This window comes from Canis lupus, chromosome 2 (genome assembly GCF_011100685.1).
Source record: "Canis lupus familiaris isolate Mischka breed German Shepherd chromosome 2, alternate assembly UU_Cfam_GSD_1.0, whole genome shotgun sequence".
NCBI classification, from domain to species: domain Eukaryota; kingdom Metazoa; phylum Chordata; class Mammalia; order Carnivora; family Canidae; genus Canis; species Canis lupus.
In genome coordinates this window covers 55,288,598-55,359,007 of record NC_049223.1, presented here as the reverse complement: position 1 = coordinate 55,359,007, position 70,410 = coordinate 55,288,598, and the positions used below count along the sequence as shown (strand labels likewise).

At 49.7% G+C, this 70,410-nt stretch overlaps 1 protein-coding gene and 3 long non-coding RNA genes across 6 annotated transcripts; 2 read left to right on the top strand and 2 right to left on the bottom strand.

Moving 5' to 3' along the window:
* The first annotated feature begins 13,866 nt into the window (after window positions 1-13,866).
* On the top strand, window positions 13,867-22,533 carry LOC111094659. The gene is made up of 3 exons (XR_005355010.1): window positions 13,867-13,991; window positions 19,665-19,790; window positions 21,198-22,533. It is a non-coding gene; the product is annotated as an uncharacterized LOC111094659 (long non-coding RNA).
* An 11,398-nt stretch (window positions 22,534-33,931) lies between these two features.
* LOC119870295 lies at window positions 33,932-35,976 on the bottom strand. The gene is made up of 2 exons (XR_005355672.1): window positions 34,647-35,976; window positions 33,932-34,561 (listed from the first exon to the last, which is right to left on the bottom strand). It is a non-coding gene; the product is annotated as an uncharacterized LOC119870295 (long non-coding RNA).
* LOC119876073 lies at window positions 35,310-46,632 on the top strand. 2 transcript variants are annotated; one of them, XR_005355670.1, is made up of 3 exons: window positions 35,310-35,655; window positions 42,650-42,782; window positions 46,273-46,632. It is a non-coding gene; the product is annotated as an uncharacterized LOC119876073 (long non-coding RNA). The 2 variants fall into 2 exon arrangements; XR_005355671.1 differs by having other exon boundaries at window positions 42,650-42,832.
* Window positions 46,633-48,711: 2,079 nt separating this feature from the next.
* On the bottom strand, window positions 48,712-50,957 carry TMEM174 (transmembrane protein 174). Of its 2 annotated transcripts, XM_038530825.1 has the most exons (3): window positions 50,526-50,957; window positions 50,020-50,315; window positions 48,712-49,936 (listed from the first exon to the last, which is right to left on the bottom strand). In XM_038530825.1, the coding sequence occupies exons 1-3, from the start codon at window positions 50,610-50,612 to the stop codon at window positions 49,807-49,809; spliced, it is 513 nt and encodes a 170-aa protein (XP_038386753.1). In that variant the 5' UTR covers window positions 50,613-50,957; the 3' UTR covers window positions 48,712-49,806. The 2 variants fall into 2 exon arrangements, with proteins under 2 accessions (XP_038386753.1, XP_038386752.1); XM_038530824.1 differs by having other exon boundaries at window positions 50,020-50,783.
* Between the last annotated feature and the right edge of the window lie 19,453 nt (window positions 50,958-70,410).

Here is a 70,410-nt window from a genome sequence, read left to right as displayed (position 1 = left end):
TCTGGTTGGGGTGTGTGTATTTCAGCATCTCCTTATTTTAACTGTTTTTATTCAGAAGTGTAAACTTTCTTGAGTTAAATATGTTGATTTGTTTTTCTAATTTCTTCTGTTGCTTCAAAGTGTACAGTGTGTTTAGTCTTCCAAAGAGCTAAGAAGTATTCATATTTTCTCGTACTTTTTCTGTGACTTTTCTCATTCCTTTTCGTTTAATTCTCTGGTTACACTTAGAACTAGGGGGAGAGGTTTGGTGGGAACACATACATGAATTCTCCCCAATATAGTAACCCATTGTGCCCATGGGGTTTATTAAATTCTACAGTTATAAAAGTTATAGAGTTATAACTTCTTTTATCACATATTACATTTTTATGTATAATAGGATTTATTTTGGGACATTCTATTCTGTTTAATTGATATCTGTGTTTAGTGTTACTTCAGTATTCGGATGTTATTTTATTATTAATGTTTTAAAATATATTTTCAGAGCTGAAGGACCTTATTGCTTCCCTTTTTCAAAACAGTCTTTGATATTCCTACCCTTTTATATTTCCTATCAATTTTATCAAAATATCATAGAGTTTCCAGGAAAACTGTGTTGGATTGTTTTCACTGCGATTGGGTTAAAACTAACCATTAATTTTGGGACAAGTGACATTTCCTCTGTCTTACTCTTTACTCCAAAGCAGTTTCCAGTTAGTTCCTTTGTTTTTTCTATTTAGTCTATCAAAAATAACATTTTGACTCATGAAAATACTTATTCATCTTGCTTATAATCATCCTTTATTAGCCAGATTTTCCAAAATGATATTAATGATATTGAAGACAGTTTTGTTCTGGATTTTCCTGTAAACTCATCAGATACATCTTTGCATGAATTGAATACTGACCAAAGAATCTATCCTCTTCTGTGTTCTTTGATGCTTTTATAAGAACCTCGATTAAGATGACCATGTTCTTTCTTGATGACTCTTATTAACATATATTTATATCACTATATTTAATATATTTCTCTAAACTGTAATGCCCTTGAATTTTGGGAGAAATATATTTTATGTACCCCTTTTGTATTCAATATATAATGTTCAATTCTGTTTCCCAAATTTTTGCATTTTAAAAATATCTGTAGTTTTTGCTTGTTTCTATTTATTGGGTTGGTATCAGGATTGTGTTTGCTTCATCAAATAATCTGGGTAGCCTTGCACTCACGTGGAGGGACATGAGTCAGTGTGACAGGGTGGCTTCCTTCTGCCAGAGTGACTTATCTTACTGGTGAGTTTGGGGTAGAACAGGACCCTGGCTCCTGCTCTCCTCTTGGGAGCCAGCTTGCCCACGGAGAACAAGCTTTCTGATCTACAACTCTTGGTCACACATTAAATGGGGCAAGTTCCATGAGGGAGCATGTGGGAATCCAGTGCTGCATGTGGAAAGGATGTGGATCTTTTTAATTCTAGGGTTTAGTTCCGAAAGATTTAAGCCACATCCTTCAATACAGCCATGGAATAGCAGTTATTGCTAATAAATGCTGTAATTTTGATTTCCATGTGTTTAGTTTCCTTGCCTATCTCTCATTTCTGACTTTTAGTGGGAAAAGAGCATTGTAGATCGGGCTCGTTCAAATCTCAGTATTCCAACATATGTTTAAAAGAAATTCTAAAATGAATGGGGAGAAAAAACAATATTCGGAAGATAATGGGTAGTGACGGTTGCACAATTCTGTGAATATATGAAAACCAGTGAAGTGTAGACTTTAAATGTGTGAATTTTGTGGTATGCAAATCATATCTCAATGAAGATGGCTTTTAAAAATATAATGGCTGAAAATTCTTCACAAGTAATGGAAGTCACTAATAGTTTCAGAAATTACAGAATAAATCAACATGGGGCACCCCCAGGCATAGCATAGTGAAAGAAAGAAACCCTTAAGATATAGAAAAGATTTTAAAAGCTACCAGAAAGAACGACAGATAATCTCAAAAAAGAATGACAATTAGGTTAGTAGACTTCTCAACAGAAGCCAGAAGACAATAGAAGAATACCTGCTAAGTGCTGACAACTAGAAGTCTATACCTAGAAGTCTAAACTACTAGGCCAAAAGTCAAGGTGAAATAAAGATCTTCTTTTTTTTTTTTTTTTTTTAAGATTTTAGTTATTTATTCATGAGAGACACAGAAAGGGAGAGAGAGAGAGAAAGAGAGGCAGAGACACATGCAGAGGGAGAAGCAGGATCCATGCAGGGAGCCTGATGTGGGACTTGATCCCAGGATCACACCCTGGGCTGAAGGCAGCGCTGAGCCACCGGGCTGTCCTAATCAAGACCTTCTTATCCTCTCTTACCTTTCCATCATTCACTGTAGCGCTCTGAATTCAGCAAACCCTTTGTCCTAACAGGACCTCATTCTGTTCATCCTGGCACCTTTCCCCCATCTCTCATACCCTGTTTTCTCCTCTCTTTCCACCTTACCCAGTTGAAATTCCTCTATGTCATTGTCGCTTTCTCCTCAGTACGACTCACTTGGCAAAACCACGATCCTAGTTCAATCCAACTTTCTACCTACTCAGAGCCTACAGAAGGGAGACACAACCACTCTGACCGCCCCATTTTAAATTCAAGACCATAAACCTCAAGTGAACCCTGGATGTTCCCTGGCAGACATACTATATTTCTCAATCCATGTATCTCTGTTGTCATACTTGACCATTTTATATCTTTTTCCTTTGTTCTCAAATTCCCAACATTTCTTCCCACATACTCACTGAAAATCTTGCTTTCCACTTCACTGAAAAAAGTGACACAGTCAGAGAATTTCTAGATTCCCAACATTACTGTTGCCCTATGGGTCCACATATTCTCTAGTCTTAACCTGTTACTATTCATGGCCTAGTCTTGCTGCCACGCAAAGTCAATCTCTCCAGTTCAGAACTAGGTATTTTTTCTTCTTGCTTGCTTTCCTAAGGCTAGTAAAGGACATCTCTCCAGCGACCACTTTTTGTCTCTCTCACTAGTGGATCATTTTCATTAGCATATAAACATGTGGTTATACCTTCCATCTTGAAAGAAGCTTTCTCTCAACCCCACTTCCTCCATCAGCCGCACCCAGTTTCTTTGCTCATCTCTATGGTAAAATGCCTTAAATGCATTGTCTACATTCACTTCGGCTCCATTCCTTCTAGTCTCTTGGAAATGCAGATTTTCATCAAGTTTTCATCGGCACCACTCCACTGAAAATGCCCTCTTCAAATCTTTCAAATTACTAATTTAAACATATTTGTATTCCATCTCTCTGTAGCATTTAAACACAGTTGATTACTCCCTCCAGCCTGATACCCTTTCTTTCCTTGGCTTCTGGGATGCTTCACTCCCTTGGTCCCCTCCAACGTCACTATTCATTCTTCAGTCTCCTTAGCTGGTCCTTACTATTCTCTCTGAATCTCCATATTGGAGACCACCAGTGCTCAGCTCTTCATCCTCTTTCTTCTCTATTTATACTTATTGCTTTATTGTTCTCACTTAGTCACATGGCTTTACATGCCATCAAATTCAACAGATTTCTATCTCCTGACCATGTATCTTCCCTGTGCCCCAGATTCACATACCAAACTGCCTGATACGTGATCTCCACTTGGGTATCCAATAGGAACCTCAAAGTTAACATGTTCAAAACTGAAAATTCTGACCTTCTGCAACCAACTTATTCCTAGTCAGTCTTCCCCATCTCAATTGTGGGCAATGTCATCTTTTGGTAGCTCAACGCTAAAACCTTGTCATCTGAATCTCTTTTCTCCTATGTTCCGCATCCAGTTGATCAGGAAATTCTATTGGCTGTACCCAAAATATCTCTAAAATCTGACCACTTATCACACCCTGTACTGATACCACCCTGCTCTGAGTTTCTGTCTCTCACTTAGACTCCTATAATAGCCTCCTGCCTGGTGTCCCTGCATCATCCTTACTCTTCTGCAGTCCAGAAATTCTTTAAAAAGTAAGGCTTTTTAAAGAAAAAAAAGCGTGTTTCCTACACTTTTGTGTTTCCTACACTCAAACCTCCACAGGCCCACAAGGTAGAAGGCTTACAACACCCACGACCCACACACAGTCCCCACACCTCACTTTCCAACATACTATCTCATTTATTCATTTCTTACATTTTTATTTATTTGTTTCTAATCGTCTCTCCACCGCAATGTGACCTCCATGAAGGCAGGGATTTTTGCCATTTTTCATTTGTTTTGTTTCCTGTTAAGAGTTGCCTGAAACATAGGAAGCACTCAGTAAATATGTATATTTGAAAGATTTTATTTTTTGTAAGTAACCTCTACACCCGACATGGGGGTGGAACTTACAACCCCGAGATCAAGAGTCACATGCTCTACCAATTGAGCCAGCCAGCCACCCCCACTGAGTAAATAATTGTGGACTGGAATGGAATGTGTTTAGTATAACTAATACCAAAACTAGACAACAGAGTGAAAAGGGGAAATATGAGTGAGTCCCAGCAGAATAAAAAAATTTAAATAAAATTTTAACAATGAAGTAGATTAAGATGACAAGGACCATGTGTACCTTAGATAGACAATATAAGCAAAAAACAACAACAACAACAACAACTACAACAACCAAAAAAACCCCAGACAAAGCTAGCTACAGATTAGCCAGCTACTAAAGACACAGGGCCAAAGATTCCATGGCAGTGTAATCAAAAAGTCATAACTGAATTGTGCATACTACAGGGCCCATAACTCATTAACTATGAAAGAAGCAGAAAAACAAATCAAGGGACCAGTTTATCCTTCAGGAAGCCAGCAGACCAAATGGGTGCCAACTTGGCACCAAATTTTGTTATAACTTAGGCAGACTCATGGGCAGGCTTCTGCACAGGGTCTTAGCAAAGCTAGAGTGGGAAGGAAAAGTAAACAGGAAGGGGAGGCCAGGGTGGGGAACTATTAGCCTAGAGGCTTGATGCAATTCTAGTAAACTCCAGGCAGCAGCTGGTCTGCCATGGGGTCCAATCCAGTGTGGGGTGCCAACAGAGTCAGGCATATCAGCTCTCCCAGTCGCCAGCTTATTCCCAAGCAGGGCCCCAGCCACTGGCCAAGGTATGAAGAACAGGATCCTGTTCCCAGGGTTCCTGGCAGGAAGCAGGCAGGGGGTCCGACCAACCACAGGGGTGGAAGGGGCGGTGGATGAGGGAGGATGAAGGCTGGGATGGCCAAGAAGCGTAGCTGTGGAAAGGGACCAATATAGTGTGGCATATGGAACATACCAAAGGTGGGAGGGAGAGGACAGCTTTGCATAACTGGCACTTGTGTTTTAGGATCTTTTTTTTTTTTTTCTTCAGGGGAAGAGGTCTACCTATCTCCCGTTGGACTTTTACAGCCTCTACCTAAGTTGTGCCTTCCCCGCTGCACTCTAGCAGGGCCCCTCAGAATACCCAATAAGCCTTTGTAATTTATAATTGGGCCCCATTCCCTTGAATAAAGAGACTTTCCCCAGCGCAGAATTTACATCCACAAAGTCCTCCCCACGCTGGCTTTCTTCCTTTCTGGCAGCCCCAGGGATCGCCCCCAGGGCAGGACCGTGAGATTCACGGGACATCTGAACTCTGCCCAAACACTGTTTAACCCCATGGCTACCGCTCTGACTGCGCTGACCTTTGGGGGTGGAAGGTGGGGGGGGGGGGCAAGAAAACCACCCTTCCTTTACTCCTCGTTATCCCAGCCTTGTCATCTCCGTTTCCTACAGAACACATGTAGGTTTGAGAAAGAGAGAAAGAAAAAGAAGAAAGAAAGAAAGAAAGAAAGAAAGAAAGAAAGAAAGAAAGAAAGAAAGAAAGAAAGAAAAAGAAAGAAAGAAAGAAAGAAAGAAAGAAAGAAAGAAAGAAAGAAAGAAGAAAGAAAGAAAGAAAGAAAGAGGAAGGAAAGAAAGAAAGAAGGAAAGAAAGGAAAGAAAAGAGAGAAAAAAAGAAAAAGAAAAGAAAAGAAAAAAAAAGAAAAGAAAAGAAAAAAGAAAAAAAAAAGAAAAGAGAAAAGAAAAGAAAAGAAAGAAAGAAGTCTTTCATCTGGGATGTGTTTTCTTTACTAGAGCAAGTGGGGTGGGGGGAGGAGGCGGAGGAGGGATGGAGGGGGCTGGGGGTACCAACGTGCCCAGCAGCAGGAGCACCTACAAAAACAACCCTCACAGGGGAAAACCCTGCTGCGGGGAGGGGAGCGTCCCTGGAAGGCTGCTGGGCTCCCCCAGGTCCCGGCTAGGAGGGCAGGGATGCAGGGGGATGCAGGGCCCGAGGGGGCGGGAGGGGAGGGATGGGGCGGGGAGGGGGCGCTCCCCAGCAATTCAATGGCGCTTTGATTTAACAACTCCAAGCCCTTTGAAAACATTTTGCCAAGAAAAGCTTGCCATCAACACGTATAATCTCTTATCAGAGGCCCCTGAAAGCCCGGGCCCTGGGGTTAATTCCCCCATCGCAATGAGTTTGAATCAGCCCTAAACCCGCAGGGACATGAAAGCGCCCGGGCTCGGGGCCGCGCGGACCCCACTGCGATCCGCCGACCGGGGAGGATTACGGGGCCCGCTGCGCCCCAGCTCGCCGGCGGGACGGGCAGGCTCAAAAGAAAAAGAATAATTAGGGATAATTGCTTGTGTCCAAACACAAGCATTAAGGCCCCCTGTTCCCCTTTGGGACTTTGTGAGCCAGAATGAAAGAGACACCCCCTGTTTTGACAGCTGGGCCGGCGGCCTGGATCCGTGACCGCGCGGGAGGCGCTCCCGGCCGCTGGGAACGCGGGGAGGGCGGGGAGGGGCGGGGCGGGGAGGAGGGGGGCGGGGGCGTCCACCCACGCGCGGGGCCGCAGTCGGTCCGCTCGCCGCCCGGGCCTCGGGAAAGCCGGCTGTGTCCCCCGACCCCGCCCCGGGACCCGCTGCGGAACCGGGCGCCCGAGCTCCGGGCAAGGCCGCGACGCACCCTGCGGCTCCCCGCGGCTGCCGGGCGGGTGCCCGGTCGGTCCTTACCCTGCAGCACCCCGGTGGGCGCCCCAGTCCGCACACTGCAGCACCCCAGTGGGCACCCCAGTCCATACCCTGCAGCACCCCAGTGGGCGCCCCAGTCTGTACCCTGCAGCACCCCAGTGGGCACCCAGTCCATACCCTGCAGCACTCTGCAGCACCCCAGTGGGCGCCCCAGTCTGTACCCTGCAGCACTCTGCAGCACCCCGGTGGGCGCCCCGGTCCACACCTTGCAGCACCCCAGTGGGCACCCCGGTCTGTACCCTGCAGCACCCTGCAGCACCCCGGTGGGCACCCCAGTCCGTACCCTGCAGCACCCCAGTGGACGCCCTGGTCCACACCCTGCGGCACCCTGCAGCACCCCAGTGGGCGCTCCAGTCCGTACCCTGCAGCACCCCAGTGGGCGCCCCAGTCCGTACCCCGGTCTGCACCCTGCAGCACCCAGGTGGGCGCCCGACTGCAGCAGGCACCCGAGCCCCGCGTGGTCCCTTGCGGGGACACCAACCCCACCTTGCTCAACATGGGGTGACGGGAGCCCTGTTAGAAGGCCCCCCGAGGCCCAGGGAGGGAGGGGTCCCTGCGGCACGTGGCTGCACCCTTAATGCTGCCTCCCTCCGTGGCTGGAGGTAGCTGAGGGAAACACTGGGAGGGAAGCCGCTCAGGGCGCCCGGTCCGGAGAGGAGCCTGCAGAGGCCTCGGTGGACAACCTCCAGGGGCCGCACTTTCTGGAAGCTTGGCCAGCTTCCCCTGCAAAGGCCAGCAAACCACAGAGCGGGAGAAGGCCAAGCCAGGCCTGCAGGGACCCTCGGAAGGCAAGGGGTGGTTCCTGCCAGTGGGATGCCAGCTGGGAGGGGAGGGGAAGAGAGGGAGGGGAGGGGAGGGGATGGAGGGGAGGGGGAGGGAGGGAAGGGAGAGGAGGGGGCCGGAGGGAGGGAGGAGAGGGAGCGGGGTGGAGAGAGGAGAGGACCTGACGGAAACCCGGTCTCCTAGACCACCCGGAGCACCTGGACCACCCAGGCCGCAGCTTGGAGCTGCGTGGCCAGCCGCTGGAAAGGCCGGGAGCCGGTGTGGATCTCCCAGAAAGCCTGTTTTAGGGGTACCGCGGACTGGGGTCTCTGAGGGCAGCTGGCAGCCCTGCCGGCGGAGTCCACACCCACGCCGCCCCCTAGCTGCTCAGCCTGTGCTCCCACTTCCCAATCCGGATCATCTGCGGGGACTGGAGGAAGAACGGGGAAGCTGCGCAGCGGACACGCGGGCATGAGTGATTAATTAAAGGGAAACCACATCCGACAAGAAAAGACTTTTCTGAAAGAAGCCGAGTCTGCGAGGAGCTCCCGACCCTACAGCTGTGGTCCAGACGGATCCACCAGCTGCCAGGCCCGCCCCACGCAGCAGAGGACACGCGCTGGGGCCTGCCGGTCTAAGCAGGGAGGACCCGTCTTGTGAAAACCCTGCTTTAAATAAAGCTCGGGGTTAAATGTTTTCTGGGTTAGGCCTGAGACTGAGGGCAGTGGCTGGGGCCATCCCTGGGCTTCCCACTGGCTGGCTGTGGCCACTGGGTCCTCCCCAGGGGCACTGGATATGGCACCCACCCCGCAGAGGTCAGCTAGGTCACTCGTGGCTCCGAGTCTATGCAGCAGAAACCCAGGTTAGCGAGCCAAGCACAGCCGGCTTCGACTCCAGACAGGACTACAAAGGAAACAGACACTTACGATCAGAAACTTTCAGACCCTAACAAAATGCACACTTGCTCACATGTTTCTCTCTCTTATTCCACTCCTATGGTTTTGGAAAAATCCGATGAAAGCAAGGTTTCTCTAACAAATAGAGAAAGAATGCTATTTGCTGAATATATATTTTCATTTTGTATTAAAATACCCTCAGCCTGTTGAGGATGAAGCACAAAATACAGTTTAACAGTGTAGGTAGGTTGATAAATCTTTGTACTCGTGGGTTTCTGATAATTTCCTTGGCTAGAGAATTAGCTGGGAAAATTCCAAATGAGGGCTAGTATTGTGTTTCTTTGCCTTATAAGGATGACCTATCCCTCTCCCCTCTCCCCTCTTCTCCCTCCTCCTGGGAGTAGAAAGTTAGGAAATTTAAAGACCTGCTTTGCCAAGTACTGAGCCGTTTCCCTGCACAGAAATGGGTAAAGCTCTCGGAGTTTGCAGACTGCCATCAAAAATTTTTTTTTTCCAGGCGAGGCCTCAGGTTTCAAGGCAATCATTGCTTATTTATTTGTTCTAGAAGTCGGTGTGTGTAATATTCTGATGACAGCAAGGGAGACGTTCCTGCTCCTTCTCTGGTGATTCTGAAATCCTCCCTCTTCTCTCTCCTTCTCTCTCTGGGCTGCTTTAACAGACAGCCCTAAAGGGAAGCCTTTGGTGGGTGGGGGTTGGGGGATATTGTCTTGTTTTTGAGATTTAATACTGCAGATACCTCATCACACTGGTGATGGTGTGTGGTTTCAAGAATATATAAAAGCTATGATATTTAATCATTCAATTCCAGGATCTTGGCCAAAAAGATGAGATTAGATGAAGAAAAGAAAAAAAAAAATGATGCTCAGGAAGAGAAAGACTTCCTTCGAATCTACCCTTCCCCGGAATCCTGACACTTTTGCTCAAGCTGCGGAGCAACCTGGTTGGGGGTGGGGGGGCTCAGAGTTCGTGAGACAGTGGGAGAAAGGAGGTGTGAAAGTGATGTCATACGCCCAGCTTTCAGGCCCCCCATGTCCTGGAGTTGCTCTCAGCTGCAGCAGTGCAGGGTCCAGAGGTTCTGGGTCCAGTGGTGTGGGCCCAGCGGTCTGGGTCCAACAGTCCGGGTCTAGCAGGTCTGGGTCCAGTGGTGCAGGCCCAGCAGTCTGGGTCCAGCAGTCCGGGTCCAGTGGTGCAGGTCCAGTGGTCCGGTGGTGCGGGCCCAGCAGTCCGGGTCCAGCAGTCCGGGTCCAGAGGTGCGGGTCCAGCGGTGCAGGTCCAGAGGTCCAGGTCCAGCGGTGCAGGTCCAGCAGTGCGGGTCAGTGGTCCGGGTCCAGCAGGTCCGGGTCCAGCGGTGCAGGTCAGTGGTCCAGGTCCAGCAGGTCCGAACCCAGCGGTCCAGGTCCAGCAGTGTGGGCCCAGCAGTGCGGGTCCAGAGGTGCAGGCCCAGCTGTGCAGGTCCAGCGGTCCAGGTCCAGCGGTACAGGTCAGTGGTCCGGGTCCAGCAGGTCCGGGCCCAGCGGTCCATGCCCAGCGGTGCGGGTCCAGCGGTCTGGGCCCAGCGGTCTGGGTCCAGCGGTGCAGGTCAGTGGTCCGGGTCCAGCAGGTCCGGACCCAGTGGTCCAGGTCCAGTGATGCGGGCCCAGCGGTGCGGGTCCAGCGGTGCGGGCCCAGCAGTCCGCGTCCAGCTGTCCGGGTCCAGCAGTGTGGGTCCAGTGGTGCGGGTTCAGCAGTCCGGGTCCAGCAGGTCCGGGCCCAGCGGTCCAGGCCCAGCAGTGTGGGTCCAGTGGTGCAGGCCCAGCGGTCTGGGTCCAGCGGTGCAGGTCAGTGGTCCGGGTCCAACAGGTCCGGACCCAGCGGTCCTGGTGCGGGTCCAGCGATGCGGGTCAGCGGTCCGGGTCCAGCAGGTGCGGGTCCAGCAGTGCGGGTTTCGGGCCGCCGCGGGGAGTGCGAGCCTGGCTGCCGCCGCCGCCTCAGGGAAGAGCACCTGGAGGAGCGCAGCCCCAGCCCAGGATGACCGGCGCCCGCCGCCCTGAGGACCGCAGGGCCGGGGGACGGCAGGGACCCGGAGCCTGCCCCCGGAGTCTGACGCTCAGTGCGCCCTGGGCTCCGGGTGGTCCTCGTGTTGCCCACATGTCCCTGCCGCCCCTGCCCCACGCCCGGCCCCGTGGACACCGGCTGCCCCCGAGGCCCGTGTGGACGCGCTACGTGAGCAGGGGGACAGGCTGCGCGGCACAAATGTCCTCCAGGTTGGGACTTTTTTTTTTTTTTTTTTTTTTAAGAAAGTCAGTCTCATCGGCCTGAGCGGGGAGGGCCGGGTGTGAGCAGCCCCGCCAGGAGCGGGGGCCTGACCGGCTCCCGCCCCTCCTGACCCCGTGCCCCCGGGTCTCGGGAGGAGGCCGCACTGTGGGCATCGCACTGGAGCCGCACCCATGTCCCCCTCTCCCCGGGGGCGCACTTCTGAGGTGGCCTCGCGGTGGGCCTGCGGGGCTGGACAAGATCTTCCTTGGGATGGGAATCCCCCCCACATGAACTGGCCACACAACCCTTCCAGGGACCCGGAGGCCCTGGGACCCTGCTGGCAGCCGCCCGCACCCCCCAAACACCCTAAGCTCCAGTTTTAAATCAGATCTCAAGCTTAGCGGTTTAGCCGAGGAACTCAGCTTCTCCTTCTAAGAGGCAAAATCAAAATTGGGATGGAGAAGGCTAAAGTAGTCTTCAGAGAGCTGCACACACCCCATCCTTTATAGTGCTCGTGCTGCTACGGCAGTGAAAGTTTTCTTTTCTGGGATAGTGTTAGAATAAATCTCAACCAAAGCTATAATCGAGAAAAAAAGGGGAAAAAAAAGAAAAATAGGGGTATTTTTGCCACTGTCCCTATGCACCTTATGCACTTGCCTGCTGTATCGTCTGGACGTGGATGGATGCACATGTGTTTGCTGCAGTGGATGCTGTGGACTTAAGTTTGCATTCTGAAACTCAGCAGAGTCCTGCGGACTTTCCCCCAAAGGCTAATTAAAATACTATTTTCCTTTATTTAGAATCTCCAAAACAGGAGCAAACTGTTGCTTTTAGATGGAGCTACTCTACATGTGAAAAAAAAAAAAAAAGATGCGCATATGTTGTATCTACAATGGAATGTTTAAAATTCGTGTATTTCTCTAATGTAAGCTGACTTCAGGGTATAGGGAATTTCTCTTCCTGCAAGGGTCTTTAGGCGGAGTCAGTTCTTGGCTCCTAGAGGAGTGCCTGATACTGTAAAACACTAAATCTGGACAGATTTACACAGAACAGAAGCTTTACTCTCACCCCTCAAATTCCAGCTGAACAGCTTTAGGGGTTTTTCTATGTCCCAGACCTCCTGAATGTTTTTCCAGGGTGAATGGTTGAGCCTCAGCCTATGGCAGCTCACCTAAAATCATGACATTATTAGGCACAGAAATGAGATGTGTCATCAGGTGTTTGAATATGGAACAAAGACATTTTAAAGATACAGTTACTATAACCTATAAAGATATAGCTACTAGAGCTATGAAATAGTGCATATATATATGCATATATATATATGATAAAAACTTGGAAATAAGTTTTATGTGTAAGAAAGACATGTAGTCCTTTATTTGAAACTGTCTTCACACAGTTTTTTTCCTCTAAACAATATTTTTATGAAGAAAAGAAAGAAAGGATACAAGACCATTTTCCCAGACCCCATCTGAATGAAACTGGGATAGGCATGAATTTTCCTCTAACTTGAAAATAACTGACTGCTATTTACATTGGTAGAAAAACCACTCAGAAAACTGCCTTCCCCTCCACTAATGAAAATTATATTGCATTTCCCCCATATGCAACCCAGAAGTCTTTAACTGGACTGCCAGGTATATGACCATTAATAGAAAGCTGTTTGGGGAGATGGGAAGCTCCTTTGATAGATCCTGGCTGCACAATGTTATGCTTATAAAAACACAAATAGACTAGGACATAAACTGTGAGAAAAGATTCAAGTCAAATACATATGCTCATTCTGCAAAAGCAAAGAAATTTGCATGGTCAGGGTTAGGACAGAGAATAGTACTAAAAATAATGTTCCCTGTTGCCAAATCCATTCATAGCTGATAAGATAATTAAGGACTTTTTTCCATATAAATTTAGTTGCATTTATACGAAGCTTGGTGCGACTATGCCACGTATCTCCAAAGCAGCTGAGAAACCTGAAAAAGTTAAGGTGCTCCCTACATCTCCCTTCCCCTTGCTTATGGAGAATAGTGGAAATTACAATGTTCTGAGTTAAACAAATATTTAATTTGCTCCATGTCCAAGGCAAATCAGATTTTAGGCCAACATATGGGCTCCAGCTTAGGCCTGGAGACATAGCCTCAGGTTGGGCCCCGGGGGTGAATGATGGGTATGGTCGTTGTCAGAAGTTTTTGCTGGCCCAGAAAGACTCAGCGTCATCCACCTTCACAAGGAATGGAGAGAGACCGAGTTCTGCTTCATTCTAAGACCCATCACAGGTTAGAGCTCCCTAAAGTGGACCCAGAATGGTTGATGAGTATTTAGTATTTAGCTTCTCATCTGCCTGGCTGAGTTCCCTTAGGGCAGGCACGATGATTTACTGATTTGGGGTTCCCTATACTTAGCACCACACCTGGAACATGATAAGTACTCGATACAGATATGATAAATCACATATATTTTTCAGTTCCTGGTGAAGAAGCCCTTTGTTAGGGTCTTTGGGTCTTTAGGTGGCTACAGAGATCTGGACACGTGCTGTGCTCTTGTATCCACGAGCCACAGTCCAATTGATATGTAGTGTAAGTATAAGATACATGCTAGATTTTGAAGGCTTTTTATGAAAAAATATAAGATATCTCAATAGTTTGTATGTTAATTATACAGCAATATTATAAATAATGCTTTAGGTATATTGGTGTAATTAAAATAGATTTGTGGTACACTATCTTTAAGATGACTCTCAATCACCCATATGTGTAATTCCCTCCCAGAGAATGTAGGCTGGACTCACTAGGTCAGTTCTAACCAAAAAAATATGGCAGGAGTGATAGACTAGAACTTCTGAGATTAGATTACAAAATCTACAAAATGCAGCTCCGTCTTGGGTGCTCCTTCTCCCCCACATTAGCTTGCCTCCTCTCCTCTCTTTTAGAGCCCTGTCCCCAGTGAAGGACAGACTGTCATGCTGAGGATGCCATATGTGGATGCGAGGCCCCGGAGGAGAGGAGTCATGTGGAGAACAGAGGCACACCAGCCAACAGCCAGCACCAAGTGTCAGCCATGTGAGTAACACTTTTTGGAAGCGACTCTCCTGCCTCAGTCAGTGTAGACCAGCCAAGAGCTTGACTGCAAACCGAGGAGAAGCCCTGAGCCAGAAATGATCCAGCTAAACCACACATCCACAGCAACTATAAGATAATAAATGTGTGGGTCAGGCAAGGTTTGGGGGTAATTTGTTACACAGCAATAAATAGCCAATACACAATTATAAATATTAATGTCAGTTGTTTTTTTTTTTACTTTTGACAATGGCTACCAGGGAGCGCCTGAGTGGCTTCATCAGTTGAGCATCTGACTTTTGATTTTGGCTCAGGTCATGATCCTCACGACCCTGAGATTGATCCCACATAAGGCTCCATGCTGGGCGTGGGGCCTGCTGAGGAGTCTCTCTCCCTCTCCATCTGCCCGCCCCCTCACCACCACCAGTGCTCGCTCTCTCTCTCTTTTTTTTTTTTTTAAAAAGCAGTGTAGGTACCATAAAGTTTTAAATGGCGTGTGTGCCTCCCATTGTGATTGTATTGGACAACACTGGTCTCTGTGGCTCAGAGTGCCACGAGCGCTCCATGCTTAATTTGGGACTCTAGGGAGTTGCACTCTAATTTATGATACAGAAAACCATGAAATATTTAGGTGTAGATCTTACAAAATGTGTTAAAATCTATAATCTTTGGCTAGAACAATTTGTGATATTTCCTTTCTAAACAACTGTGGATTGAGAGTCAAGAGTCACTTCAGTTCCATTTTCACCCCTACATCGCTGGAAACGGTACTCAGACCACTTTAATGTGCTCTCCAGCTCTAATATTTTATGATTCAACAACTGCTCACTTCAGCGTTTTCTTGCTACCAAGGAGCATTGGTGACGCTGGCGATAGCCAAGCTCAGTGCTTCTCGCTGTGTTGCTGTGTCGAACCAACATTAGCAGCTCCACTTCTCCGAAATAGTGAAGAGTGTGGCAAGTGGAGCAACAAAGGAGCGTGCTCCAGTGCGCCCCTGATGGCTCCTTCTGTCCCCTGCGCTCCTCCCCAGCCTCCCTGGAATCCTTACATCCCTGTTCTTCACCACGCCTGACTTTGACAACACCAGAAAACTGTGTTTTCATTTAGGAGTTTTGTAGCCAAGCTGGGAGTTGGGAAGAAATGAAGAACTTAGCTTTCTATTTATTTGTATTTGCAGAACCACAGAGAGCCAAGGTGATAATTAGAAAAACATTTTAGAAAACTGTATTTTTTATTGGATTTTATTTTTCCAGAACAGTGACAAGATCTTATAAATTTTCAATGGCTAAACATATCAGTTTCCATCTTTTGACCAGACGGCCACTCATCTGAGTCTCTTTTACTCCAGCTCTTTACAGATAATCATGGAATAAGAGTGTGGTACAAAATGAACACCATCTTCTGTTTTTCTTCTATATTTAATCAAGAAATTCTCTTCCTGTGCCTTTTTTTTAAAAGCTTTTATTTATTCATTTGAGAGAGACAGAGCATGAGCAACAAGAGTGGGAGAGGGAGAAGCAGGCTCCTCCCTGAGCTGGGAGTCTGATGTGAGGCTTGATCCCAGGACCCCTGGGATCGTGACCTGAGCTCAAGGCAGATGCTTAACCGACTGAGCCACCCAGGAGCCCTTCTCTTTGTGTGTCTTAAATGCATTTTATTTTGACAGCATGATTGCGGATATAATTAATACATAGCACTTCAAAGAGGGATGATTCCTCTAGTAGCATTTTGACTAAAAGTAGATAGTCTTTCAAAAGGCTCTCATTGACAGTTTCAATCACTTAAAGGTAATCCTTGATGGAGGGTGTTGAAAATATTCCAGCTTTGGCTTCATTGGTTGATTAAGTGAAGGACAAGGGACTGCTTCTCAGGCCATCATTCCATAAATATTAGTGGATAGTGGCTGCTCTGAAATTTTGTATAAGAAAGCTGAACAGGTTGATAGCATTAATTAGTATTACTTTGGCAGATGACATGTATTGTTTTATTATGTTTATTTCTATTAGGTCTTTAATTTCCAATTTTTTATAACACTACTTTCATGGATTTTAGATTTTCCTTTAGAGACTAATTTTAATCCCATGAGGGAATGGTGATGTGATGTCCCTTATATTGAGACAAGTACAAATCAGAGCTTTTTATTAAGTGATTATTTCAATTCTAGTTTTTTATTTTCAGTTTTCTAAATCTACATCATTTTTTCCTAAAAACTGTTAATGTTCATCTAAGTACACAAAATAAGAAAACCAGCCATTTCAGATGATACCAAAGCTTTTCCAAGTTTTCAAAATAACAGGATTAAAATCGTGTGTGTGCTGTTCTGTTTTCCATAGGCAATAACCCAGACATTTCTTCACAGAACTAAGCAAGTTGGCTTTCAAAATATACTGAACAGATGCTTCTGATAACTTTCTGAAACAAGTAATGAACAGCACAGTATTTTAGAGTATGCATATTTAAATGAAGATCTAAGAAGGATGGTTCTTGGTTTTTTTTCATTTTTATTCTCATTTAAAAACCAGTTTTCTGTGCTTCAGCATTCAGTATTAAGCAACATTCACCCAGCTCTTGGAGAGCTTTATTTTTTTTTTTCACATTTGCAGGCACAACATAATTTTTTTTTTTTCATAAAGAAAGCTAGTACTTTACCAGTGAAATTCTATTACTTTCTTCAGGCAATGGTGATTTATATTATAAAAGTTTAGTACCTGGGATTTTATATCTTCAGCTCTTAGAAACCAATCAAACTGTTTGCAGGCCTTTGCCTCCTCTTCAGGCCTCCTCCTCCTCCTCCACCTCCTAGACCGTCTCAGTCCTTCCCCAGCCACCCATGATCTTGTTATTCTTCATTCTCGTGGCCCTCTCTCCGAGGCAGACCCTCCACCTTTGGTGATTGTGCAACATCACAATCCCGTTCCGTTCCCGTTCCTGAACCTTAGACTAATCGGGCCTCCAGTGAATAATCATGCTCCTTCCTCCAGCTCCCCACACCCCCACCCCACTCGGCTGGTCAGCTGGGCTGGGTTGCCTGATAGGATGCTCTCTCTTCGTCTCTTCCTTGTGGATCCCAAAGAGGACTCACAAGGAGCTTGCCAGGTAGACCTAGCTTTAGCAAAAGAAAGTGCTAGTAGAGGAAGAAGCAGTTCTTCTCGGGACTTAAATTAACGTTAAAAAGAAGGAAAAGAGTTGAGGTGTAGTTTCCAGTGTGTGCAGGACGCATCCACTTGTCTTTCTAAAGCCTCGCCTGCTGCTGCCCCAGTGTCCCCGAGGCACTCCCACATCATTTGCTATTACCAGCCATGCAAATATTTTTCTAATTCCCAGGGCAAACTCAGCCTCACAAACAGGTGCCTTTTAGTGCAATCAGGATAAAATACACATGTGGCTATTATTCTCTGGCTTTGAAAAGGTGACGAAGGGCATAAGGGACTATCAGGCCAGGCCATCCCGGGGTAATTTGCCATGAGCCTCTGTGTGGATCCAGACCCACCCTTTGTTTGAGATCCAGCACGTGATTCCTGCAGATGACAGACAAGGACAGACTTGCAACAACATTATTTCAGGAGGATAATAACCAGCCGTCATAAATTCCTTTTTAAATAGTTTATTGCAGGTTGTAAGCTATTAACAATGACTTTATTTTTACAGCCCCAAAGAAAATAGTTCCTTGTTGCTGCTAGTCTCTAAAACCACTGTAGGACATTATAGTACCCTCAGAGAAAACCTAGACTTTCACGAAATGAATCATAAATAGTTGAGTCAAGAGAACCACTGTTAAATAGGAAAAAAGAGGAAGGGAAGAGAAAAAGAAATATCCGTCTGAGATGCAAAAGAGGTGCTCTGGGAGCTCCTTCCATGCAAATAGAATTTTAACCCAATTCTCAGGGCCACCCTCCTAAGTCTTCCTTTCCTGGGTGAACAAAGAAATTGAACAAAGAAATCTCTAAAAGCTTTAACAAGAATTATGTAGAGAAGTGAAAATGAGTTAGGAAGTCGCTCTTTCTGAGTTTTGAATGAGGAGCTCCCGGTTTCTTTCTTTCGTTTCATTTTGTGTTCTGGTGGGGGTAGGCTACAGCACTTCGACTAGTTCCTTGCACTAGAGGAGAGACATTACAATTTTCATTAAAAGTCTCACGTTTTCTTAGAACTTTTACATCTTGACTTTAAGTCATGCTGCGAGAAGTGTTCACCACTGTGTGTTCCTGTAGTTTCAGAGTACGCAACAGTACCTATGCTGTCAGTGGCCATCTGAACAGAAAATAATTGTGTAGACATTTAATTAGAGGAGATAGTTTATAAGGACGTGTATATCTCTTTTTCTTTTCCTTTGAAAATATGTTGGCTTCACTTGGAAAAATATATAAGCCCTGAAGTATCTTTTTGAAAAACAATTCTTGTGAAACACACATAGAGTTAAAACCATGCAAGTCAGGTACATGTGTGACTAATCATATTTTTGATATATCTCTCTGTCTAATCATTAACTTGAAATGCCATATAAGAATTTGTAATCCACAGTAAATTATTTCATAGAAATAATTTAAGAGGGCTGCTAATGTGAAACATTCTAGTTTCCACCAGCAGTTTGCTGCCAAACGTTGTAGGAAAAAAAAAAAAAAAAGGAATCCCAGATATAAGTTGACATAAATTATAGTGAATATAAATCTCTAATGATCAAGTGGCGGTTAGAGATTATTGCATTTAGAAGATAGGGAAAAAACATATTAAACACCAGGAAGTCTTTCCAGGGCCCATTTTACGTACTAGGAAACTGGATCTTTAAAAATCCCCTCAAAGCTTTTTAACATCTTTGTATAATGCCCGGCTCAATGTTGTACACTTCAAAATGTAACAGTTGAGTTCATTGAGCATAGAAAATAGAGGGGAAATCATATTTTAATTATCAGAGAGACGGCCTAAGCTCTATTTTTAAAATGTAAATTTTAGCTTTCAAACTAAGACCTTTCACTTTTTTCAAATGTTCTTCCCATAATATCCTTTTTGCAGAAAAAAATCAGAATAACTCCAAATGATAATTATCCAAGTAATAGTTATGAGAGGGTTTTTTTCCCTCTTTCAAATTTTTAGGTTTTCTGCAAAGCTGGAAACATTTGAGTGGAAATAATGTTCAGATTATAAAAAGCAGCAGCACATGAGTGAAATCAGCCAGAATTGGCCTGACAGGGAGTCAGAAACCAGAAACACTGACATGCAGCCCTCAAATGGCAACATTATTCAGGTAGAAATCCATAATTAGCTGAATTTTTTTTGAGTTTAAAGGATTACTATAGAGTACAGAAGGAAAATAGTAAGCCTGGTGGAGAAAATTAATTCCCTTTCTAAATCTTCATCCTTTCCGTCAAGATGTGCCTCCAAAGAAAGACAATTACGTCAAAGAAGGTTAGAGGCCTAATTCTGAACACTGCCTTTTAAGCACATTCTAGAGACCTATTAGACATCATGTAAACTGTAGACAGCAGCGTTTCTACCACCCCAATACTAAACATCTGTGCACCAGCTTCTTGAGAGCAGAAATGGAGACATATGCATTTAACATACTCCAAGAGCAGAGTCACAAGGGAAAATCTACCTTTCACCATATATGGCCATTGTGCAACTCTATCCAAGAACTCGACGCAGATATTTATGTAATATCTTCACTCCTTCTCCCCACAGGTTGGCAGAGGTTTAAGGAAATTCTTTGGGGAGGCCCCTGCAAAGTCACTCTTCTAAAATATGAATGGTGTTGATGGAAAAAGCTGAAGTGCTTTTTTGAGCATGAATCGGACTATCGCCATGTGGGTATGTCAGAGAGTTTTTTATTAATCTTTCTAAAAACATCTATGGATGTAAAATTCATCGTCATTATGCATATGAAATATTTTATTCGTGCTGGAGTTGTTTTACTTGTTTTTTTGTTTCTGGCAAGGTGAGATCTTGACCCATTCCTTTGGGGAATATCTTAGTATGCATTCAGATTCCAGTAACAGAAAAGAAGAGCCAAGGGAGAAAGTGAATACTGGGTGATATTTTATAATTCAAATTAAGTGACTTTGGGAAATTGTTGCCCATGGCTAGATTAACACCTCCCTGTTTATTAAAGAGGAGAAATACAACTAAAGGGCAGAGTTGCAATAGTGGTAAGCCAAAGGAGACAAGAGTGTTAGAATGTCACAATTTTTTCATGAGTATAGTTTGTATAATTAAATCAGTGTAAAATGTGAATGCTTGAGTACAGTGCATTTAATGAACATACAGCAGGCGTGTTCATGCAGTCACATAGGAAACTAGGATGTTTTAGTACAGACCTTTAAAGGTCCATCACAGAGACATGTCAGAAAGGCTGGATTCTAATTCTGCTCTGCTCTTTAGGAGCTTTCTGATGTGGCTAAGTCCCTCATCATAAAGAAATGGAGATAATTATACCTGCCCTTACCTCACAGTGATGAAGATCAAATAATAGAACAAATACAAGATTGCTTTGAAAACTGTCAAACACTTGGAAGCACAACATACTATTATTGCCATATTCTCCACTATCCTGCAATAATAGGATGCCATTTGCATGTCAGTGCTAATGTAGGTCTCCCACTGGGAGAAGAAAAACCAAGAGAATGCCATTGCCTGTACTCCTGCCCTCCCGAAGGAGCCCTCTGAGCATGGGGGAAGCATCATCCCCTGCTCCGGAGGGACACTCTGTGTCCAGGGTGTTCTCATGCTCACAGAGAGGGCATGGCTCTGCAAATCCTCCTCCACTTGTCCATCTCCCACAAATGTTAATAACAAAAATCCTCTCAAACTTCCCACATCAGAATATATGTTCGGATGATAGAGATGTTTCAAAAGGCCAATACTGCCTGGCCTATTCTCTCTTCATGCAACAATAGTACACTTACTGCTTCTCTACTCTGCTCACCCTTCCTGCAAAATATATTTAAAATGTGTTCAGTAAATTGTTACCTAGTAGTGATTTTAGCCTCGGGGTCCTGGGGGCAGGGGGGAAAGTCCATAAAAATGTTAATTATCTGGAGCATAGAGCTTAACATTCTGGATTCCAAGATGGTATTTAAGCCTATTTAGATTTTCTCCAAATTCTTTAAGGCTAATGCAACATTCTGAATGTATCTAGTAATCTCTAATTATTTGTGGAAATGGTAGATGTGAGAAGACCAGATTAAATCCACAGATAATCCCAAAATCTCATTTTAGCCAACAGCGTGGCTGTTTTCCCACCAAGCCCAGCACTAGAGAGAACATTAAGAAGAGCTGAGTGGAGTTCCAAGCTCCCCGTTCTTCTGCCCACCCTCCGATGGAGATGCTAATGACTCAGCCAAACGAAGAACGGAAGAGTAGCCAGGAGAAAGGAAACCGAAAAACCATGAGCTTGGGCCACCGCCAAGCTAGAAAAGCAGACACTGAGCAACTGGAAGGCACTGGAGACCTAGCATGAAGGAGCAGCCGGCAGACCCAGGCCTTGGGAGGACTGGGCTGCGGTTTCCAGAAGGACTAGGGCCGTCCTATTTGGTGCTGCCACACTCAGATCACGCTCTCTGCCCAGTGTGACCAGCGTGTGTGTTCACCCAGGGTGAACAAAGACCAAGCTTTAATCAGGAGCCGGGTTTCCTGGCTCATAGTAGGAAAGACCCGGCAGCAGACTAACCCAAGTGCTCTCTCCTCACTTGAACACAATTTGCTAACAGGATGAGGAAAGGAAGAGGAAGACCAAGACTTTGTTTTTAGGACCACTTTGTTAGTCCCCCTGGCTAACATCTCATTGGTTTCCCCCTCTTGGAGCTTTCTGGTTTTTCTAACGGTTTATTAAGGTCATGAGAGCAATGGCTCACAATCCTTTTGAACCTGGGTTTAGATTGTTTTTTAGGATTTTATGTATTTATTTGAGAAAGCATGAGCAGGTGGGGGGGGAAGGGAGATAAGCAGACTCCCCACTGAATGCAGAGCCCGAGGAGGGGCTCCATCCCAGGACCCTGAGACCACGGCCTGAGCCAAGGTCAGCCCCTCAGCGGACTGAGCCACCCAGGTGCCCCTACCACCCCCCATAGTTTTAATTAATATAAAAATTGTACATGGTCTGCAAAGATTATTTGAAATCTCAAATATCATCAGTGAAACAAATTAGCACGAGTCACTGTAGAATAGTTTTTTTTTAACAGATGAAATATCTTATGAAGCAATTTAATGTCTATGATGTATATAAAAAAAACAACCCACTATAGAAGTGCAGTTTGACTTTTCACAGCCTCATCCTCGTCCCCCTTTCCTGGGCCATTTCCATTTGTGTCGGGCTCTGTAGCCTAGAAGAACTTTTGGGGAGTTTTGGTTCAGATGCGTCCAGAATTAAATTTGGAAGCGGGAAGAAGAGAAGGGGAGATGATTTGATGAAGGGAAGAGAGCAGTTTACTGATGCGTCCTGGGGTGGAATGATGGGGATATGTGGAAGTCGTGCTGGGACATAGAAGAGCTGGCGTGGAGGAGCTACGGTTGGAGAACACAGAACAAGCACTGGTTCGGTCGAGGTGATGTTAAAAGCTGGCTCCTGCATTAAACTCTGAGCCACAGTGCTCAGGACTAGGCTCCAGCGCCTGCAGGGCCGCATCTGCAGGCCGAGCTGGGCCAGGCGGTGGGCCTGGGAAAGGGGAGCACGGCTGATGCCCTTGGGGGCCCTGCCCCCCTGCCCGCCTGCGCTCCGGGGCTCCGGGGCTCCCCGCGCCCTCCCCCAGACCCTCCCCCGACGCCCCCCCCCCCGCGCCCCGCCGGCTCCTCGCGGGCCACCCCGGGCCTCCTTTCCTGCCCCCCGCGGCCGTCGGGGGGAGCAGTGACACCCCCACCCCCACCCCGGGTCGGGGCGCCCCCTGGACCCCGGGCACCCGGGTCGCAGGGATCCGTCATGCTCGCGCTCGAGGAAGGAACAGAGGGTTCCCGCTGCCCGAGCCACCCCTGGGACCTTTGAGGCATCCAGGCCGCTCCGCTCCGCCCCCGCCCGGCTAGGAGTGCTGAGGACCGCGGGGACAGCCGGTCACCGGCCAGGAGGCCGCCCCGGACAGTAACGGGGAGCCGCGGAGGGCGGGGCAGCGGGTGTGCAGAGTGGAGGGGGGTGCGGTGTGGACGGGGGTGTGCAGGGTGGAGGTGGGGTGTGCAGTGTGGAGGTGGGGTGTGCAGTGTGGACAGGGGGTGTGTAGTATGGACGGGAGTGTGCAATGTGGACAGGGAGTGTGCAGTGTGGACAGGGGGTGTGCAGTGTGGACAGGAGGTGCAATGTGGACGTGGGGGTGCAGTGTGGACGTGGGGGTGTGCAGTGTGGAGGGAGTGTGTGTGCAGTGTGGACATGGGGTGTGCAGTGTGGATGGGGGGGTGCAGTGTGGACAGGGGGTGCAGTGTGGACCTGGGGGTGCAGTGTGGACGGGAGGGGGTGCAGTGTGGACCTGGGGGTGCAGTGTGGATGGGGGGGTGTGCAGCATGGAGGGGGGGGCGCCTGCGGGTACCTTGCAGCCCCCGCCTTCGCAGTCCTTCCTCCCCAGCCGTGCTGCTGTGTCCCATCCAAGGTTTCTCCAGGGGACAGTAATGCGCCTAAGAACGCTGAACTTCATGCCGGGGCTTCCCTTACCACCCGGTCCTCGTCCAAGGAGTAAGACCTGAGTAACAAAGCTTAGCCGGAAGCCTGCTTTTCCTTCATACAGCCCAGCTCCGTGCTGGTTCAGCGTCCTGTGTCAGGTGAAATTATTCATGAGGCTCCGAGCAGAGTTGGTAAGTCTTACCCCTTCCTCCTAGAAATTCCAAGTGGATTTAAATCACTCCCTGGTTGCTGCAGAGGGTCTGTGTTTTATGGGACTTGTCTACTGAGCTTTGAAGTATTTGCTCACCAAATCTGCTTCTCAGCTTCCAGCTCCTGGATAAATTACCCGCCCTTCTCTCTGCTGCCACTCCCCCTGCCCCCCTTGAGTGGGAACAGTAGAGACGTTCCCCGGAAGATCGCTTGGAATGAGAGCTCCGGGACACGGAGTCTGTTGCCAGGCCTGGGACACCCATGTGCTGCATGCTTGAAAGAGAGATTTCAGATGTCTAACGGATCGTGCAGGGAATTGGGGCCCTTGGACCTTATGCTGTGCACAGATTTATCCCTTTCTCACAGGATCGCTTAACTAGTGTCACCATTTAGTATCAAGCCTGGTCGGTCGCCTTGTCAGGAAAATGGCCATTAGCACACTCATACTTTACTCATACTTTAGAGAACACATTAAAATCCTCGTGTTGAAAACATCTTGGGGCTTCTGTGAGGATTGCCACTTGCCAGAGGTTAGTGTTAATTGATGTCAGGCAGGTCTGTTGCAAAGACTGTAGACTTTTATTTATTTTTTGTTTGGTTAGGGCTAGAGAGGGTAAAGAGAAAACGGGCAGCTAAGGGCCTTTGGGGAGCCAGGAGGCATTTTGCATCATCTGCCAAGCTACTTAAAAAAGCGTGGTCACCCGGCCTTCTGGATGCTCCAGACGGGATGTGGCGAAGGTGTGCTTTCAGGGGTCTGCCCTTATGCTCCCTGTGCCTAACAGGCCACTAAAATCACCATTCTTCTCATTTGCACAATGTGCTCAAGAGATAATTAAAGACTTCCCAGGAGACTCAGGAGCAGCCACCGCTGGAGTTGAGATAGGTCACATTCCTACGATTCACCTCACCAGGGGCCTCAGCTGCACAGGGAGTCCTTGATTCTCCAGCTGGGCCTTCCCAGGAAAAGGACAAGGACTCTGTGACCCTCTTCTTATTTAGAATTTTACTAAAACAACATCATCGACAACAACAAAAAAGAAAAACAAACAAGAAATCAAAATACACAAAAGCATAGACATCTGGCAGGTTTACAAAGCGCAGATTTCTTACCCTAAATTAATTAAAGCCTGTCAGACTTGGCTGATGCTGGCTGGCTCTGGCTGGGCTCACGGCTTCGGATTCCTTGTCGCCCACATCACTGCTGATTCATCCGAGGAGGGAGTTCCTGCCACTCTGCTCCCTGGTTGTCTTCAGGGGCCTCCAACTTGGCTGGACTCCCACTTCGGAGCATGTCCCAGTGCAGAGTCGAGATCCCTCCCTGCGCCTTTTGGCAGCCCCGGGATTTTCCGGAGTGGCAGGCGGGAAGTTGGGGCCCTCACCTGTCACTCTCCGCTCCCAGGCAGCCAGCCCAGGCAGCAGGCCCTGCCGCACCCATCCAGACCTGCCTACTTGGTACCCACCCCTCCCCTCCCCACCTCTCCCCAGCCAGCCAGCACCGCTGAAAACCACCTGTTTTGTGTTTTGAAAGCCTGCCTGGAAGCACCCCCATCCTCCACCCTCTCAGACCTCCCACTGAGTTCCAGTTTCCTGTGCAAACTCCAGATTTAAGTCGAGTCAGTTGAAGAACAGAAGAGCCTGCTGCCTATTCAGTCCTCTCCTTCCTGGGGCAGAAATACAAAAAACGCCCGGGGGGCGAGGGGAAGGGGTTGCCAGTGGTCCACTGTCAGGGCAAGAGCCGTCTTGTAAAGTCCTAAGTCTGGCAGCCCCTGGGTGGGGGCGCGGGGGGATGTCCTCAGACTTGTCAAGGTCATCTCTGCAGGGCTCCACGTCACTGATTAGTCCCCTCAAATGTTCTAGAAACAATTTCACGGGCAAAAACCATGCCGGTGCCGTGCCCTGTGCTATGAAATGTCGACCAGGGGTAAACAGATGCACAGACACACATGGAGGAAACTTGAAGTTCCTGACTGGCAGTTTCCGAAAGTTCTGGTGATGCTAATTTGTTCAATGATGTTTTTAGCTTTCTGCCAGCATTTGCTACCAGCTAAATGGGAGCAGGTGCCACGGCCTGGAGGAAAACTTTTGGAAGATAAAAAGCTTAGAAGTGACAAAGCTGTCCCCGCGTGGTAGACAGAATGGTGGCCCTCCAGGAGTTACCTCCTCATCCACAGAACCCGTGAAGGTGTAGCCTTACCCGGCAAAAGGGACTTTGCAGATGGGATTACACTGATGGTCCTGGTCCTGAGATGGGAAGATGGCCCGGGGCGGGGGAGGGGGGGGAGAGGCAGTGGGATCACAAGTGTCTTTATAAGTGAAAGGAGGAGGCGGCAGCAGCAGAGTCAGAGAGATGCTGGACTGCTGGCTTCGAAGATGGAGAAAGAGACCAAAAGAATGCAGGAAGCCTCTAGAAGATGGAGAAGGAAAGGGAATGGATCCTCCTCCAGAGCCTCCAGAAGAAATGCAACCCGCCCACATGTTGATTTTAGCCCAGCGAGCCCCAGTTCAGACTTCTGACTTCTAGAACTGTGGGACAATAAATTTGCATGATTTTAAGTCACGAAGTTTGTGGTAATTTGTTACAATGACAACAGGAAATCGGTATTCTCCCTTAACTGTTTATGGGACTTGGATTTGACGGGAGCGCTTGGGTACAATGTGAAGAATTAAAACACAACAACACCCTGTTCACTCGTTTTATTTATTTATTTATTTATTTATTTATTTATTTATTTATTTATTTTTATTGGAGTTCGATTTGCCAACACATAGCATCACACCCAGTGCTCATCCCGCCAAGTGCCCCCCTCAGTGCCCGTCACCCAGTCGCCCCCACCCCCTGCCCACTTCCCCTTCCCCCACCCCTAGTTCGTTTCCCAGAGTTAGGAGTCTCTCATGTTCCGTCACCCTCACTGATATTTTCACTCATTTTCTCTCCTTTCCCTTTATTTCCTTTCACAAATTTTATATCCCCCAAATGAATGAGACCATACAATGTTTGTCCTTCTCTGATTGACTTATTCCACTCGTTTCTTGAGCCGTCGGCCGTCACTCCCTCGCCGCCGACACTAGGTCGGGTCGGTGCTTGGCCACTGATGCACCAGCGAGAACTTTCTGCAGTGGGTGCCGTGGGCGCTCAGCCACACTGAGGCTCAGGCCGGCCCAGGGCCGTCCCTGCGGGCCCCGCGCCGCCCTGCTGCCGGAACAGAAAGGGACAGAAGTCCTGGCTGGTGCCTCCGGCCGTTCGGTGCCCGTCGTCGGGAGGAGGTCGCAAGCACTGCCCTGGGTCCCGGGGCCGCCGTGCCAGGAGCCCCGTCGGTGGGCCGGCGCTGCGGTGCAGGCGGTGAGCAAGCTGCTGCCTAGGAAGCGCCCTTGGGCTGCAGACAAAGTGGGGGCTGTGCCGGGGGCGCCGCTGGGCGGGATGCCCGCGTATTCAGAAGTCCCAGGGTGCAGAGGTTGGGGCCGCTCTGTCCCCACGCCACCTGCCAGGTTGCCCTGCACGAGCTCGAGGGCAAGCAGGGCCCAGGCAGGGCCGCGGCCGCTGGGCACCTTGCCTGCTTGGTGTCGCGGTCCCCACTGCCTCCGTGTCGCCTCGGGGACTGGAGAACCCTCTGGATGCCTTGTGTTCCAGCAAGAGAGCAGCCGTGCTGGCGACTGAGGCCTCGCCCGCCCCTGGCTTCTCCGCCTCGGGGGGCAGGGGCCAAGCCGGGGCCCGGAGTCCTGCCCGGGAGCAGCCCAGAAAAAACTTGCCCTGAGTGGTTCAGTGAGCTCGGAGCTAGAAATCGTACATTTATTTTGCTCTATGACAGTATAATTAGCTTTTCCTCTTGTGAGGAATGAAAGGGCAGCGTGCTTTCTGACAGCTGTGGGAGCTGCCTTCCTGCCTGGATAAGTCTAGTATCCCCCGATATTGCCACACCTGTTTAAACAAGGAACAAACTAGGTATTTATTTGAAGTTCAAGAGGCCATGTGAGCCACGGCCTAAATATAGGCCTGGATATAATTATAAAGATACTTAATTCTTTGTTCTGAAAGACTTTTGCAGCCCGCTGTTCTCGCAGAGGCTCTGGCCGTTTCCTTAAACGTGTGTACTTCTCAGAACGAGGAAAGGCCGGGGTGGGGAGGCCTCATGGGGGGCAGGGTGCGTGTCCTCAGAGCGGGGAGAGATGACCTCCCGATCTTGTCGACGATCGGACTCTCCGGTTAGACGCGGACACAGATGCGGATCTCTGGGTGCTCCCCGGTAGAGTCTCCCCTCGGGCTTGGGACGGAGCCTGGATCTTAAAGCTCCCCGGCTGGGGTTTGGGAGCCCGGATCCCGCGGTCCCGGCGTGCTTGAATTGAAGGTCTGTGCAGGGCAGAGTGGGGGCACGCGTGTCTGGATCCCACTGGAGAAGGCTCAGGGCCCACCGCGTTTCCTGCTTTGTCCTGGAGGGGGAGCTGCTGCCGTTCTGAGGGAAGTCAGCCGGGTCCCCGCAGGCCCAGGGCAGAGGGCACTGGGTGTGGGAGGAACTGGAGCCTGGGACACTAGCCAAGAAGCAAGTGCCGAGAGGCAGATGCAAAGAGCAGAGCCTGGACGTGGGCCAGGGAGGGGCAGATTCCAGCGGGGCGGATCATGTCCCCTTGGGGCCTGGGGGAGAGGGAGGAGGAGCTCTGGGTTTGCAGTGGTGGCTCTGCAGACAGACCTGGAACTTGGGGTCTGAAGTGTGACAGTGACCTGTGGCTCTAGGCGGGGAGGCTCACTGGCTGGGTGACCTCCAGTATGCCTCCTCCCCACCAGTGTCCCCATAGGGGCTCCTCTGCTGGCCTGACCTGTGCCCCTGAGCGGTGCCCACATGCCCAGGACAGGGAGCTCCCTGCTGCTGCGCTCAGAGCATGAGGCCAGAAGGTGACATTTGTGAGACAAGGGATTTCAGCACCTCCAGGGCAAAATGCCTTGCAGATATTTGCAGAATGTCTTAGTGACAATTGAACATATGCAAATGAGTGATGAAAAACAAAGCCAAGAGTGAATCTGCACGATTAGGCAGAGGCAGAGGTAGAAGGGCAGGCGGAGGTGGACTTTTACTTTTTGGCAATAGCGGGAAGGAACAGTGACACAAGCTCATGAGAAAGCATTAGACACTTGGGGCCAGACCCATTTCCCACGGTGGCTCGGCTCTGCCACGTGAGTTTCAGAAGTGCACGGTGCCACTGTCTGGGACGGTGAAATGGCGTCTCAGGCAAGCAGTTTGCTGCTTCTGAGTGCAGTGCGCTTACTGAAGTCACCCAGAAATCATTACAAGATCTTTTCTGACCCATTTTTTAAAATGATTGAAAACATGCGGGGAATCTGATTTCCCATGTTTAGACAAAGCTCCATGTGACCCCTTTTAAAGAATAATGGCAACATAAAGACACACTTCACTCCATTCTCATTTAAGAGGACTCCTTGCAGGGACACGTGACTAGTTTTAGCCACTAAACTGTGAAATGAAAAAAAATAAGAATAAAATAAAAAAATAAAAACTGTGAAATGCCTTCTCTCACCAGATCCCAAATCTGCCGGAGCCACGACCTTGGGCCTGTTGGCTTTCACTGTAAGAAACAAATGTCTGCTGTTCGTAAGCCACCAAGTTTAAGGGAATTTTGTTATAGCAGCCAACACGGACTCAGACCACGGATGTTTGCATTCTTTCTAGTTTCCACTCTTGCTTCCAAGGCTGTGGTCGATACCCCTTCAGTATCTCTTCGTGCTCGTGCGTGAGAGTTTCTGCAGGGGACCCAGCAAGAAGTGGAATTATTGGCTCACAGAGGATAGCGATTGTCGGTATGGCTTGATATTGCCAAGCGATTCTCAAAGAGGCCGGACAAGGTCATACTGAGGGCAGCAATTTTTGGAGCTTACGTTTTATGCTCATATCTTTGCCCTGGGACTTCATGTAGACAATGTCATGCATTCACCTTTAGAAATCTTCTAGACTAACTCCTCTGATCCTAGATAGCTGTGTTGTGACACTTGAAAGTCTTCCCCCCCCCAAAAAAAGACATATTCATTGCAAAAAATTAAGACAATTCATACACGCGTGAAGAACAAGGTAATAATCACTTGCTGTCCTAGCACCCAAAGAAAACCACTATTAACATTTTGATGAATATCCTTCCAAACATTTCTGGTGCAAATGGATATGTGTGCAGCGTTACATGAATGGAATCAGGCAGGCTGGTTTGTCCCCTGCCTTTTCACTCAACAGGTTGCTTTGAACACCTTGAGATAGTTTTCCAAATCTACAGAACTCCTTGATTTCCTCCGGCTTGGGGTTGCTTTGAGGTTAGAAGACGGGAGGAGAGAGAGCTAACAGTGGAGAGGGGCTTGGTCCATGCTCCATTGAATCTCCTCATCCCCACCGTCCCGGGAGGCAGGCGCCACCACCCATCCTACCAATGGGAAAATTAAGGTCAGAGCAACAGAAGCAAGGGACTCAGAATTCAGTAAGGTCTCCCCCTCGTCCCGCTGCATCTACTCCCCCGCTCACCCCTCCTCACCTCCCATCGGGCGCCCTCAGTCCTCTATGGATGCAAAGGGTGAAGGGACGTGGAGACTCAGAAGCTAGGAGGCCCACATCTCATCACAACTTTCTGAAGCCAACAGGGTGAGAATATAAAACACTTGCCTCATGGAGGTAGGCGTCTGCTTCCCCTCTTCCCACCTCGGGCAAGGTGGCAGCAGTGTATTCCTGAAGACCCTCTGAGGGGCCTTAATCTGGAAACATCTCAGAGGAGAGGGTCAAGGGCCATGCCTCAACCAGGTGGAAGCAGCTAGACCCTGAGAAAGGGCTCTATGCAATCCCAGACTGGCAGGGGTAGGAGGGCCAGGGAAGGGGAGGCAGAGGGTGGGTAGCAGGTGGTCGCCCGTCTGTAGTAGGTGCCTCTCTGAGCCACCAGGAGTGCCCAGAAGACAGATGGTGAGGAGCTGGGTCAGCGTGGCTTCACGTAGCCAAAGGAGCAGTGGCAAAGAGGAAAGCCGTCCGGGCCCAAGGACACGGCCTCCCTTCCCACCCTGCCATTGGGAAGCACCACACAAGTCCAGGTTTCTCATAGGCTCCCAGGCTTGGGGGAGGAAACACCCAAATTTTATGGATGCAAAGTTTTATTTTGGAGAAATGAAGGAATGTGCCATTCCTTGGATTTGATGTTGCGACCTAAAACGCAGGGCTGCTGACACAGGTGTGTGACATGTGCGGTGCCCCAGGGCCTCATGCCCCACCGGGGCTCCTACTAGGAGGAGCCCGGCCTGTGGTCTGCTGCGCTGCCATCACCATCTTGAACGTCTCCGTAATTGTTGGGTAAGGAGCCGCACGTTCTCATTCTGCTCTCGTGCAGATTACGTAGCTGGCCCGTGAAAATGCTTGCCGGCTGCATCCCTGCCTTCCTGCATCCCTGCATCCCTGCATCCCTGCCTCCCTACATCTCTGCATCTCTGCATCCCTGCCTCCTGTGCGGCAGCTGTTCCCGAAGCCTTGGGGCTCTAGGAGCAGCCCTCCCTGAAGGCCGGGCGCCCAGAGGGAGTGCGAGCCGCTGTCACCCATCGCCCACAGGCCCCACACCGCCCCTGCTGCTCCGTTTCTGTACCTGGGCTCCTCCAGCGGGGCATTGGTTACATACATCTGTCCCTTGAAAATGGGCTGAAATGTCCACCTAACACTTATGGTTATGACATGACATGAGACCCTTGGCGGTACGTAGATGGGTGGCCAAGGTGAGAGCAGAGCGGCGGGGCTGGCAGCCGCGGGCACTTCGGTGGGCTCCGGTGGAGAAGGCTCATGAGTGCCAGGGAGCCCTGACCAGTCCCACGTGCCCCGGGGGGCCCAGGCTGCTCCCCCGAGTGGGCCTTCCTCCCCGCGGGCTCCCCTCTTGGTTTCTGGCCTGGAATGTGCACAGGTCTGCAGGAGCCATACGTCAGGCTGGAGTCTGTACGTCTGGAACTGGATCATCTGCTTCTGAGGCCGTTGGATCATAATGTTTATAATGTTTCTCAGTTGGTTCCCAGGTTCTTGGAGCTTAAATGACTGCTTTATGGAAAAAAGACACTTTTTTCCAAGGTTCCAAGATTCACCTTGTGCTGGCCGGAAGCTCACCCTGCAAGTAGCTGGGTGTCTGTGGTGCTGGACAGAGATGTCCCCCAGATGAGGGCCTGGTGTGACGGGGGTGGCCAGGGCCCAGGAGACCAGGGTGCAGTGCCCCTGAGTCGCAGACCCCTCCGTGCGCCCACGGCGGCCCATGTTCTCTGTAGGCGGCACGGGACAGCTGCCTCGTTTCTTACCAGTGGCCTTAATCACCCCCCCGCACCCCCCCCCCCGGCCCCGGTGTATCTGGCACAGGCCAAGTGCTCAGGGGACGGGAGGTCTCCACGCTCGAGTTCATTACATACTCGGGGCTTCTGGGCGCTGCTCTACGCCTCTCCCGTGGGCGACTCTGTTCAACTCTCAGCTGTCCAGTGGAGTTTTGAGGGTTTCTTTCAAACGACAAGAAAAAATCACCGAGAGGCAGAGACACTGACGCAGGCTGGCAAGTGCTGGAGCCCAAATTCAAAGCCCAGCTGGGACAGCCAGTTGGTCCCACGCTTGCTTATCTACCCTGCAGGTTGGTAGAAAGGGGAGGCTAATTACAGCAAGGACCCCAGAGCGCAGGTGCAGGCTGACACCCAGGCGTGAGAGAGGCCAGGAGGCAGCAGCCTCGTGGGGAGATGGCGATGCCAAGCCGCAGGGGGAGCCGGGCACCCTGAACTTCCCAGGCAGTGACCAGGGCTGGGCACCACAGGAGGTGCCAGAAACAGGTGCGCAATGAGTGGACAGAGACCACCTGGGCACGGCCAGGTGCAGGTCACTCGGCCGGACTTGGGGTGCAGCTCCCCAAAGGCATGGGGCAGCCTCTACCCAGTCCAGCAGAGACTTGAGGGGATCCCAGCGGAGGGCTTGCTCTGTCTTGTGCCCTAACGATGGAGTAAGAGGCAGGTGCAAAGGGCCTGCTCCGGGTGCTTGGGACAGCCGTCCGAGCCAGGCAGGCGGGCGGCCACATCCAGTGCAAGCGCGGCAGCATTTGGGCGAGGCTCTGGAGATGCCACGGAGGGGATCAGAAACACAATGTTGGCGATGGCACGTGTTGATTCTGGTCCGGCTCCGCTGCGAGCTGACGTCCGCTGCGGCCGGCGAGGAGGGGAACGCAGCAGACAAGTTAGTGCAGGGAGCAGCCCGCATGGCGAGGACGGGACACACAGGACGCAAGTGTGGGGCATTCAAGGGAGCCCTCGAACCTACAGGAAGAGGCGTGCTGCGGCTGCAGCGTTTCCAGGAGCAGAAGCTGGATGTCAGTGTCCCCTGAGTACATCCAGACCCTGCTCTGGGCTGCGGTGGCCCAGGAATGCGCGTTACACTGACACGTAGGCAGCCGGGACCCGGCTGGCAGCGTCCCTGAGCATCACTGCCACCATGGTCTGGGTGGTCTAGGGGGGCTTTTTGGAGGACGGGAACCTTGAGCTAATCCTTCAAGAATGGGGGGAATTAAAAACACATGCAGACAAGGGGCGATGGTGAGAGATGGAGAGATCTGAACTTCTAAAGGTATTTTAAAATAGGGATAGGGCAGCCTGGGGGGCTCAGCGGTTTAGCGCCGCCTTCAGCTCAGGGTGTGACCCTGGAGTCCCGGGATCAAGTCCCATGTCGGGCTCTCTGCATGGAGCCTGCTTCTCCCTCTGCCTGTGTCTCTGCCTCTCTCTCTCTCTCTCTGCCTCTCATGAATAAATAAGTAAAATCTTTTTAAAAATATTTTAAAATAAACAAACAAATAAATAAAATAAAATAAAATAAAATGAAATGAAATAAAATAAAATAGGGATAGTCGCCAATAGTGTGGATACTATGATTCCTTTTTTTCTTAAAAACATGTACAAATAGGGGCACCCGGGTGGACTGGTCAGTTAAGAATACGCTCAGTTTCAGTTCAGGTCATGACCTCAGGGCCCTGGGATCAAGCCCCACGTTGGGCTCCATTGCTCAGTGGGGAGTCAGCCTCTCTCCCTCTGGCCCTTCCCCTGCTCACGCATATATGCATGCTCTCTCTCTCTCTCAAGTAAATTAATATTTTTTAAAAGTATGACTGTATATACATATGCATATAAATGCTCAAATATTAGTGACATATGGAACAATATTTATTAAAATAATAGCTATGTTGTCATCATTGGGTGGTTTTTACTTCTTTTTGCTTATCTGTATTTTCCAATTGTTTCCCAATAAGCACATATTACTCATGTGAGGTAGGGAATATGGGCCGCCCTAAGTCCTGTCCGTATGTAAATGCTTCATGTCAGAAGCTGCTATCTGGTGTAAGTTGGAATTCTTCCAAGGTGTTACTGGAATAGCAGATTTCCCCGGTTCCTGGGGCTCGTAACATGATGCCTTCTGAGCGTACCCTCTGTACGTTTGAGTCCGTCTCCACACGGTGCCAGCTGGTGAAATGGAATCACGATAGTACCTCCCTCCTAGGTTCCTCCCGAACTCGATAAATGTTATTATTGGCTTCTCTCCCCCGCCCCTCCACACACACCAGAATCTTAGGTGCGTAGCCCTCTCAAGCTTGGACGTGAAGGTGGTGTAGACCTGCTAGGGCCTCTCACGACGTCACATGCTTGTGAATGACCAGGAGATCTTTGTTTGTTTGTTTGTTTGTTTATTTAGATCTTGTTTAAATGGGAATTCTGACTCAGGAGGTCTGGGCCTGAGATTCTCCATTTCCATCACCTCTAGGTGATGTCATGCTGCTGAGACAAGAACGGAGGGATGCGTTAACGTCTTTTTACAAAGTCCAGGAACAAAATGCCCTCAAAGGTATCCAGATATTACCTATCACATGGATTCTCTGCTCCCTTGGGCAGCTCTGTCATTCTAGCAGTAAACGTACACGCTTGCTCCTGTCCATGAGGCCCCGTGCTGAGTTCTGGGAAATCACGCTCTCTGTTACACGGCAGGGCCCCTACCCTTAAGGAGCTTGCATTCATCAGCGTAAAAATGTAGGCAGCTGTGAAGAGAACGTACCCTGGGTGCTACGTGAGGGCTCCAGGCAGTGAATGAGAGCAAGATCCCAAGGTCTATTTTAAATTCTGTAGAGAACTCACGTCCACATTCTTACTTTGAAACGTTGAGGATTAACACATGCTCCAGATGCAGGATCGCATGAATAAGTCTTAACAGCTAATGTAATGGGAGTCATGTCTCTCTATATAAATATATGCTCCCATAGGATATGTGAGGTTGTGGGGTATTGTTTTCATATTCGCAAGTCCTCCCCACTCCTTGTTGAATGGAAGCACCAGAGGCTGAGATATGGAAGTCATCTGGAACATGAATGCATAGGCTTGTGGCCATACCGCACCATTGTATCCATTGTTCGAGGAACATGTTTGTCTCATTTGGCTGTATTCTGTGTTCAGCTCCTGCTGTATTCCATTTGAAGATTATTATTTACTATGGAAACGGTGATGTCACATTGGTGTGGGTAGGGATCAGGCCATGAGTCAACACAAAATAGTTCATCACACAGGGTACAAGTTACCATCAGGCCTAGGAGCTGCCAGTTTGTGCAGGCGCCCCTCCAGGTTTGCGTGGCGCAGCCTGACAGGCTGTGGGGTGGCACGCTTGGTTTCGAGAAAGTGTCCATATTGGGTATTTTGAATGGCATGCGTGGCCTGGCACAAGCAGGTGAGCCCTGCTGAAACCGGACACGGTCTGCCCACAGGAGCGACTGGAAAGGAGAGGTGATTTAATGGGGCACGTTGAGATAGGTTGATCCACTGTTGGACGATGTTCTTGAGCGATGATTGCCCTAGGAAGTGACATAAGGACTTTCCATCAGGTGGGGACACTTTGGAATGGGAACTCCTGGAAAATGGGGCTCTCCGGGAGTCCCTGGGGTTGAGCAGGACTGAGGTTGGCAGCAAGTGCCATGGGGAGCCACAGGGCCACAGGCCCAGCTCATGGGGATGGGATGCCACCAAGCCTGCCCAATGGTATCAGCTGTTGTCAGCAGGTGTGAGTGATGTTCCGGACATTACATCCTCTGACTCTCTCAATAAGCTGTCTCTGTGAGCTGTGTGGTAGTGTCGCTTCCATCTCACAAGTGTGGAAACTGAGGCTTACGGAAGGCAAGAACTTGCCAAAGGTCATAACGGAATGATGGAGCAAAAGGAACCCATTCTGACTCCAGAACCTACCTTATTAGACACCGTCCTATGTCCTTAAAGAAAAAGATGAAATCTCAGAGTTTCCTGTATTCTACTAAAAGTGTTCTGTTATCACTGGATCCATGAAACACACACTGTGGTCTGTCGACAGAGCACCCATCAGATGGGGGGGGGTGGGAGCTGGAGGGGACCAGGTCCCTCTGCCGGTTGCCCTGGTGAAGGCGGTGACATCTCAGGCCGGGGTCTGTGCGGGATTACCATCGCCTGATATGACAAAGCTCCCGTCAAGGCCTCGGGCGTGTGCTAAGCAGCGCTCAGCAGGCGAGGGGGACTTTCCAGGGCTATATTCCAAGTCGCTCAGCCAGTGAGGAGCCAATGCTGCGGCTACAGGCGTCAGCCCCTGATGACTCTGCTCCTCCGCATGCCGCCCAGGGACCTGGTGACTGCGTGACCCCGAGGGCACCCGTGGTGGGGGGGCTGCAAGCTGGGGGGAGATGGAAGCCGGGCCTCCACCGGATTCGCAGCCACTTAGCGTTGCACACACTCCTCCTCTCAGCTCCCAGAGCCTTCTCCTCGCACAGTTTGCCCCTGCGTTAGTCACCTCTGCACACACCTGAGTACACCAAGTGTTCCCCTTGTGCCAAACGTGGGGCGTTTGGGTGGCAGGGAGGGGTCAGCGGGCCATCCGCCTGAGGCCCCTGCCCGAGGGAGACGTTTGTCAAGGAGGAGGCTGCGATGTCACAGGTGCTGATTTCACCCGCAGACTCCCTCTTCTAAGTCTTTGCGTACGGATTGACGGCTCAAAGCAGAAAACAAAGATGAAAGCCCTCTGTCTAGAAGCTCAAGGACAACCGGTCCTCTGCTTCTAATGGCATCTGGGTCTGAGAGGAAGGGGTTCAGCCCCCGCGGTCCGAGGCCGAGTCTGGATGAGCTGTGTGCCCTGGTAAGAGTGATGGGTATTGAAAAAGGGCTTTGTGACTCTGACGTCATACCTGAGTGTGAGCTGCTGTTTTAATTACAGAAAATACGAGTCTTAGAAAACAGCCAAGAGGGGGCACCTGGGGGCTCAGTGGTTGAGCATCTACCTTTGGCTCAGGTCATGATTCCAGAGTCCTGGGATCGAATCCTGTGTCGGGCTTCCTGCAGGGAGCCTGCTTCTCCCTCTGCCTGTGTCTCTGCCCCTCCCCCCATGTGTGTGTGTCTTTCTCATGAATAAATAAATAAAATCTTTTTTAAAAAAATAGCCAAGAAAGGAAGTTCAGGAACTGGGGCAGATTAGAAGTAACATTGGGGGTTCTGTAAGCCAACCAGGAATCCCACATGATACAGTGCCTTCATTTTTGCTCCCTGGGCAGATTGGTGGTTTCCAGATTCCCTTTTCAGTTCTTTTGTGGGGGGGTGGGTGGGGAGCCTTAAGGCACACTCGTGTGTTTACTGTCCTCTGCGTCTCTGGACTTCTCCGTGCTCCCCCGCACCCCACCCCCCAAGGGCTGTGACTTAAGTCTGTGCAGCTTCTGCCCCGGGTAGCTGCAGGGGACACTGTTCACAGCAAAGTCTCTGTGAGTCGGACCGTTGGTTCTTGAACTTGGGTGCACGCTGGAGTCACCTGGGAACTTTAAACATCATTGACATCTCGGGCCCTCCTCTAGAGAGTCTGGTTCACTGGGTCTGGGAGGCAGCCTGGGCATCGGGACTCGTCAGGCTGCTCAGGTGGCTCTAACATGCAGCCCAGCGTGAGAGCCACAGGATTAGGCTCTGCTGTAAGTGGCAGCCACGGCGGGGGGGGGGGGGGGGGGGGGGGGGGGGGGGGGGAGGGGGAGTGTGGCGTGGTCTCTCAGCCCCTCCGATGGGCCCTGCCCATACGCGTGTGTCATCTTCAGTGACCTGAATGTGCCAGCAGGGGAGATCACAGACTAACCACATGCTTCTCTGCCTTTTGAGTCATGGTTTCCCTTGGGTTGGGATTGGGGCTGAGGAGAGCGTAGGTACTGACCTCTGAGCCTTTGAAGACTCCCTCTTACTTCCTGCATCCTTCCGAGGGCTGAGGGAGAGGCAGGCGTCTAGGCCGGCTGCAAACACGGGGTTCGTCAAGCCCGGCTTCGGAGGCTGCATAACTCTGGTGCTCTGCCCAGGGGAAGCATGCTGTTTTGATCTCCTGGCTGAGTGATTTAGGCCCTCAGAAGAATCTGGCTTATTTCCCCTGGTGCCTAGGTTATAAATCAGCCACTGTTAGCAGCTGCGTTTTACTCTTTCGGGCCACAAGGGAACTGTAGTAGTTTTTACTGAATTAGCAACTTAATTGCACTAAATATAGCACTAATGCCCCCAAAAAGTTATGGCAGCTCCCAGCGGCGTCTGGCTTCCTCTGTTCCTCCCCCTTCTCCCCCCACCGCCCCTTCCCCCCAAAACTCAGAGAACAAGTTAACCTCTGAACGCTTCAAGTTATTAAATCCCAGCTTCTGGAATGAATGCACTTGGTTTTGAGTATGTCGCTATCATTAAATCCTGCCCTGTGATGGTCATGTCACCGTTAACGTCCTTCAAATGTGAGGATGGGGGACATGACAACCCGACAAAAACGCAGAGAAATGAGACCCGCGTGTGGCGCCCCGAGGTCCCGGTTCGGCGGCCCGGTGGGAGGCTGGCCTGCCTCGCCCGCCGGGCGCTCGGGAACCGCTGGAGCTGCCGCCGCCGACTGCACCTGCCGCCGGGGAACTGCCAGGCCGGCGTCTTTGGCTGAAACCTTGCCTCTGGCCCGTGGACTCGGACTTGACATTCCAAAGTTAGTATTTCTGGTTCAGCAGAGGGATTCAAAACACACATTTTCTGAAAAGTTCCACATTCTTGAGCAGACAGTTGAATGTAGACTGAGCAAGAGGGAGAGAACCAAGGATGGGAGAGGCTGCTGGGGACGCCCCGGGATCGATGCCACCCCGTCCCCGGTAATGAAGCAGCAGGAACAAAAAACAACTCTGTGTCCCAGGATCCCTTTGCAGCTCGGTAAAGCCATGGACCACATCTGGCCAGCGAGGAGGAAGTGGAAGTACAGCACGGAACTTCCAGGAAGGCTCTGTCTACGAGGATCGAATCGGGTGCGATTTGTGTCCTTCTCTCCGTCTTCTCCTCCTTCCTTCCGCCTCCTGGCGTGTGGCCATAACGCCACGCGTCCGCAGCCACCGTGGACCATGAGAGGACTTCGAGGAGGGAAGCAGGGTGCCAACTAAAGATGCCACAAAGACAGGAGTCCGGGTCCCTGAGCATCGGGATCAGCCCTGTACGACCGACGTCTGAGCTTTTTATAGGGAAGAGAGGAAGAAACTTCTCTTGTTTGAGTTAATGTCATTTGGGGGTTTTAGTTACATGTAAACAAATCTACTTCTGAGTGATAGACTCTGGTAGGGCAAAATTAACGGAAAAGTTGTCTCTCGGTCTGTGTTAGCACATTTGGCCTATGGGTGTCCCCCTGCTAGAGCGAACGGCATCCCTGGAGAAAATGTACGTAACTACGTCTTATGCTCGGTGAGGTTAAGCAGCTTGCCCGACGTCACCTAGCTAACAGCGCCAGCGCCAGCACTGATATCCCACCTGTGCTCGTACTTGACCCCCCTTGCCCTGTCGCGGGAGCATGACTTACTAATCTCAAGTCTGCAGACTTTGGAGGGCTTTTTTTTAAAAGATTTTATTCATGGGCGCCTGGGTGGTCCAGTCGACTGAACATCTACCTTCCACTCGGGTCATGATCTCAAGGTCCTGGGATGACTCCTGCTCGGCAGGGAGTCTGCTTCTTTCTCTCCCTATCAAGATATATGTTTGTTTGTTTGTTTGTTTGTTTGTTTGTTTGTTTGTTTAATAGAGCACAGGCAGGGGGAACAGGAGAGGGAGAAGCAGGCTCCCCACCAAGCAGGGAGCTCCATGTGGGGCTCCATCCCAGGACCCCAGGATCATGACCTGAGCCAAAGGCAGACGCTTCACTGACTGAGCCACCCAGGTGCCCCCAGACTTTGTGTTTTTTTATTTTTATTTTTATTTTTTTATTTTTTGACTTTGTGTTTTTGATCAACATTATCATCACGTTTAATCCTCGGCAGGCTGTGTAGCGGTCAGTTCTGGCCTGAATCCACCCCAGACCCGAGGAGCCTGGGAGAAACTTGGTTACTCCAGACACATTGCCCCTTCTGGAATCTGCCAGCCTTTACGAGTAAGGCTTTTGTCCATCTCTCCTTCACCTAGTCCCCACCTGTGATGCTCCCAGTCAATGCTTATAGACTCTGCATAACAGGAAGGAGGAGGTTCATGAGAAGTTACTTTTGCTTAGAAGATTTTAGTAACAGGTGGTTCTGTGGATGGGGTTCATTGGCCTTCTCCAGCTGTGCGTTCCCATCAGGTCAGTTACTGTATTGAGAGAGCGCTGGATAACTGACGTGGCTGATCATGGAAATGAGATTTGTCAACCCATCAACATTAAGAAGAAGGGAGAGAGAAGCCTCTTTGTTTATTTGGGCCATTCTGGTTCAATGAGTGAGGGTGACAATGAAATTTAAGTCCTGCCCCAGAAATACCAACGAAGTGACAAGCTGTGTGCTCCTGTCTCTACACTGAGGATAGTCTGTTACCTTAACGTGGAGCCCGCAGCAGAGCTACAAGGGTCATGCTGGTTCCTGGAGCAAGGTGGCTCCGAGGGCAGGTGTACCCAGGGCCCAGCTCACCGCCTGCCAGTAGGATGAGCCTCCTGAGTTGACGGTTTGTTGTTTAAAGAGTTGAACAAATTTCTGAGTGCCTGTAATGCTGACCCTGAATAATGTTTTCTCAGTGTCATACCTTTTTTTAAAATTTTACTTATTTAGTCATGAGAGACAGAGAGAGAGAGGCAGAGACACAGGCAGAGGGAGAAGCAGGCTCCCTGCAGGGAGCCCGACACGGGACTCGATCCTGGAGCTCCAGGATCACGCTCTGGGCCAAAGGCAGACGCTCAACCGCTGAGCCCCCCGGGTGTCCCAGTGTCATACCTTAACATAGTGGTTGACGTGGGAGTGAAACCAATCATAAAAGTACATAAGACATAGTTATATAAACACCTAAAGACGGGTCCTTTGTGCCTAATGTTAACACACGGTCACACTTGGAGGAAACAAATTAGGTTTCCCTACATGTAACAGAAAAATCAAAATCATGGTGGCTTAAACAAGATTTAAAACTTTTCTTCTCTTTGATTTGAAAGAAGTCTGCACAAGCAGGCAGCATCACATCATCGAGGACCCAACCTATCCTGTCTTCCTGCTCCATCTTTGTGGCTTCTATTCCCAGAGTCCTCTCGTGGTCCGAGCTGGCTGCTGGGTGTCCTGTGACTACGTACAAGGTGTGGTCCTTCAGAATGACGAAAAGCAGGGAGTCAAAAAAGGAATTCCCCTACCTATGTATGTTCCAGGTGGTCTTTCTGGAACCCCTGTGCCAAAACTTGCACTTGTATCCAGTTGGCCAGAACTGCATGCTCAAACTTCACTGCAAAGGAGGCTAGGACCTCCTAGGTGGGCTCACTGCCACTGGGGCTTTTTTGCCTCTAATAATACAGGCTGGCCGTTCTCAACACATTAGCTCTTGGAGATTGTTTATGCTCTTGAAATATATTAAGAAACCCAAAGAATTTTTGTTTATGTGGTATCTATTAAGACTTACCTTATTAGAAACTAAAACAAAGATTAAATATTCATTTGTTTATTCATTAAAAAATTATAGTATCTATATCAAACCATCACATTGTACAGTTTAAAATCTTCTAATTTTACATGTTAGTTATACCTCAATAAACCTGGAAAAGAATTAAAATAGATCCAAGACCTTCAAAAAAAATTAAAACATAAAGATAAAAATTTCAGGGGCACTTGGCTGGCTCAGTTGGAAAAGCATGCAACTCTTGATTGATCTTGGGATCACAAGGTCAAGTCCCAAGTTGGGTGTAGCGATTACTTAAATAAACAAAAAACAAACTTTTAAAAAATAGAGAAAATAAAATATAAATAAAATTGCAATTATATCCCCTTTATGTGTTAATAACATATTTTTTTCCAATGTGGAGAAAAAGGATGAGAAGAGTGATATTTCTTTCCAATTTTGCAAATTAAAAAAAAAAAACCAAATCTAACAGAAGACAGCCAAATTCTCATATCTGCTTCTGCATTGACTCTGTTGCAGTGTGTTGTTCTGGTTGAATTATATGAAGAGAATCTGGTTTCACACAGATGTGTGAGTTGGAAAATGGAGAAATGTTTTTAAACCTTTTTAGATAATCATAGATACTATTCTTTGATACCACCCCGAAACTCACGTGGCAGTTTCTTAACGGCTAGTTGCAGTGTGGAATCTGAAATTGCATCCGTGACTATTTTGTACTCTGTTCCATTAAAATCCATTGGTCCATCTAGCACATTGAACACGTGTTTTATGTGCGTGCGGTTTCGTAAAATCACCTAGTGCTCATGTGGAAAATATTTGTTCACGGACTTATACAGACCTTTCAAATGTTGACACATTTCATTATATAACATTTTTTTAAAAATCACATTTTTAAGTGCCACTTCGATCTCAAAAATAAAGCCCACTTTTGGGGGAGTTGTCAAGCTCGTGATGACAAATACAAGTTTTCAGGAAATTCCGATTTTCACTTCACAGGTTGGATGTCATCGTGGGCAACACAGCGTCAGTGACTTCCCTTGAAGTGACAGACTCACTCTGTTCAGTGTGGAGGGAATGCCGGCCAAGTACGCGAGTCGAAGGCTTTGAGAACCATGGAGTGATCCGGGAGGTCAGTCAGGGCGTCACTTGAGCCCAGGGACCAGAAAGGGGACCCCGCCGGTGAGTCGCTACGGCCTCCAAGGGGCCGAACGAGACACAGACACACGCTAGTCTAAATCTGTTCTCTTTGGAGCTTGGTAGATGGAGCCCTTTGCCGTCTTTCTGCCTTCTGGAAAAATCTGCACATGTTTTTGTGGCTCCTGTTCAGACTGTTGGGGGGTGGTGGCATCCTTCCTGGCTGATGTGGGGTCAGGCCAGTCCCAGAGGCCCAGGAGGAAGAGCCCCGGGGGGACAGTGGGAGGGTCTCGGAGGGACCAGAGCCAGAGCCCCGGGGGCCGCAGTGGGCGCCGACGTCCTTGCACAGCACCCAGAGGGCCGAAGGGTACGAAGGGTGGCAAATGCTGCATCGCTCATCCTGTAGCTCTTCTGGGGAGGAGCCAGCCAGTGCACCCTTGGGTCCACCTCTGAAGGTACGGAGGAAAACGAGCTGCTGCTGCGGTAAGCAGTTTTCCCAAGGTGTGCGGGGGGGCTGGATGAGGGAGTGATCGACGAACCCCCGGAGTCTGACTCGTGGCTCTGCCACTGACACCGACCCGGGTTGGCCTCACACCGAGCATGAGCCACAGGGGGCTGCAGCAACAGCGTGTACGTGTGAAGAATCCACGCACGGGGGGGAGCGACAGATGATGAGCACTCTGTCCTCTCTCCCGGGACCTTACGTGTGTGTCCGCGTAAAGGTGCTGCTCATAGCACAGCGCGCTTGTGCCCACGGGCACGTAAACACACCACGTCTACATCTGCGCGCCTGTGTGCTTGTCTGTCGACGTGTAAGCAGCAGTGACAATGGAAACCATTTCGCCGGGGCCTCAAGAAGGTGACATTAACAGTAACAGCACATGGAGAGAGATCATTTGCTTCTCTTCTTCCTCTATTCAAAAAATAATTTTTTTAAAGATTTTATTTATTTATTCATAAGAGACACACAGAGAGAGAGAGAGGCAGAGACACAGGCAGAGGGAGAAGCAGGCTCCATGCAGGGAGCCCGATGCGGGACTCGATCCCGGGTCTCCAGGGTCACGCCCTGGGCCAAAGGCAGGTGCTAAACCTCTGAGCCACCCGGGATGCCCCAAAAATAATTTTATGAGCAGGTAGGAAATGAACAATAAAATTTTTAAAATCATTAATTAGCCTGGACTAAAGTGAAAAATGAGTCTCCCATCCTCTGCCTCAGAAATGATTATTACCAGTTCTTACATTACTCACCAAAATATATATATTTAAAAAGTGTACGCACACACACATTCCTTTTTTAAGAATTTATTAAAGTAATAAATGTAAGGATTCAAACAGGAAGATCTCGGACTTCTTACATAAGCTTTATTTTCAGCCCCTTGTGTGTCAGCAGACTCCAGCACACATATTTGTGTCTATGATTTACACATGTGTAAGTTTTGTGCTGGAGGACAAATTCTTTGTTTCAGAAGAAAATTTCTGGAACCCAGAGCACTGATTTCCTTCCCAGTTCATCTGGTTATTAATCTTCTTAAAAGCTCAAGACAAATAAAATTCCCATATCTGAGACCTTTGTGGTATCCCAGAGGCAGGTGAGAATCATTCCCGTGGAGTTGTCTTCACGTTCTGATTTGTCATCAATTCTTAAGAGCCATCCAGTAAAGGTTTATTTAGTACAACTCTCTGTTGATTTTATAACCAACTGCTGACTGCTTGGGACATAAAACTCTTGATGATTTACAGGTAGTAAATGGGCAAGAAATCCATAAATCACATTCTATGAGAGGGTATAGGTGAACACACACACACACACACACACACACAACCACCTTCAAAGGAAGAGTGGTAGGCATGTCCAGAAAATGCATATATTTCTAATTTGAGGAGAATTGGGAATTCATTGGTGAGAGGTCCATAATCAACAGCCCCCGTGAATTTAATTGTACCGGGTAATATTTTAATGTTCAGCAAGAGGCTCTGCCCTTTATTTATTTATTTATTTAAGAGATTTATTTAATTTATGAGATTGATTGATTGATTTGTGAGAGAGAGAGGGGGTGAGTAAGGGAAGGGGCAGAGGGAGAGGGAGAGAGAGCATCTCAAGCAGGGTCCCCACTCAGCAGGGAGCCCAGCATGGGGCAGGATTCCTGGACCCAGAGATCATGACCCCCCGGGCCAAATTCAAGAGTTGGAGGCTCAACCACCTGAGCCACCCAGACGCCTCTGCCTGCTATTTCTAAAAGAGGAGACTCTGGTTCCCACTTCTGAAATGTTTGGAGGAGTTTTCATCAAGACCTTACCCCGAAAATGATGAAACCTTCCCGAGAAGTTTTTTTTCCTACCAAGTCAAAAATGCTAAAGGTTGTCAGAGTCTTCAGATACTCTTGAAACTATTCTGTAACGGATATTTCTCAACGTGTAAACAGTCACTTAAAGATCTCTTTTTGTTTTCATGTATCTAGTATTTCTAGCCCCGTGTTTAGAAAAATCTCTGGTAATATGCTGAAGTCAGAAAAAAATAAGTTTCTAATTCCCAAAAAGTCCTAGACGTCCAGGAAAACTGACAGAGAAGGAGATACAAAGTGCAAAATCTTAAAAAACATTTTCATTTGGAAAGTGAAATTTAGTAAATATAAATCTGCTACCATGAATAATTTGCTTCCCAAAATACTGTATAACTAGAAATTTAGGATGCATTTAAGCAAAAAGCTGATATCACTTGGATCCCGATTCAAGCAAAATGAAGACATAAAAATAAAATAGAGAAAATCGCGGTAAATTGAACACTGGCTAGATATTTGAAGACATTAAGTGTAAATTTTTTAGACATACTAAAGGTGTGATTTTTTTTGAGTCTTTACTTTTTAAAGATATACAATGACATATTTTAGGATGATGTGATTTCCTTATAAAAATCCAGTTGGGTGATACAAATATCAAAGCATCTTATGGTACACCTGAAACTCATAATGTTGTATGACAGTTATACCCCCATTTAAAAAAAAAAAGAAGAAAAAAATCTTTAAAAAAATAAAAAGATGAAAAACCCTAAAAAAAGATCATAAAAATCCAGGTAGGGTTGGGACACCTGGATGGCTCAGCGGTTAAGCTCTGCTTTTGTCTCAGGGCGTGATCCTGGAGTTCAGGGATCTAGTCCCACGTCGGGCTCCCTGCATGGAGCCTGCTTCTCCCTCTGCCTGGGTCTCTGCCTCTCTCTCTGTCTCTCATGAATAAATAAATAAAATCTTTAAAAAATAAAAATCCAGTTGGGGGATTGTGCGTGGGGCTGTAAATGCAGCAGGATTGGCCACGGGTTGAGGTTGGTGATGGTCACACAGGGTTCTATGTACTATTTTCTTGACTCTTGTATTTGTTTGAAATTGTTTATAATGTAGAAAACACCAGAACAGCTAAGTTGAACCAGAGTGGTCCTGAATTATCTGTTTGAAAAGTTCTTCATTTCTCTCTCTCATCCTGTCGTTCACCAGGAGCTGGGTGCCGGTTGTGTGCAGGGCCCTGCATGAGGCCTTTGGTGAGGGCCAAGTGCTGCGAGCGGCAGACGGCGCCTGGCACGTTGACCGTTGCTCAGGACCCAGCAGGAAGCCCTCTGTTGGTAAGAGGCCTACCTCACGGTCACTCTGCGGAGCTTCTGTCTGGGGACGTGGGGCCTCGGCCAGCCCTGCTCCCGGGATCCAGTGTAAACAAGGCCGGTGAGCGCCCAGAGGTCAGAAGCTGGGAACAGACACCCACAGCCAGCTCTTCACGAACAAGAGGCCTTATTTTTATGCGGTTGCCGCACCCTCTGCCAAGAAAGTGGGGAGGGCATTAAAAAGGCTGATTTTGTAGTAGAGAGCCACTCAGTGCAATTGAAACCAAGACCCATGCCTGGCACAGCAGAGCAAGAGGGGGAAAGACTGCATCTCCGGGAAGGGCCCCCCGCCCCTGCCCCGTGTAAGATACTCCCAGAGCTCTGCAGGAGGGAGCAGACGCAGAGCCACCTGCAGGGAGGGCCATCCTGCTGTTGGCCCATGGCAGAAAGAGGAAGCCCTAAGAGCTCTGTGTAATGCCTTCCCCAGGGTGCGGGGTGGCGGGCCTCACCTCACAGGCCCAGATAATCCCTGTCCTACCCTGTCTGGATCATCCGCTGTCGTCATTCTCTCCAGCCCAAAGGCCCAGCCCCGGTCAGCTCCTGGGACATGTTTCCAGACAACATTACATTCTTAGGAAGCCTGTCTCTTTTGATTAACAAGACCTCTTAGCTTTCTTTAGGATTCCGTATGCACGGCCAGATCATGCCCACACACAGCGCCCCACTGACGGCTGAGGGTGGACGAGAAGCATGTTTCCTGGTGTTGTGGTCACTTAGACCTGAGCTTCACTGGCAAGGGCACTGTTCCACCCTGCGTGGCTCTAGGCCTTGCCCTGACCGGTGAGTGTCTAGACCCAGAGCCCAGGGCCCCCCTCGTTAAGGCCGCTCACTGGCTTTCCAGTTGCTCTGCAGACACACACTGAGATGTCTGACAAGGCTGACACGGCCCCGTGGGCTGCCAGGGCCACTTCTCACACCGGTAGCCCCAGGGTGGACCTCCTAGGCAGGACCGGACAGACTCTAATCCACTGTCCCCAGATCACAGTCCTCCGTTCCTCCCCGATCAGATACTGGGAGAAAGAATGAGAGAGGGCAAGTGTCTGGTTGACTGACGTTGCTGGTCAGAGGCCAAGGAAGGGCCTGACGTTGGAATCCTAAAGCCATGCGGTGGGCTTCCCGTCATGCTGGTGCCTGCAGCCCCCATATAAAGACAGAGCAGGGATCTAGAAGCCAGACAGCAGGTGGAGGTGCTTGTCAGGTGGCGGAAGGGCTGTGTGAGGCTGCAGCGGCCGGCAGTACAGTTTACACAGCCTGCGGGAGCCTCCCGGGGCTGCCGGCCACTCGGCCACTCGAGGGCGTCCCAGGCATGTCCCTCCTTCTCTTTGATTAAGTACCGGCCACTGTTCCCTCAGCTCCCAGCACAGCCCTCGGGGCTCAAGAGACACCAGTTGCACGCTGTCCGGCGTGAGCAGTGCTCCCTGGGCTCACGCAAGTCCAGGGCCCGGACTTCACTTCCTCCAGCAGGCCCCCATGGCCCTCCTACGTCGCCCAGATCCCTCTTCCAGCCACAGCACCTCTCACGGTGTCAGAGTAACCCACAGACCCGCCTACCACCCCTACCCCAGCCGCACGCCCTGTGAGCACACAGCACAAGCTCTGGTGAGCACAAGTTGGGTGAGCTTGTCACTGTTGGAGCCCCACTGGATGGCCCATATCCTGCCGCAGAGCAGAGACTCCATAACTAACGTTGACTGAATGAACAAATTCCCTACCCCCCGCCGTTGCAGGCCAGCCGCCCACCTTGAGCTCCTGAGCTCGATGCATCAGTTATCTGTCTGTTAGCACTTCTCCCCTCTTAGAACAGGGGCAGTTGGCGCTGAGCAGTTCTGCTGCCTGGAGATAAAACTCCCCAAGGCCACTTGGCTGCACATGGGACTCCCGGCGTCAGCGGGATGGATCGCGGTCCTACCTGCCCTGCTCCCACACACGGACGCCCTTCCCTAACATCTTTTTCCTACATGAGCCTCCCTTGATGCTCATTATAACCCAAATCCAGGAATATAAAGCTGTGGGGTGAGTGAGGATGAGCAGGGAAGGGGCCAGGGAGGCAATCCTGCAGGGTGTCATTGCCGGGATGGCACAGCCAGTGATGCCCCACTGTGTCCCTGTCACCCCATTTCCTCCCCAGAACCGATGGCTAGGAATCCACTATTTCATGAATATTCTTTCTGCATGCAGAATCTTGTTTTTTTTTTCCATCACCTCCTATCATCAAACATCAAAATGAATTCTCATATAAAAATGTTCTGTTCCTAAGATATAATACAAACCATGCCAATAATGTACCAACCATATTTTAATCATATCCTTGGAAAACTAGATGTTTTTGATAAAAATCAGTAAAAATCACTCCATATATAAATATGGTACCAAAATCTTTAGGAATTGCTTGCTGAATCCTATCCTCCCTTGGGATGAGCCTCCGTTATCTCAAGTGGTAGGAAAATAAGGAAAATATTTTCTTTTAAAACCCGATAGTTGTAACTGTCTCTTCTTAAGTCTTTGATGGGTTGTGGTTGTTCATTACACAGTTCAGATTCTGGAAGATTAACAGCACCAACTTCTTTTATAAAGAAGGTGAGTTTGTCTTGACCTTAAAAATCGTTTCCATGATTTGTGGTTTTCCAGGTATTGCCCTGAATCTCTATTTTGTCTCATTTCGCGGAACTCATCCACAGGTGCTTAGAGAAGGCTCCAGGTTCTTGGTCACTGGGCTGGGGTAGCCGTGTGTAGCACAGATCCTGGCCTGGGGGCGCACAGCGAGCTCTCGCCTTGCCAAGAGTCACCGTGACCCATTGATAACTTAAGAATGTATTTATGTCATTGCCCATCATATTTATTTTGTACAGTTATTATTTTATTCTGTTGCCAGCTATCTAATCCTTTTTTTTAAAACAGGATATATTGTTTTATTTTATTCCACTAATAAAATGCTGTGCAGCCTTTAAGATACCCAGAGTCCTAAAGGGACACTGGATGGCAACCAAGTGTTTGGGAATCTGTACCACCCCCCCTCGCCCTGTAGGAGGGGGCTGAGAAGAGGTCCAAGGACACCTCCAGTTGAGCCTGGAGAGCTTCCCCGCTCTCTGCCCAACCATCCCCCCGCCCCCCAACCCCCAGCTGCCGTGGAAACTCCCAGAGTCACAGAAGCAGTGATTTTTCCCTCGGCTGCTGGCGTTAAATTGAGACACCAGTGCGTTCCTGTAGGCCAGGGGTGGGTGGTGGCCCGAGGGAGGTTCCTGCCCCTGAGCCCTGTGCAGGGCAGGTCCAGCTGGACCGGAAGGCAGCTGCCCCTCTCCGGCCGCATTTTCACCAATCTGAGCGCCCCCAGGGGTCGGGGGTCAGGCTCCTGGGCCGCGGGCTGAGCTGGGGGTCACGGAGGGAGCACCTGGGTCAGCATGGTGGGCTGGCGAGGAGGGGAGTACAGCTCCTCATACGGGGGAGGAGAGAAGACCTCAATCCCCGGCGGGGTGGCTTCCAGCAGGTGGGCTGCGGGGCCGGATCTGGAACGGAGCAGAGCACATGCACCGTTAGCGCCCGCCGAGTCCGAAGCAGGGCCGCCGGCCTGGCCACGGGCCCCACCTACCTGTCGCGGCCCCCCGCGGTCGACGGGCCGCCTTGGTCGCCCACGAACACCGCGTTGTCCGCCGGGTAGATGGTGTAGTAGTGGGGAGGGCCAGGCGCAGGGCCGCAGGGGCTCCCTGGCTGCAGGAAGGTGGCGTTCACCCCAAGGGGCTCTTGGGAACCGTACGGAGGAGGGATGTACTGCACCACCGTGGCCCCGTGGAACGTGATGGGTTGGTTGATCCCCGTGAAAACAAACGACTGTCCTCCTGCCGTCTGCTCCGCGTCCGGGGCCCTTTCCTCACCTTCTCTGCACACCTGGCAGGACAGCATTTTGAACTTGCACACAGCGATCAGGATAAACGTGACCCCCACTGACAGCAGGATGGGCCCGAGGAGCTGGGTCCATTCAAAGTGGGAGACCCCCTGGTATTTGATCCAGCCCATGACGGTGAACGTGATCCCCACCAGCCCCAGGAAGATGCCTGAGAAGAGCAGGGTGGCCCCCGCCTTGTCGTCATCCGACACCTGGAGGTCGGCCGTGCTGGGCGTGTAGGGGGTCACGGAGAACACGTTGAGGGGCAAGTCTTCCACGTGGCCGCCGGCCTGCTCCATCGCCCGCCGCGACCACCGCGCTCCCTGGAGGGCCGGGGACTGGGAGCGCCCCTAAGAGCCGGGAGGGCTGCCCGGTTACTCATGGAAGGACTTTGGGCCCCCGGAGTTAACAGAGTGTGGCGGCAGAGGCTGAACCTTGAGTAGAAGAATAAAGGGCTGGGAAGCGGAGCCTGACGCTTCTCCTGCGGTGGCGCGGTGGCGCGGTGGCACGATGGGAGGTCTCCGCACTGGAATTCGCTGACAGGCTCTCCCATCCCCTTTGCTCGCTCACCCGGAGTCCGCGAGCCCATCCTCGTGTGCTCCCGCTGCGCTGGGCCCCGCTGGCATCCCCCCAAAACCAAGGCTGTGGAAATGGCAGGAGTGACCTCGGGGCCTCTGGCCGGGGGCCCTGGCTGTACCTGCCCCGTGTCAGATGCCCCACCACGTCCCTGACGGCTTAGCTCCACGGGAGTAAACAGACGCCTTTCTTGGCTGAGTGTGCATCCTTCCCGCCGGAGGGAGCCCGAGCCGTGAGGACGCACAACCTCCCATAACTCACTGAGCTCAAGGCGCTGTGGACTTCTCTCCCACCCACGTGCCTTTTGTTTTGAGCGTGTGGGGGCTGGTTAGAAACCTACCCACGCATCACACCACGGGCAAAGGTGCACAAGCAGCGGGTACGACCTGGCGTCCAGGGGTCACAGCCTCAGACCCTTCCTCCCTGGCGGCAGCACAGCCCCTGTGCCCCAGGTGAAGACAACAGCTACATCTTTAAACTGCTGTGTTTTGCAACCAAACCCAAGCCAATTTACAGAAGAAAGGTTGGTCCTCAACAATGTCCTCTGTCATCCATGACTATAGCAATGCAAAGCGGCCCCATGAACTTCTTCCTCTGCAAAATAGTGACTACAGCTCTCTGCCTTTCCTGGACAGGTCTTATTCAGATGGATGTCTCTCTTCCATGCTTAAATAGATTTTTTAAAGATTTTATTTATTTATTCATGAGAGACACACACACACAGAGAGAGAGAGAGAGAGCACGGCAGAGACCCAAGCAGAGGGAGGAGCAGGCTCCATGCAGAGCCCGACATGGGACTTGATCCTGGGTCTCCAGGATCACACCCTGGACCGAAGGTGGTGCTAAACTGTTGCGCCACTGGGGCTGCCCGGTGCTTAAATATTATATTAGCTCCCTTTCCCAATATTGAGCAGAAGGTCCAGGAAAACAGTTGCCCTCTTGCTCCAGGTAGGGCTTCCCAAACTTACTTGATGATAAAAATCACCAGGGCCACTTTTTCTAAAAGGCAAAATCTGAGTTCCTTACTCAGACCAACAGAACCCAAATCTCCAAAGGAAGTGTAAGTGCCCCAAGTGGCTTTCCTCATCGGGAATCTTTGTAAACCCTACTCCAACTTAACCCCAAATGCTCCTCGTTGACAAGGGGACTTTTTCCCACCGAAAATGCCTCCCTCCTGCTATGGGATAAGGCCTGTAATCTCCAACCTCATTTCCAGATGGGAAAGCAAGCAGGTGACCCCCTCAGGTGCCTTCCCAGGTGTGTCCCTGAGCAGCCAGGATGGAGTGGTGGTGCAATCGGAGTGGTCTGCCCCTTTTCCCACTGAGCTAGATCAAAGATCCAGGGAAGCCAGCTTTTCTCTTTAATCATAAAAATTCTGGTCAACTAGGCTGAAATTCTTTTCATGCTCTTAATCCCTGAGTTAACAGCTGAAACAGTGCCTGGCATTTAGAAAAAGCTAGGCTTTCAAAATTCTTCTTTTAAGTCACTCAGTTTGTGTTTCTCATTTATCTAGCTATATCCACCTGCAGTTAAGGGAACACTCAAAGAGCAGGGCAGAGAGGTCACTTTTGTGAAAATAGTCCATGAATGCAAAATCGAAATGACTCTCAGAGCAGAGAGGTCAGGGAATTTAGTTAAATTTCCAAAGTCACCTTGATTTAGCTTCTCACTCCAAAAGTTCAAACTCTGTCTATGCGGTAAATAGCAATTTTTTAAAAACCTAATGAACCAAATTCAACAGCATATTAAAAGAATCCTGTGCTATGACCAAGTGGGATTTATTCTTGGAATGCAAAGACGGTTCAACATTCAAGCGTCAATCAATGTAATACATCATATCAACAGAATGAAGCAGGGAGAAAAAAAGCCTTAGGTACTTATCTCAACTGACATCAGGAAAAAAAGTGCTAAGGATTATTATGTTTAGATTTATGTATTTATTTGAGAGAAAGTGCACACAAATTGGGGGAGGGGCAGAAGGAGAGTGTCCCAAGCAGAGCCCCCGCGGAGCACAGAGCCTGTCTCAAGGCTTCATCCTACCACCCATGAGATCACAACCTGAGCTGAAATCACAAATCAGATGCTCAACCAACTGAGCCACCCAGGTGCCTCAAAAGTGTGAAGGATTATTAAATACTTATTATGGACCAGGTATGATTATAGGTATTTAGTATTATTCCATCTTTTTAACAATCAGGTTATAGTCAGTCAAGCTCCAGGGCCCAGAGTCCCATGTAGGTATGATTACGGCAGCCTCATTACAGCGGGGGAAAGTGAAAAGTGAAAGCACTTAATAAACAGAGACAAGATGAAAGTGTTTAATGTGCAATAAGGGATAAAGGATTACCAGGATATCTTGACCCACAAGAATCTGTGCTCATGGCAAGCTGATCATAGTGTCTCTAGAAACAAAATGCATGAGCCTCCCACAAAAATGTTACTGGGTTTGTATAACAGGGATAACTTCAGATCCGAAGTCTAAAAACCTGACTTGTGTTATCACCACGGAGAGTCGGGGCCTCTTACCAGGCCTGCAGACCTAAGCTGCCCAGAGACCCAGAGCTCTGTGACTGGAGAGGAGACTGGGTTCCCTCCCCTTGAGAAAGAGCTCAGCAGCACTGCCCCACGGTATTCGTTGAGTCTTCCTCTGACTATTCCTTCGAGCGCCGACAGCCATCCGCCCATGCTTCTTGGGAATTGACGTACATCGACTCTGAACTGACGCTCCTTTCTGGGGACCCAAAATGCCACTGTGGTCCAAAAGTCAAAGTGGGGAGCTTATGATGGTCAGGTGACCCATGGAGTTTTGTTTTCTTTAAATGACAAAGGGGGCCAGTAGGTCTATGAGTCCACCATGTGTCTATTTGTCCAGTCCTTGAATGTAAAATATTTGGCAACTGGCAAATCCCCGATTGGCTCTCTACCCTGTGGAGTGAGGGCTGCTCTAGGAGGAAGGACCTAGTAGAAACCCCTCCTTACTAAGATGGAAATACAAAAGTAATGCCACTTTCCTAGAGGAATTGCAGAAATGAATGTCCCCCTCAAAGACACAGGGGTGAAAGACACAGAGGTGGTGACATCCCTGTTGAACTCAACTACGTGGCCTGTCAGGAAGGCAGGCAAGTCTTGAAGAATGATTGCGTATCAGTTTAATCCAAGGGTGACTCTCGGGGTTGTAGCTGGTGTTCCAGAGGTAGATCTCAGCTGGAGCAAATCATCATAGCCCCCGGCACCGGGAATGCAGTGATCATTCTGGCAAATGATGGGGTTTTTTTCTACACCAAATTATTAAGAACCAATTCTTTCTCTACTCTCTTCCAAATTTTTATCAGCATAAATGAACTGTCTCAAATGGTGTATAGTCTCTGTGATCAAGTAAGTCTCTTCCTTCAAGTTTTAAACTCCGTGCCACCAGGTACAATAAAAGCCTCCCAATTTCCCCTTGCAGTTGCTCTTCAAGAATGCTTAGCACTGAAACTTGAGAAATATTTGTTGACCAAGCCAACTTTGTGAGCCCTTTGTCTTTGAGGTGAGCGATCCAGGCACTCGTTTGGTCCAAAATTTGACCCTTTGTACTGTAGGATATTTTTATTAATGAATAAAAATAATAACGACTCATGGAGCAGTGGCTCTCCAAGCACAGGCTCTGGATCAGCAGCATCAGGAGCATCAGGCAACTTGTTAGAAACGCCAATTCTCGGCCCCTCCCCAAACCTAGAGAATCAGAAACTCTGCGACTGAGATCCAGCCCTTCGGATGAACCCGATGCCTGCTGAAGTTTAGGAGCCACCACAGTAAAGAAATACATTGAACTAAAAATGACAGTGCCGTGACCGTCTTAGAGGTGATGATTTCCAGTACGTTTAACCCAAAAACATATTTCAGGTTATGCTTCATGAAACAAGCCTCAGGCCCATAGTTTTTCTTAGTATCATCCTCTGGGCACCTAACAGGAAGTAGCTTTCAGCATTTATATAAAAAAATTCCTGTTAGGGCCAGACGGTGGAGGGGAGTACAGTGAGCCTGCGCTGCACAGACATCCAGGCCTGGAGGACGGAGCGACCTTGGCCCGTGAGCTCCGTGCCTACTGCTCAGCCGAGAGGCCTGTGATGCAACTTAGGTTTTTATTCATTATAAAATCAAAGGTGGCAGGACCTTGGAACCGCACTTTCTTACCGCGTTGGCGCCTTCCTAACAAGTCAAGGTCAGAAGTCGGTGTTCCCCTGCTCGGGGATGCGGGTGCAGAGCGGGAACAGCCCCATCCCCAAAGGCCCCACAGCGCATCGGGCTCAGCCTGGGAGGGCAGCGGCAGGAGGGGCAGGGCCCGGCGGTGGCGGCAAGGGAACAGTGCCCGAGGGAAGCTTAGAGGTTGGTGGCCACGGCCGGAGGGGAGGCTGGCAGCCTGCGATGGGGGGGGGGGGGGCTGGCGCGGAGACCGGCGCAGCCCACTGCCACCGGGGCCTTGCTGGCCACGCCTCTATCCAAGGGCCATCAAAGGGACTGGCGGGTCAGGCTGTTGGTGTGGACATGTATTAATAATGATGATTCCGCTCCGAGGCCAAAGAGCTGGCTGGTAGGCTTCCGCGGTTATTAATTGTTCATTTGAAATCTGTTGGGAGTAGGTATGTTCAATGTGCCTCTTCCTACAAAATTTACTTCTGTTTAAGAAAATGCAGGCTCAGTGGTTGAGCACCTGCCTTCGGTCCAGGGCATGACCCCGAGGTCCCCGGATCGAGTCCCGCGTTGGGCTCCCTGCATGGAGCCTGCTTCTCCCTCTGCCTGGGTCTCTGCCTCTCTCTGTATCTCTCCTGAATAAATAAATTAAATAAATAAAATCTTAAAAAAAAAAAAAAAGGAAAGAAAATGCAGAGGCAGGACCCTGGGGGTGGGGGTGGTGATCTGAGTGAGCTCAGTGGCTGCCTAAGCTGCGGCTTGGGACGTTGGGGCAGGCGGCACTGGCCACCTGGGCATGTCCTTGCAGCCAACCCCGCAACGGGAGCTGCTGGCTCTGCCGTCGCTTACGGCACACACGGGGCCAGAGGAGGCCGACACACGGTGACCTCCCTTAAGATGCAGTTCGAACGACAAATGAAAACTCGTCAACCGAAAGGCCCAACTAAGGCTACTGAACAGGCTGTTCAGCAGGTTGGTCACTGGGGGAATCGAGCCAGACCTGGGGCCTGCATGAGCCTTGGGTGAGAGCACGCTCTTCCGTTTGGCTGACCCCTTCCACCCGCACCTCGTCCAGACTTAGAGAACAGAGCACCCGCCTTCCCAAGCAGCCGGGACACGGACCTTGCGGGAAATTTCAGGCAGTGTTTTATTTGCTGGTTCAATTGTAATTTATTTTTAATTTTTTTAAAGGATTTTGTTTTTTTTTCATTCATGAGAGACACACACAGAGAGAGAGGCAGAGGGAGAAGCAGGCTCCATGCGGGGAGCCCGAAGCGGGACTCGATCCCAGGACCCTGGGGTCACGCCCTGGGCCGAAGGCAGACACTCAACCAGGCGTCCCTGATTATGGTTTATAATTATGATGGGCTTTGCTTTTTCCTAACACTTTGCATATATACTTCCAGATTTCCTCCCCTTACAACAAGCTCACACATTGTGTGGGAATGGAATCACATTAACCTTTGTTAGTCTTTAAACTTGCTTTTTTTGCCTCTTGTCCCATGAGGCATCCTTCCCATATCCATACCATTTATTTTTAATATTCCGACAAAAATGACTGCTTGGGGCAATTATAGATGGGAGTTTCTCAAACACGATATATCAAGAGAGCAAGTAGAGATCAAGGATCAAGCTCATTTTTTGCCACAATAATAAAATCCATAATCTGAATAAGAATCCAGGTGAACAAGTTTTTGGACTTTGCTGAGAGGCCCTGTTGTGGCAGGAGTGTCAGAAAACAGACACCTCTAAGTTGACTGGTGAAGGGGCGCCTGGGGGCTCAGTCAGTTAAGGGTCTGGCTCTTGATTTCAGCTCAGGTCGTGACCTCGGGGTGGTGAGATCAAGCCCCGTGTTGGGCTCTGTGCTCACTGACTCTACTTGAGACTCTCCCTCTCCCTCTGCCCCCTCCCCACTTGCACCCTCTCTCTGTCTCTGTCTCTCTCAAATAAGATCTCTCAATTGATTGGTCCAACTTCTTATTTTGGAGGAGGACAATTTGGCAATATCTATTAAATTTAAAATGCACATACAATGCAAGCAGAAGAGACACAAATATCTCCTAGGGATGTAGCCTCTACATAGACTTTACACCAGAGTGTCCGCAGCCTAGACAATGAATCATTGTCCGTAGTAACACATACACACAAACCCTTAAGTGTCCCTGAGCCTTGGACTGGATAAGTAGGTCATGGTGATGACAATGGGTGTCTGTCACCATTGAAGAGCGAGCAGGTCTATAGGGACAGGTACGGGGTGATCTCTAAGGCATGCTGTTGGCTGAACACAGCGTTATTTCCATCTATCATTTGCAAAGGGAGAGGGGTCTGTACGCTTGTCACTGGAGCTATGTGTGCGCTTGGATGCACAACAAACAGGGGGAAAAAGCGGCAGAGGGTTCCAGTTATCCTTTGCCAGATAACAAAACACCCCCAAATTTTGTGGCTTAAAACATAATCCTGTTGCTTGATTGAGTTCTGCGGGGCAACCTGCCAGGGATGCAGCCTGTAAGCCCTGGATTTACGGGCCGAGTCGGCCGACGAGCCGCTTCACTCCCACGGCCCAGGGAGGTGTGTTGGCTGTTGCTAGGAGCTCAGTGAGGGGTGTTCACCCGAGCTCCGACCTGTGCTCTTCCCTCATGGCCCCACCCCGCGTGGCCCTGGCTTTCAGGAGGGGTGCCCTGAGAGTAAGCACTCCCTGGGTGTCAGGTGGAAGCTGCAAGGAGCTCACGACCTAGCTCCGAAAGTCCCAGATTATCACTTTTCTGTCATTGTATTGCTCGAGCGGACTCCTAAGCCAACCCAGACACAGAGGAATGGAATTAGGTTCTCCCTCCGTACAGGACAGAGCTCAAGGCCCCGGCATCCAGGAGTGCGTGGGACAGAGGGTCCTGCCTTCCTGCGCGAGTACAACCTTCCAGACACTGACTTTTTCACCGTGTCGTCTGTGATCCTGCTCGAACTTGGGTCCACATGGGCCTCCAGGCACGTTTCAAGATTTTAGATGAACCCCATGTGTCTCCTCGTTCACTTATATTGGGTGGTAACCTCATCCTTCTTTCCAGGCAAGCTCTCCGGGGGACTCACGGGGCGCACTGTCACCATTATCAATAATATCAAGCCCCCGTGGCCCAGTGGCTTAGCGCTGCCTGCAGCCCAGGGCCTGATCCTGGAGCCCCGGGATCGAGTCCCACATCGGGCTCCCTGCATGGAGCCTGCTTCTCCCTCTGCCTGGGTCTCTGCCTCTCTCTCTAGCTCTGTGTCTCTCATGAATAAATAAAATAAAATCTTAAAAAAAATAATAATATCAAGTCCTGAACTTCCCTGGAGTTTCTTGCATATTTTCACTGTTCGTCAGATGTGCCCATCACGCTTCCTGTTTTTAACCACCAACCCACAGTCTCAGTTAAAAATTATCACTTTGGAAGGATTATAGCTCAAAGAAATCAATGAAAAGTGACACAGAAAACCACAAAAACTAGCTTTCAGAGGTTATCAAAGAACTCTGGTGGGAAGTGAAACCAAGCATGGTCATGCATTTGTTAGCAAAACATTAGATTGAACACACTGTGGGTGGGAAGGAAATTGCTTTGTGGGAGCCTGTGTGTGTGCACACGCGCGTGCATGATGTCAAGTGCCTGGAAGCTCACCCCTGAGAGATGGATCTGCACCTAAGTCAGTGTCCGGTGTCTACGAGGCCGTGGACGGTGAATAGTGGGGGGATCTCAATCTTGAGAATTGTCCACGGCTAACGTGTTTTACTTACTTGAACTTCTCTCTGGCAGCAGGTGGCCACGTTGCTCTTTTACAGAACGAAGCCTCGGTGCTCGGCGGCTGCTGGGTTGCGGTCACGCAGAAAAGGGCGTCAGTGGGTCCGGAGAACGCCAAGAGGGGGTGCGGGGGCCAGGCGGGGACCCTGCGCCCCCCCATCCCCTGCCTGACCATCACGCCCCGCCGCAGGGAAGTGTGTTATCCGGCCAAGCAGCCGTGCGGGGCCCGTTTTCCTCAACTGTCATGTAACCGCTCTTCGGCAGAGGGCACGCGGTGGCAGGGGGACCTCCCGGGGGCTGAGCTGCGCGGGCGTGGAAGGGCGGGAACGTGGGTGGCCCGACACCGACACGGACACCGACACCGAGAGGCAGCGAGGCAGCCCCGGGGGCGGCTCGCTGCGAGGACCTGGGGGGCAGGTGTGCATCGGCCGGGCGCCTCCCAGACTCACGCAGCATCCGTGTACGCGTGAACCGCAGTGCGAGGGCGTGCGCCTTGAAGGACCCAGGGAGTGACTGACACCCAGAGGGTCTCTGTTTTAGGGCAGCTGTGCCATATAACAGCAGGTGCCGCGCAGATCCTCAGGGTCAGGGCACAGGGCCAGGACTCCCGGCGGGAGGGGCGCCCCAGAACAAGGGACTCCGGTAAGCATGCCCCCAGGGATGCCAGCTGAGCTTCGTTGGCATCGCTAAGCACGTTTACATGACAAGGGCAGCGGGTCGCGGTCCTCAGTGCGGCCGACGCAGCCCCGCAGCTGCAGGGTGCTCACGGTGCCACCGCCAGACAGCCTCAGCCGAGACCTTGTCAGAAGTGCAGATCTGCCCCCCTACCCCGACCCACCGCGGTTGTGGTCCTGAGATCTGTGTTCTAACCCGGTGATTCTGATGCTACTCAATGGAGGATTATTTCCCTAAGTCAAGTCCCCCGTTTCCTTTTTCTTTCTTTGCATTTCTCTGTGTGCGTGTGCGTGTTGGGGGGTAAGTCAGGCCATCTCTGGGTTGCCTGTCACTTCTAATAACCTATGATTCTGAGACTGTTCTTAAAATGACGACCGTGTATCAACCAGAAGGCCCGCATGTGCATCATCGTGCGCGTGTGCTCGTGAACCAGCCCACCCACGCACAGCGCAACCGGAGGCTCCTCTGCATCCAAAGCCTGGCGCCACTAATGACTCGCTGTGTCGCTGGGTCAGCTGCTTAGACTGAAGCTGAGTGTCCTCGTTTATAAAAGGTAGTAGCCTGGCCGGTCCGAGGGTCAGGTGAGATGACTACGCAGGAGCACGTGGCCTAGGAGGCTCGGTGACCGTCAGCAGTGATGATCTTATTTTGCTACATCTTTTTTTTTTTAAAGATTTTATTTATTTATTCATGAGAGACACAGAGAGAGGCAGAGACACAGGCAGAGGGAGAAGCAGGCTCCATGCAGGGAGCCCGATGTGGGACTCGATCCCAGGACCCCGGGGTCACGACCTAGGATGAAGGCAGACACTGCACCGCTGAGCCACCCGGGTGCCCATTGCTACATTTCTTGAAGCTCCCCCTCGGGTACTCAGGGAGCTGGTCCCTAGTAGGGTTGGGCGCCCAGGCTCTCCGTGTCAGGAGACCCCGAAACCGTAGCCTGGGGACTAAGGCTCAGCTGCTCCCAGGCCTGAGGGCCGACCTTCCTGCTTGTTAGGCTCAGTGCGCCTCTTGCGGCGGCGAAGGCGTCACAGAGGTAGAGCGTGGACGTTGTCCTGCCAGGGCGTCAGCCTCTCCGGAAGCTTGAAAAATGCGAAAGAGAAAATTAGGCACCAGCAGAGACACAGCTGAGATGGGGAGACTGACGGCGGCTGGAGACCGCAGGCCTCTGTCGTCATGTGTGTCTGTTTACATCTTTGTCCGTTTCCGTTGTGTACATTTTCTTGTGGCTTTTGTTCGTTTTTTGCATCATCAAAGGAGCAGAAATGGTTGAGGCCTGGAATAGAGTCGGAGGCGCCTCTGTGCAAAGCTTAGGTGAGGGGGTCCCGCGGGGGCACGTGAGGCACCTGTGCTGCCCTTGTCCCCGGACTTCACAGAGAGGCCTGCCCCGAGCCGCACCCGGGAGGGGACAGGCCCTCCAGCTGGGTCTGCCTCCTGGGGCAGGGGGAGGGGGGCTGACCTGGGGGCAGGCACAGGCCATCCAGGGCCACTGCGGAGGAGGAGCAATGTGGGTCCCGCGGCTGCCCCCTGCCCCCACCCTGCCGTCGACACAGCGGCCCAGCTGGTGGCCCGGGAAGGGGGCTGAGCTCAGGTCGGTGGCCCGTCCGAGGCCGGTCTCTGGCCGGGCACGCGGGCACTGCCGTGGGGCCTGAAGTCTGGAGGAGGGGAGCCCCCAGGCTGCATACCTGCCGGGCTACGGGGCCCAGGGCCCAGGGTGCTCCGACACTGCGTTGACTCCCCGCAGTCCCCTCCTGCCGACCCAGACCCCACAGTTTGGGGGGCATTAAAGGTACATGCTCCTCCTCCCTGTTGCTCCAGAAAGCCCATCAATAACTGGCCTCCACTTGGCTGGAACGCGGGCCAACGGGACGTCCTGCAATACTGTGCTTCTGGTGGCACCGCGGAGGGACCGTGCAGACCGACACCCGACATCCTGAGGGTACTGGGAAGTGGGGCTCAGAGTCAAAAAGTGCTGGGAGTAAAATAAAGCCTGTCGTGCAATACAACGCATGCAAATTGAAAATCCATACATGAGGGGCCCCAGGGGGGCTCAGCGGTCGAGCGTCTGCCTTTAGCCCAGGGCGTGACCCCGGGGTCCCCGGATCGAGTCCCACGTCGGGCTCCCCGCATGGATCCTGCTTCTCCCTCTGCCTGGGTCTCTGCCTCTCTGTGTGACTCTCATGAATAAATAAATAAAATCTTAAAAATAAATAAATAAATAAATAAATAAGCAAATACTACATCTTAATTAACAGTAAATGTATTTCACATTGATGTGGTTGCCTATTGGGAGAAAAGAGATTAGTGCTGAGAATGGGGAAAGCAAGGGTGGGGGTGCAGGGCAGGGGGAGGGTTGGGAGGGGGAAGAGTGGAAACCTCATAAGGGTGAGGAGAGCAAGCGGTCAAGGAGTGTGAGGCGCTGTCCCGCAGAATGAAGTTCCAAAACAAAAGGTAAAGAGGGAGCCAGCTCCATCTAGTCCTTTCACTTCAGGGTCGGGGAAGCCAAGGCTCAGAGCGATTACTCGATTACTCGTTTGGCCCCGAGGTCTCACCGGTCAGTGGTGGGAACCAGGTATGTCGCGTGTCCCCCCCACCCCCCACCGTATCTGCTGCAGCCTGACTCCTGCCTTTCTCACCACTGATCCCGCTGGTTGTAGTTGTAACTGGAGACGTTGATCACCGCTGGCCCGGCTCACAGCCTCGTAGAGATGCAGCTGCCCTGCTGGCCCCCAGCGCCCCCAGCACGCCCCCAGGTGGGCATCCGACTGGGGCAGCCTCCCCACGGAGGGGCCCCCGGGAGGCCAGAGCAAGTGGGTCGCTGCGGCAGGAAGGGACCCCCAGCCCGTGTGCTCAGGCTCACAGAATAGGCCATCATGTTCTCAGAGACGGGGAGGCTAAGATTGGGGTGCCCTGTATGGAAGGAGGGCAAGGAGACCTCGAGAGCTGCCCGGTTGATCCCGTGCGGACAAAATTTACAAGTCGACGCCATGAGCAAGGAGAGGACACGGTTATACTTCAGGAAGGCTGACTTTCAGTAGCTTCTGCCTTAAAAACCACCGTGGCCAATTGCAGATCCTCGTGGAGACTCTTTCCAGATGCTTCTGTTTGCTGTTGCTGCCGCTTCTGCTCCCCGTGCCAAGGAAAGGGCTGCGGCACACGCTTCTCTGCATTCCAGCTAGTTCTCCCCAAGTCGTGCGCTTTATCTTCCAAATCAAAAAGAAATGAGCAGACCCCGGCGTAGTTAGACATTCCCAAGTGGGGGAGCCCCAGAGCGACCCTGGTGACTCCCACCTCTCACCTCCTGGAGCCCATGAAGCTCTTGGTCAGCCAAGGCCGGGGTAGATGGTCTCTCCCAGGGGAGCTGGGACAGCCTGTTCCTACATTTCGCTCAGACGCCACGCAGCTATCGTGACTGTTGCTGCTAGAGGCTCGCAGCCGACCCCAGCCCGGCCCCGCACGCCCCCAGGGGGAGCCTCCACCCCCGGAAGGAGACCCTCCAGCCAAGGCCATGAGGGCGCAGGGCTACAGCAGGTCAGCCTCCTGGCTCCGCAGAGACCTCTCCAGGGGCACAATTCCTGTTCCAGCCCTGGTGGCATCGCCGCTGTCTCCAGCTGAGGCCGCATCCTTGCTCGGCAGAGCGCGGGGGGCCAACAGGCACTGCTGTTAGTCGGTCCTAAAGCGGCGGCCGGGCTGCCCTGCATCCAGGGACGCTCTCCTGCTCCCCCTCCGCTCCGGGGCTAGGATCCTGCCCACCCCCAATGGTCCGTCTGCCCTCCCTCGCCTCTCCGCTCTGGTCTCCAGACGCTGGCGCCCTCTCCTCCTGCCCAACAGCCGTCATGCGACTGCATCCAAGCTCTTGAAATTTTGCTAGCGCCCACGCCCCTGTTGTCCTGTGCAACCCCTCACCCCACTCGGGGAGACCCCCTGGCTCTGAACCCCAGCTGACAGAGCGGCCTGATCCAGCGCCCCGTCCACAGCCTGCAACTTCAGTGGGGGGCCTGTGAAACATGCACACCCGAGGGGCACCTGCCCACCTGGGAAGGCACGCCCCCCCACCACGCTCTGCTCTCTGGGTCCCTGGCCCTCCCCTACTTGTGAAACACCTGCTGCCCCAAGGAAGTGCTTCCTCATTTCCGACCCCCGCCCACCCGTCCCCAGGGCCCCGGGCAGTGTCTCGGGGTCTCCATGAGCCCAAGTTCTCGTGCACAGCTGCAACCTTGTGCAAGGTGCGTGTCGCCTCCTAGAAGGTGTCCTGCAACCCTGGTTCTCCCCGTTGAGCAAACAGGGGCACCTGGGCCTCGTTCCCGCCCATGCGTTGGCTCGAGGCTTTGGGGTTCAGGCAGGACGGGCCAGGGAGCACAGTGCCGGGGGGCGGGGGGCTGGTTTGCCGTTCACCTCCCTCCTACCGGGGCCCGGTGCTCCCGGCACAGGTTTTGAGGCCCTCCCTGCACCTGCGAGCAGCCAAGGAAGCCAGGAGGCCAGCAGAGCGGCACCTGGGGCTTCTTCACGTGCGTTGTTGCTGGGATTCTGTTTAAAAACAAGCGCACAGCAGAATTCAGGGGAAATCGCGACTCTAGTCCTATAGTCACGAGTGTCTTGGTCTAAGAAAAACCTGTAGATGTGAGAGTAAGCCTCCACATTAGCCCTTCTTCCCCCAATTACGGTCGTTGTTATTGTTGTTGTTGTTGTTATTGTCATTATTATTATTATTATTATTATTATGAGGTGTCGGGAAATGTCGCAAAGTCAGGCAAGTTGAAAGAACATTGAAAATCTATATACCCTCCAAATTCTTCAATAATTTTTAAGCCCTGCCAGCTGTCCCATCTCTGTATTTGTGTGCGTGTGTCCCTCAACGAGCCTGTGTATCGCTCGGTGCTCGCCGTGGTCGGGGTCGCCACCATCTGTCACCACACAGCCCCATTACGATGTTACCGGCTCGGTTCCCTATGCGTACCTGTCATCTCCGCGACCTATTTATAACTGGAATTGTACCTCTTGGTCCCCCCTTCACCTACCCCAGCTGCTAGGGACCACCGGGTTGTTCTCTGCGTCCTCTGCCCCCTTTTCTTTGTTTGCTTTTGTTTTATTTTATTCTGTTGGGTCCACATGTAAGTGAAATCCTGCGGTATTTGCATTTGTCTGAGTGTTTCACTTAGCAGGATGCCCTCTAGGTCCGTCCGTGCTCAAATGGCAAGAGTTGTTCCTTTACGTGACTGAGCCGTATTCCCTTGTGTATTTGCTACATCGTCTTCATGCGTTCGTGTGTCGATGGACATTGAACTTCCTCCCTATCTTGGCCGTTGTAAATAGTGCTGTGATAGGCATCGGGGTGTGTAGGTCTTTTCAAATTAGTGTTTTCGTTTTTCTTTGGGCAAATACCCAGTAGTAGAATTTACTGGATCCTACGGTAGTTCTATTTTTAATTTTTTGAGGAACCTCTATAGAGTTTTCCAGAGTGGTGGCATCAGTTGCCAACAGCAGTGCATGAGAATCCCTTTCTCGCCAACCAACGCTTGACATTTTTCTTTCTGATACTATTCTGACTGGTTGAGGTGATATGTCATGTGGTTTTGCTTTGCATTCCCGTCATGATGAGCAACATTGAGCACCTCTTCGTGTTGTCTGTTGGCCGTCTGCAGGCCGTCTTTGGAAAGATGTTGAAATCCTCTGCCTATTTCTTAATTGGATTGTTTGGGGTTTTTTTGGTCTTGAGTTGTGTACGTTCTTCACTTATTTTGGATGTTGATGCCTGACCAGATACAGCATTTGCAAGTATCTTCTTCCATTCGGTAGGTAGATCGCCTCTTCACTTTGTTGATGGTTTCCTTCCCTGTGCAGATGTGTTTTATTTTGGTGCAGTCTTAATAGCTCGCTTTTGTTTCCCCTGCCTGAGGACACACGTCCTATAATATATTGCCCCGGGGGATATCCAAGAGATTAGTACCTGGGTTTCCCTTTAGGGGTTTTATGGTTTCAGGCCTTACATTTGAGTCTTGAATGCATTTAGAGATTATTTTTGTGCACGATGTAAGAAAGTGGTACATATTTTTATTCTTTTTGAACCCCTGGAAAATAAGTTGTAGACATCCTGATATTTCAATCCTAAACACTTCAGCATACATCTGAGAGTAAGGACCTGCTTCTCTCCAACCACAAAAGCATTAGCACCCCTAAGAAGACGAACAATCATTCTGCAATATGATATAAGAGCCAGGCCCTATTCAAACTTTCTCAATCAATCTAAGAATCTCTTATAACTTTGTTTTCACCAAATCAAGATTCAGCTGAGAGTCACGCATTATGTTTTGTTATTATTTCTTTAGGGTCTATTTATTTTATTTGTTTAAGATTTTATTTATGTATTTGAGAGAGGGAGACAGCAAGAAAGCACAAGCAGGGGGAGAGGCAGAGGGAGAAGCAGGGAGCGCACCATGTGGGATTCCATCCCAGGACCCCGGGATTATCACCTGAGCCGAAGGCAGATGCCTAACCGACTGAGCCACCCGGGTGCCCCTCTTTTGAGCCTATTTAAAAATTTTTGTTTACTGATGTAAAATTAACATAATTTTAATGCATCCATTTAAAGTGTACAGTTTGGGTTTTGAAATATATATATAGGGAATCTCTGGGTGGCTCAGCAGTTGGGCATCTGCCTTTGGCCCAGAGCATGATCCTGGAGACCCGGGATCAAGTCCCACATCAGGCTCCCTGCATGGAGCCTGCTTCTCCCTCTGCCTGTGTCTCTCTGCCTCTCTCTATCTCCTCTGTGTCTTTCATGAATAAATAAAATCTTTAAAAAATGAAATATTATACCTTTACAGCAACCACTCCCATCAAAATATAGAAAGCGTTCCCTCGGGCCACTTTTGCAACCAATCACCCATTCACCACCCCCTTCCCCAGGCAACCACTGATCCTGATTTTTATCACCATAGACAGCTCTACCTGGGCAAGAAATTCAGAAATCCAGTAATATAGCTTATATTCTTCGGTGTCTGGTTTCCTTTGCTCAGCATAATATTTTTGAGATTCATCCATGTTGTTGTGTATACAAGCAGCTTGTTCCTTTGTGTCGCAGAGTAACATGCCGTTGTAGGAATGCACCAGTGTGTTTATCCATTCACTCATTGGTGAACATCTGGATTATTTTCCATCTTAAGCTATTATGATTAAAGCTATTATGAAAATTCATGTACAAGTCATTGTGTAGACATATGTTTTCATTTCTCTTTGGTGAAAATCTAGAATTAGCATTGGTGGATCATATAGTTAGTGTATGTTTAACTTTGTAAGAAGCCGCCAGATGGTTTCCCAAAGTGTTTTTAGGACATGTCACCCTCTTACCAGGAATATTTGAGAGTTCTAGTTTCTCCACAGCCTCACCAATGCTTAATATTTAAAAATCGTGGGGATCCCTGGGTGGCTCAGCGGTTTGGTGCCTGCCTTTGGCCCAGGGCACGATCCTGGAGTCCCAGGATCGAGTCCCGCGTCGGGCTCCCAGCATGGGGCCTGCTTCTCCCTCTGCCTGTGTCTCTGCCTGTCTCTCTCCCTTTCTCTATCATAAATAAATAAATAAATAAATAAATAAATAAATAAATAAAATCTTTTTAAAAAATAAATAAATAAAAATAAAAATCGTTTTGCTTCTTGCCATTTTACTGGGTGTGTAGTGGTATCTCAGTGTGGTTTTAATTTGTATGTCCCAAATAACCAGAGAAGTTATACGTCCTTGCACGTGTTCATTGCCGACTTACATGCAGGTGGCCCTTGAACAACATGGATTTGAATTGTGCAGGTCCACTTATATGCGGATTTTTTTACAGCACGGTAAAGATATTTTCCCTTCCTTATAATTTTCCTAACATTTTCCTTTCTCTAGATTACTGTATTATAAGAATACATACTACATATAATATACAAAATATGTGTGAATGGACTGCTTATGTTATTGGTTAAGGCTTCTAGTCAACAGTAAACTGTTAGTAGTTTAAATTGTGGGGGAGTCAAAAGTTATACACAGATTTTTGACTGCACTGGGGATTGGGAGCCCAGCCCATCCCGTTCAAAGATCAAATATATGGCAGCCCCGGGTGGCTCAGCGGTTTAGCGCCGCCTTCAACCCAGGGCGTGATCCTGGAGACCCGGGATCAAGTCCCGCGTCAGGCTCCCTGCATGGAGCCTGCTTCTCCCTCTACCTGTGTCCCTGCCTCTCTCTCTCTCCTCTCTGTGTTTCTCATGAATAAATAAATAAATAATCTAAAAAAAAATAAACAAGGATCAACTATATATTCTTTTCGTGATCTGTCTCTTCAAATATTTGCCCTTTTAAAACTTGGGTTATTATTTGTTGTTGACTTGCACCTATGAATCTTTTTGCCAGATTTATGCATTATAATTCCCTCCAGTGACTTGACTTCTCACTTTCTTAGCAGTATCTTTTGAGGAGAAATTTTTAATTCCAATAAAATCCAATTTATCAATATTTTCTTTCAAGATTGGTGTTTTTTTGTACCCTAAGAAATCTTTGCCTACCCTAAGATAGATTTTCTTTTATGTTTTTTTTAGAAGTGTTGTAGTTTTAGCTTTTATATCTAGATCCCTAGTCCGTTTACAGTTCATTTTTATATATAGTGTCAAATGGGAGTTAAGGTTTTTTTCATACATATATCCAGTTGTTGTAGCATCATTTGTTGAAAACTGTTTGCCTCCCATTGGATTACCTTAAAAAAATAGACCATAGATAGATACGTGGGTCTACTTCTGGACTCTATTCTATCTAGTCCATGGTGTATCCTCTGCTAAGATCACAAAGATTACCAAGATATCATAGTAGCTCTTGAAATCAGTGTGTAAGTCCTCCACATTGGTTCTTCTTTTCCAGAATTCTTTTGAGTCTTCTGGTCCTTCACATTTTCACGTGAATTTTGTAATAAGCTTCCCAATTTTTATTTTTTTAAATGCCTGTTGAGATTGGGATTGGGACTGCTTTGAATCAATAAATCCACGGGGAAAACTGCCATTTTGACAATATTGATTCTTTCAATGCATGAACATGGAAAATATGTCCATTCACTTGGAGCATGTTTAATTTCAACAGTTTTATCATTTTCACATATACACAGATACCTATATATACACTTATCTGAAACATTAATCTTTTGACCTTGTAAATAATATTTCATCTCATAATTGTGCTAAAAAAACAAATAATAAAATAATTGTTTGTGCTGAAATATGGGACATATAAGTGATCACTGTATGTTGACCTTGTGTCCTCCATCCTTACTAGGTCTCCCTTTTGGGTGTCACTAGCTCTTCTGTGGAATCCTGAGGATTTTCTTTTTTTTTTTTTTTTCCTGAGGATTTTCTATGTTTGCAACCATGATTTAGTTCTTCCTTTCCAATGCATGCGCCCTTTTCCCCCTGACTCTTGGCAATGGTTAGGACCACTGCAGAACGTTGGCTAGAAACGGTGACAGAGAACTCCCTGCCTTGAGTCTGAGCTTGTGTGTGTGTCGGGGGGCGGGGGGGAATATTCAGGCATTTACCAAAAAGTATGATGTAGAAAAGGATTCAGAAAAAAGCATTTTACAAATCTCAAAATCCATTCATGAGTGAAGGTCTTGATAAACTTGGTCTAAAAAGTCAAAGGCATTTATCCTTGTTTCAAAGATTGTTGAGTTTTGAGTGAGTTTGTATGTGGATCAACCTGAATCTTTGAAGACCTACTTTTAAGCGTTGTTGAGACAGGTCTAGAGTTAACGCGGTCACCCTAATCCTGAAGTGTCGCCTTTCGGTAGTCGTCTCAAAGCCCATGGAATTCAAGGGTCTTTGCTATGACATCACTTACGATATTAAAAGACCAGAAACAACGTAAATGTGCAGAATTAGAAGAATAGTTGAAGAAACTAGGGAGTATTCGCACAATGGGGTACTACATAGCGATACCGCCAAATTAGGCAGATCTCCGTCCCCAGGGTCGTTATGGAGAAGGATCATTAGGTGAGAAAAGCAAAGGGCAGGGCAGCGTGTATTTGCATGTGTGCGTGCATGTACATGCGCCCATAAGGTACTATATCCTATCCTCTATACTGCACCCACATTGCAACGTATGTTACTTTTCATACATAAGACATTATGCATTATATATAAGTATTGTGAAATATATGCATATCGAAAAAGAGCATGTGCATCAAAACAGAAACTAATAAAAGGCATGATGAGTTGGAGGGGTAGGTGGGACGGAGGAGACGAGTCACGGATGGAACCAGGGTCTCTCCATGTCCACCTTTTAATATAGTATATGTTTTATGTGTTCAGAAATAAAATTAAATTGGGGTGCCTGGGTGGCTCAGCTGGTTGGGCATCCTACTCTTGATCTTGGTTCAGGTCATGGTAAATATTAAAAAAAAATAAATTAAATCCAGAAGCAAAATTAATTTTAATATTAAATATAAATGGGGATAAATGACCCCAATCGTGTATCAGATTAGCAACAGGAAGAAAAATAATTGTTTCAGTGACCTCTGATGCATGACCCTAAGTTTACGTTTGGGCTTAATGAAATACACATTTTTTAAGGATTTAAAAGGCTCCAAAAACTCTTTTACTTCGTTCCGTCATTTTGATAGCGGTAGTAGAACTGAAGTGCAGTTGGAAGGAAGAAGGAGCCCCAGCCAGCAACCTGCTGCGGGAGGAGCGGCCACCTCTCGGCGCTGGAGCGTGGTCCTAGGTCCTTTCCGGGGCTGAAGGGGGCACCCCAGAAACAGGCCAGGGGGACGGAGTGGGGGGCTGCCCCAGGCACGTGTGAGGGCACACCGGCCCCTTCCCAGGACACAGACCTTGGGGCGGGGGGGTGGTGATGTTGGGCTCTGCCGAGGGCACCCAGGGCTGCGATAACTTG

Bases quoted from the DNA above. Each gene is read 5' to 3' on its own strand.
- TMEM174 (XM_038530824.1), bottom strand. From the start codon at position 50,612: ATGGAGCAGGCCGGCGGCCACGTGGAAGACTTGCCCCTCAACGTGTTC. The intron at 49,937-50,019 runs GTAGGTGGGGCC...GCTCCGTTCCAG, and splicing joins ACCGCGGGGGGCCGCGACAG to ATCCGGCCCCGCAGCCCACC.